Genomic DNA, 58,702 nt, shown 5'->3' on the forward strand with positions numbered 1-58,702 from the left:
GCAGTCAGAATCCCAAGAGAAAAGGGAGCTCGCTTCCAAATTGGAGATTTCTAAAAAAGAGTTGGAGGAAGCCAGATCCACAACTCAAACAGATCGCGCTGCTGCTTTCGAGGCTGGCAAGGAGCAGGGATCAGCGGAAGGTCGGGATCAAGGCATAGCTGAAGGTCGGGCCCTATTTTTGCAGAGCCAGGAATTCCAAGATTTGATAGGTCAAGCTCGCTTAAATGGTGCTCGCGACTTTTTGAGATCGAGGACCTTCCGAGAAGCTGTAGAAAACCAGGCATCGGACTTCATGATCGAGGGGTTTGAAAAATGCCAAGGCCAAATTCAGAAGCTCGATGGATTTGCAGAGGGTTTCGATCTAGAGCAGTTGGATGTCTCCCTGGACAAGAATCTCGAGCCGTATCCCCTGGGACCAACACCTGCCGATGACTTTCCTGAGTTCCTGCCTTTGATGGATGAACTACCTCCCCCATTTCCTATTTCATAGATGCATAGGGATGAACGAACAGTTTTTATAAACACTTGTGTATTTTGAACCGATGAAAGATTTAGGGATCAATTCCCTTTTTTTGTAATTCTATGATTATCAATGCCAGCATTTTTGCTCATCTAAGCTTCGAGCAATTTGTGTTTGAATATTCATGAAAATTCCTGATAGCTCCCCGAAACTTACAATAGAAATCCAGCATGCTGATCGCATAAGACTCCCTTTTTTTTTTAAGTTAAAAATCCTGCAACCCTTTTGAGATCGTTTATGAAGCTTCAGAATACTCCTTCCTTCAGGTTACTTATAAAACTTTTTTCAAGATCAATAATCCTGCGTATCTTTTTCAGATCGCTTATGAACCTTTTTTCAGGTTAGAAATACTGCGCATCTTTTTCAGATCGCTTATGAACCTTTTTCAAGTTAGAAATACTGCGTATCTTTTTCAGATCGCTTATAAACCTTTTTCAGGTTAGAAATTCTGCGTATCTTTTTCAGACCGCTTATGAACCTTTTTTAGGTTAGAAATCCTGTGTATCTTTTTTAGACCGCGTATGAACCTTTTTCAAGTTAGAAATTCTGCGTATCTTTTCCAGATCGCTTATGAACCTTTCTCAAGTCAGAAATCCTGCATATCTTTTTCAGATCGCTTATGAACCTTTTTCAGGTTAGAAATCTTGCGTATCTTTTCCAGATCGCTTATGAACCTTTCTCAGGTCAGAAATCCTGCGTATCTTTTTCAGATCGCTTATTAACCTTTTCCAGGTTAGAAATCCTGCGTTTCTTTTCCAGATCTCTTATGAACCTTTCTCAGGTTAAAAATACTGCGCATCTTTTTCAGATCGCTTATGAAATCCTGTGTCTTCTTTTAGGTTAGAAATCCTGTGTCTTCTTTTAGACTGCTTATGAACCTTTTTCAGGTTAGAGATACTGCGTTATCTTTTTCATATTAACTCTTTAAAGTTAGCTTTGAGAGAACATAACAAAGCTTGTGGATGCAAAATGACCTTTTTCAGGTCGTCTTTTTCAGACTATTGAAATGTCTTTTTCAGACAATTACAAATATTTTTCAGGCAAAATCTCACTAAGTAGCTTACATACATCTAAGCATAGAATTTCTTCAAGTTATGCACGTTCCAAGGTCGTGGAAAATTCTTCCCCTCTAAATCTTGTAAAATGTATGTCCCTTTTCATCGAATCTTCACTACCTTATACGGGCCTTCCCATGTCGGATCGAGCTTCCTAACATGCTTCGACACTTCGACTTTCTTCAAGACAAGGTGGCCGACTTGAAAACTCCTTGGTCGCACTCTTCGATTATAATTTCTGGTCATCATGCTTTTATATCGCAAGATCTTCGCATACGCACGATCTCTTCCTTCTTCGATCACTGTCAGGTCGAATGACCGTTCCTGAGATTTCCTTCCGCTTCATATTGGGTGACTCGAGCTGTTTCTTCACCAATCTTCGTGGGTATGATAGCTTCACTGCCATATACTAAACAGAAAGGAGTATCACCTGTGTTAGTTCGCGGGGTCGTTCGATATGCCCAAAGTACTCCAGGTAATTCTTCGACCCATGCCCTTTTTGCTCCTTCCAACCGAGTCTTCAAATATTGCAACAAAGTTCGGTTTGTGACCTCGCCTACCCGTTCGCTTGTGGATTTCCGACCGCCGTAAAGTTCTGCTGGATTTTTTGTTCCTTACACCACGCCATGATCTTCCTACCTTGGAACTGAGTTCCATTATCCGATACTAGAACCCGCGGAATCCCAAACCTGCAAATAATATTTTTCCAAATGAAATTTATTACCTCTTTCTCAGAGATCTTTGCCAAAGCTTCAACTTCGACCCACTTGGAAAAATATTCGACCGCCACAATCAGAAATTTTTTCTGCGCCACCGCTTGAGGAAACGGATCAACGATGTCGATTCCCCACTAATCAAAAGGGCATGCGACCTTCAAGGGTTCTAGAGGGGTCGCTGGAGAGTGCAATAGTCCTGCGTATTTTTGGCAACTTTCACATTTCCTAGCGAATTCATTCGCATCTTTTACCATTGTAGGCCAAAAATAGCATTGCCTAAGGATCTTCTGGGCCAACGATCTTCCTCCCGAATGATTTCCACAACTGCCCTCATGTATTTCCTTCATAACATACTGTGACCTCTCCGCATCTAAACACTTCAGTAAAATACCTTTTGGAGTTCTCTTGTATAAGTCATCTCCGACCAAAGTAAAGCGATTAGCTTTAAACTGCAACCTCTTGGTAGCGATTGCGTCGCTAGGTAATTCCCCATACTTCAAATACTGGACAAAAGACATTTTCCAAGAATCCGCCGTCTCGACCACGTGGATCTCTGCATCATCTATTACTGGTTGAGACTTCACCAATATAGTGATCTTCCTTTCCTTAATTCCTTCAACAAACGACCCGAACCTCGACAAGGCTTCTGCTCGCATGTTTTCGTCCTTTGGAATTTGGCTGATCGTGCATCTGTCAAACTTTTTCATCATATCTTTCACCCTCACCAGGTATTGTGTCATGGACCATTCGCGCGTTTCATAGGTGCCTTGTACCTGCATCCCGACAAGTTGTGAGTCCGTATATACATCTACATGCCTTATACCTCCATCCAATGCTGTCTGCAATCCTTGAATTAAAGCTTCATATTCAGCTTCATTATTTGTAGCCGAAAAATTTAGCCTCACAGCGATCTCGATCTCAGCACCATCCGGTCCCTACAAGTAAATACCGGCTCCTCCATTCTTTGAGGTCGAGGACCCATCCACATGCAACAGCCATCTCTCCTCTTTTTCTGGTTGTTCCCCAGCGAACTTGACTAAGACATCGGCAAACACTTGCGCTTTGATTGCATTCCTCGTCTGAAATTCGATGTCAAATTCTCCTAGCTCCACCGCCCATTTGATCATCCTGCCAGATGTATCCGATTTTGACATAACCTGCTTCAGAGGATGATTAGTCAACACAACAATAGGGTGGGATTGGAAGTAAGGTCGCAATTTTCGCGTTGTTATCACTAAGGCTAACGCTAGCTTCTCGATCTGGATATATTTCTTTTTCGCCCCTTGCAATATCTTGCTTACATAGTAAACAGGGTTTTATTTGCCATTCTCTTCTCGAATCAGCACCGAACTCACCGCGTTATCTGAGATAGCTAAATACACATACAATTTTTCCCCAATCATGGGATTAGAAAGTAGTGGTGGGGTAGTTAGATACAATTTTAGCTCCTGAAGAGCCTGTTCGCATTCCTCATTCCATTCAAAATTATTCGCTTTTCGCAAAACCTTAAAGAAGGGTAAGTTACGATCAGCAAACCTGACTATGAAACGATTTAGCGAGGCAACCTTCCCCGTTAACTATTGCACCTCCTTTATCGATTTTGGCGACCCTAACTGCATTATTGCCTTTATTTTTTCAGGATTTGCTTTTATGCCCCGTTCGCTAACCATGTAACCCAGAAACTTACCCCCTCGCACCCCAAAGGTGTATTTAGATGGGTTCAACTTCATGCCGTAAGATCGCATAATGTCAAAAGCTGTTCGTAAATTTATCAAATGATCACATTCCTGCTTGTTTTTTACCAGCATATCATCAACATACACTTCCATCGTACTTCCGATGTGATCTTTAAACATTCGATTGACCAATCTCTGGTAGGTCGCACCTGCGTTCTTCAATCCGAATGACATTACATAGTAGCAATAGACCCCTTTCTCGGTCACAGACGCAGTTTTCTCTGCATCTTCCTTAGCCATAAAAATTTGATAGTAGCCCTGATAAGCGTCCATCATGCTAAACAGTGCACACCCCGTCGTTGAGTCCACCAGCAAATCGATCCTCGAAAGCGGGTATGGGTCTTTTAGGCATGTTTTGTTAAGATCAGTGTAGTCCGTACACATTCTCCATTTCCCAGCTGCTTTTGGAACGATAACCACATTTGATAACCAGGTCGTGTATTGGATTTCTCTAACAAACCCAGCTTGCAGCAGCTTATTGACTTCTTCTTTGATGATCCTGTTCCTTTCGACCCCGAACACTCTCTTTTTTTGTTTCACCGGTTTGACCTGCAAATCAATATTAAGTCGGTGTACAATTACCTCGGGGTTTATACCTTGAAAATCAGAGGGGCTCCACGCAAAGAGGTCATTATTGCTTTGCAAAAAATCAATCATCATTGTTTCCATCTCCTTCGTCATCTGCGACCCGATATGGGTCGTTTTCTGGAAATTTCCTGAAATTAACTCGACCTCCTTATATTCTTCCAATGGCTCGATTCTTTTCATTTTTCCTCGTTTTGCCTCTTCACTTTGGCTCATCTCCTCTTTTCTCTTTTCTTTTTTCATTATTTCTCCCTGCTTAACAGCCAGATTATAACACTGCCTCGCCGTTTGTTGGTCGCATGTCACTTCCCTTACTCCCTGCATCGTGGGGAACTTCATCTTTAGGTGGTACGTAGACACCACTGCTTTGAACTTGTTTAATCCGGGTCGTCCTAGCACCACATTATATGCGAACGGACTATCAACCACCAAAAATTGAACCATGCAGGTCTTTCTTCTAGGTTCTTCCCCCAAGGAAACTGGCAGCTCTATCATACCTTCAGGAACGACCTCACTGCCCCCAAATCCGACCAAAGGTGTCCGGACTGGCTTCAATCTCACATTTCCCAGGTCCATTTTCCTGAGAACATCACTGAAAATAATATCAACAGAACTACCATTATCTATCAACACTTTGTGTACCTAGTAGTTGGCGATGTCCATTTTTATGACCATGGGATCGTTCTGGTCAGGTGTATCCGAACTCATATCTTCATCTCCAAAGACTATATTTTCTTGTTTTTCTACGTGCATCACTTGTTGTTCGTATCTGGATCTGCTCTCTCTGGCATATTGTTTCCTCGACCTCATTGAATCTCCATTCATCGGTCCACCTGATATAGTATGGATAATACCCTTCGTGGGTGGATTATCCCGAGCTGTACTCTTTCCTGCCTCATCCTTCTGGTGTCGCTCACGGCTTCGCGACCTGCTGCGATCACCTGCTTCAGCTCTCCTATCAATCAGATGTTTAAAATAACCTTGCCTCACCAGCCTTTATCGATTTTGGCGACCCTAACTGCATTATTGCCTTTATTTTTTCAGGATTTGCTTTTATGCCCCGTTCGCTAACCATGTAACCCAGAAACTTACCCCCTCGCACCCCAAAGGTGTATTTAGATGGGTTCAACTTCATGCCGTAAGATCGCATAATGTCAAAAGCTGTTCGTAAATTTATCAAATGATCACATTCCTGCTTGTTTTTTACCAGCATATCATCAACATACACTTCCATCGTACTTCCGATGTGATCTTTAAACATTCGATTGACCAATCTCTGGTAGGTCGCACCTGCGTTCTTCAATCCGAATGACATTACATAGTAGCAATAGACCCCTTTCTCGGTCACAGACGCAGTTTTCTCTGCATCTTCCTTAGCCATAAAAATTTGATAGTAGCCCTGATAAGCGTCCATCATGCTAAACAGTGCACACCCCGTCGTTGAGTCCACCAGCAAATCGATCCTCGAAAGCGGGTATGGGTCTTTTAGGCATGTTTTGTTAAGATCAGTGTAGTCCGTACACATTCTCCATTTCCCAGCTGCTTTTGGAACGATAACCACATTTGATAACCAGGTCGTGTATTGGATTTCTCTAACAAACCCAGCTTGCAGCAGCTTATTGACTTCTTCTTTGATGATCCTGTTCCTTTCGACCCCGAACACTCTCTTTTTTTGTTTCACCGGTTTGACCTGCAAATCAATATTAAGTCGGTGTACAATTACCTCGGGGTTTATACCTTGAAAATCAGAGGGGCTCCACGCAAAGAGGTCATTATTGCTTTGCAAAAAATCAATCATCATTGTTTCCATCTCCTTCGTCATCTGCGACCCGATATGGGTCGTTTTCTGGAAATTTCCTGAAATTAACTCGACCTCCTTATATTCTTCCAATGGCTCGATTCTTTTCATTTTTCCTCGTTTTGCCTCTTCACTTTGGCTCATCTCCTCTTTTCTCTTTTCTTTTTTCATTATTTCTCCCTGCTTAACAGCCAGATTATAACACTGCCTCGCCGTTTGTTGGTCGCATGTCACTTCCCTTACTCCCTGCATCGTGGGGAACTTCATCTTTAGGTGGTACGTAGACACCACTGCTTTGAACTTGTTTAATCCGGGTCGTCCTAGCACCACATTATATGCGAACGGACTATCAACCACCAAAAATTGAACCATGCAGGTCTTTCTTCTAGGTTCTTCCCCCAAGGAAACTGGCAGCTCTATCATACCTTCAGGAACGACCTCACTGCCCCCAAATCCGACCAAAGGTGTCCGGACTGGCTTCAATCTCACATTTCCCAGGTCCATTTTCCTGAGAACATCACTGAAAATAATATCAACAGAACTACCATTATCTATCAACACTTTGTGTACCTAGTAGTTGGCGATGTCCATTTTTATGACCATGGGATCGTTCTGGTCAGGTGTATCCGAACTCATATCTTCATCTCCAAAGACTATATTTTCTTGTTTTTCTACGTGCATCACTTGTTGTTCGTATCTGGATCTGCTCTCTCTGGCATATTGTTTCCTCGACCTCATTGAATCTCCATTCATCGGTCCACCTGATATAGTATGGATAATACCCTTCGTGGGTGGATTATCCCGAGCTGTACTCTTTCCTGCCTCATCCTTCTGGTGTCGCTCACGGCTTCGCGACCTGCTGCGATCACCTGCTTCAGCTCTCCTATCAATCAGATGTTTAAAATAACCTTGCCTCACCAGCCTTTCGATCTCGTCTCTCAATTGGTAGCAATCCTCCGTGTTATGCCCTTTGTCTTTATGGAACCTGCAATGTTTATGTGAGTTTTTCTTAATCGGGGTATCACGCATCTTACCTGGCCATTACAGGAAGCCCTCCTTCTCGACCATCGTCATCACCCTCTCTCTAGTAGTTGTCAATGGGGTGAACTTGTGATATCGAGGCACATACGGTCCTCTCCGTTCGCAATCCTTGTCAGATCGTTGCTTGCCCTCTCGCAATCGTTCTCCTCTCGATCGTCCTGGATCCCTTGTCCAATCGTTGTCCTTCATAGCATTCATCTCTTCCTCATCAATGTATTTTTGAGCCATTTCCATTAATTGCTCTGTTCTCATTAGTGGGTCTCGAGCCAATGCTGACGCGAAGGGGCCTTTCTGCAAACCATGTATTAAGATGCTCACCATCATGTCGATCCTTAAATCCTGGACCTCCAACACCTCGTTATTGAATCGTCCCATGAAGGCCTTCAAGGTTTCATCCTCCCTCTGTCTGATCGTGAACAGGTGGGTGGCTGACCTCTTCGCTTTTCTTTTGCTGGCAAAATGAAAAGAAAATTTATGAATTAACTGTTCGTAAGAATCAATTGTTCCACTACCTAGGCTCGTGAACCATTCCTGAGCCTTGCCCTTCAGAGTAGTGATAAACAGCTTCGCTTTGATCGGGTCCGTCTGGCCGTAGAGATTCATGACCAGATCGAATGCAGCAACATGTTCCCTAGGATCCTTGCTCCCATCGTACTTGGGTAGATCCGGGAACCGGAAGCTACTATCTACCACCTCCAACAGAATCCGATTTGTGAAGGGTGAGATTCTATTCTGCGATACGATCTCTCCCCTTTTCTTCAACTCTTCGATTTGCTTTCCTAGCTGCTCAATCTGCTTTCCAACGCTATCCACCTCCGCTCGCAATATGCCTGGCTGTCTAGCAGTCGTTTTCCTACTAGCCATCATTCTTTTGTTGGTGACTTCATTGGATAGGGTTCTCTCGGGGCCTTTTTCAGGCGCCCTTGAGACTTCTCTTCTTTGTTCCGCTTCTATTTCTCAAAACAACTGCCTCTTAACCCCTTCTCTAGCTGGGGTTACGGTTCTACGCTCATATTCCACAATGGCTTTTCTGCTCGCCTCCTCAATCATACGTTGCAACTCTTCCCTAGTCATTTGTACCATCCTCTCCTCTCCTTTCCCTGGGGTTTCCTCTACCTGTTGATCCCGTTGTGATGACCCTTCCATTTTTAACTCGCTCTCAGTTTTCCACAGAGGCGCCAAATGATGTAGGTCGCACGAAATCAGAATTTCTGGGTCGGATCGCTGGATTGAGGTTGTTGATTCCCTCTTTTGAGCTACCTGTTGTAGATCCTGAGAACACAGCAAACGTAAGACTAGCCGAGAAGCCCTCGGCGATGGCCCTCGGATGCTTAAGTTAGAAAAGGTGGGGTCGAAAATATAATAACGAGATCGAGTGAGATCACAAATATAAAGATAAAATGAAGTGGTGAAAACGTGTTTGAATAATCATAAATGAGGCTATTTATACTTGTACGGTACCCTCTATTTATGTGACACGTGGCACCAATGAGGGCGAGCCATGTCACCCCTTGCAAAAGTCTGCTGTCGCCACTGCTGCACCTGCACATTTGGGTCTCACGCGCAGTCATAATATACATAAAAAGGAGGATAAAAGATATAAGGGTATTTTGGGAATTATGTAACTTCCCTTATCAGTCATCGTTAGACAAAAAAAAAAGAAAATTTAAGACAGACGTGTTATCATGTATAAGAGTAATATAATACCAACAACATTGGCACTTATGATGGGGTTTGCTCTCTGGTGCTACGTTACTGGTCATTTTTCCAATGTTTCGTCGACCGACTCATTTGTACCTGACGTACAATCGAACGCCACAGTTTCTGAATGATCAATTTTCGACAACTCTGGTGAGGCGAGGGAGAAGGATTTGTCGGAGAAGTACCATAGGAAATTGATCGCATGTGACTGTCCTTTTTGTGCACCCATACGTTGTGGCTTTTGCTGCTTTATGCACAAAAATGGGACTGTCTGATCTAATACTTTTTAATGATTGAATAATAATGGTCACAGTTCTTCATGTACAAGTTTTTCGGGAAAAATGCAATTTATTCCTCCCACCTTTACTCCTCCTCGAGAGCTGAGGATAATTCTCGACTTGTGTGAGGGTTCGCAGGTTGTCGCGCTACAAATTGAGTCACGGCTAGTGCCGCAGCTCAAGTAGATGCATCGCGTATCAGGGCTAGTAAAACTTCTTGCATCAGTTGAATCATCGGTTCTTGTAGTGGACCTTCCAGGGGGAGTGCTATCCCGGTAGGCGCGGGTGGAGATTGTCGACGTGGTGGGGGAATCTCCCCATTGAGGGGTATTTGCTCATGCGTTAGGGGGTTTACCTCCTGGGGTGGTGACTGTTTGCGAGGCGGGTCTTGTTCCGCCCCGTTCACTTAGGCTTGGGCATTGCGGATCACGTCCAAATCTTGGACATCTGAGCTCGAGAATTGATTTGCATACTCAGTGTCGAGGTAAATTTTCCCATAGACAGCGCCAATGATGTGGTCGAGGTTTTCACGAAGGGATGAAATTGAGAATTTTACCCGCAACACCATAACTCACCGGTGAAAACACAATTTTTTAGGGAGTTTTGTAGTAAAAGTGATCACTATAAATGAATAGTAGTTAGGTTAAAAAAATAATATTTTTGGTATTTATAATAGTATTGAAAGTTATATTGTGTTGTGGGTGGCATTGTTTAAAATGTGCCTCATATATGTTAAATTACTTTTTTACCCTTGCAGGTTAATATTTTTTACCAGTATACATCATATATAAAAGTAATTATATACTTTAAAATATTACAATATTAGTAACATCATGTGTGCAAGTATTTCACGCCGCAGTGTCTACTTATCCTATAAGCAGACTGGTTTGTGTAAAAACAACAAGTCAGAAGATATAAATGTAATTATTCTTTTATATTATTTTTTATCAATATATTAATCGAATCTACGTATTGTTTAATTTATTAAAATAATTATATGTAATTACCATTTAAAAAAAAAAACTCAACAACTCGACCTAATTGTTGCCAACCTTCCACATTATTTATGTGAAAGAGAACTTGTCATAGAACTTATCTTATCTAGGAGCGGCAACGAGTTGGCGAGCTCGAGCACGAGTTCAGTAATTTTTATTATTTATTTATTATTATTATTATTAGATTAAATTATGAGATCAAATCATCAATTTTTTATATAATTTATAAGTAATAAAATAGATTGCATAATATATATTATGTTATTAATATACCAAAATATAGTATATAATTTTAATTTATTGTTATAAATATAAACTACTAATTAGTTTAGTAGTAATATAATTAGTAAAATATACCAAAAAAATATTCATACTGGATAATTTAAAAATTGTAGAAAAGTATCCATTAATTGAAATAATGCAATCGAAATACATAAAGATATTTTATAGTTAAGATTAATATATGTTCATAATTTACAATAAATTTATATATTTATAAATATTAGTATTAAGTGTTTACTGAAAGCCCTGGAATGACGATTGGATTTAACGTCTACACCTTGGGGATTGATGTTAGTACATCCCCAGTGATACTTGGATGATTCATTCCTTGGAAATATCTCTTTGCCTATCAAAATTTGAAGTATTGAGTGTGGGTTATCCATGGCTTCTCATTATGACAAGTAAGAAGCTAATGGAGCAACGGAAAGGTCTTGAAAATACTTGGATGATTCAAAATGCAAGTAAGAAGCTAAAGAAGCTAATCACCAACCTGAGAGTTGTAGTAGCAATACTTTTTGAAAATAAATACAACACCATCAATTTGCAGTTATAATAATAAAAAAAACCTTATACTCACGTAACCAGTCTCTAAAAAAAATTATAAACATCAACTGAAAATAAATAATTCAAGCTTCATTCCGTGTTTACTCAGTTATTGCATACATTGAGATTCCATCATCTACGATATTACTTAATTCTTGCATGAAAGAATTAAGTGAACAACACCACTTTGTTGATCACGACATCCAGTCATTTTCTTGTATACATTTTTGTTTCATCCAATGGGAGCAAAACAAAGGCGTGTGGAAGTTTTCCATCTCATCTGGAGTGATGACGAATAATACACTATAGGTCTAATTAGCTTTTCGATAAGTTCTTCACAGTGTGCCCTCACAGTATGGGCAATTTAAATTCCTCTTTGTTTGTGATGCAGGTCGCAAGATAGAGATCGGATCGTCGAATTTGGATACCATCAGATTGGGTCATTGAACCCTTTTCGAGCTTTCCAAAAGTGGACTCTGAGAACAAAAAAACACGTTAGGCCCTCCAATGCTTAAGTTAGAAAAGTGGGATTGAATTAGTCCTTTTGTGTCTGTCTGGGGGAGTTTGCATTATTGAAAAGCAGAAAAAATGATTATAAAATTAATATTAAAGTGATAAACTTACTTTGATAAAACAGCGTAAAACAACTAAATTTTAAACTATTTCAAAATTCCACAAAACTTGAACCAAAAGTACAATGCTTTGATCAGCAAAGAGGCAATGCTTTAATTATCCTGCAGTATTGTATAAGTAGTGAAACTTTTATTGAGCAATGCTTTGATTACCAAAGAGGTAATGGCATAAGCATAATCCACGAAGCACCAGTTTTCTATACAAGACTTGATATGGATACCCCTTAGGAAAAGACTCAAAATTCCATGTCTTAAAGTGGGAGGGAGCAGCAGCAAACTTATATCCTGTCCATGCCTTTTCCAAGGCACACTTATTCAGTTTTCCTGTTTGATGAAACATCACAATTTCACTAATAATTATGTTAATTATCAAAGACCAACATGTTTTCTCACCCTCAATTTTTTTTCCTACATAACCTATAGAGAAGGCCAGTTACCATAATCCAAAGACTACAAATACAGGACAACAGACAAGAGTAACATGCGGTAAAAACATTAGTTAAACACCAAGTAAAGTGGGTTGCATGATTAACTGGACCCTGGATTACCAAATTCTTGCATAGCAGGTTTCATCTACTAATCGGTTCACGGGAAGTGCTTGCAGAGCTGTTCTTGGTAATGCTTTTTCGTTCCACTTGCCACTGTCATTTTTGGTTGACTTCTTGGTGATCTCTAGCTTTACCTTCAACATCTTGGACAGCTTTCTCACACTCAACTCATTCAAATTGTCGGCATTCTCAACACTGTTTTTAGCTGTCTTTACTCTGTCTTTCACAAGAACCAATTTACTGCCACTACCAATGTTCTCTTTGTTATCTGTGAAAGCAGTCAACCATTTTCATTGTTGCAGTTGCCTTGCTTGCAGAATATTACTCGGCGTCAAACAGGTTGGTTGACTGATGAGCTGTGAATCTAACTCTGCAGCAAAGCCGAGTGGAACACCTTTTGCACCCGGTTCGTCACCTAGTTGCTTGCATGGTGAATCCTTTACAGCGGAAAGTGCATTATTCACCGCCACTCCACCATCAGACCGCACCAGATCAGCAGCAACCTTTGTGCTTTCGTCATGCTGAAGAATTTCAATTTTATCAGAGATACCAAATGATCAATGAAATCAGCTTCTGTAACATCCTCCAGCATTTTTCTAGTTGACACTTCTTCTGTAGCTTGTTGCAATCTGAGTTCTGTGAATTTCTCCAAGGTCACATCTAAATTGTGGACAGCAGCCTTGTCTTGAGGTCCTATCTCTTTCTCACTATTCAGTTCTTCCGTGTTTTCAACTTTAACTTCAATCTCAGATGTACAAACATCATAAGATCCTGCACAAGAATTGTTATATGTAAAACAAGATAATAGATCATTTGGCTCATAAAAATTACGAAGACAGACCAAGGAACACACACACTTTCACTTTCATTAACTTCAGCTTGTGTCTCAAAATCAATACCTGTTTCCTCATTTTCCACATCAATATTTTCTCCTTCACCGCTGGCTTAGGACCATCTGCCTCAAAGTGCAGGCCTGGTGCCACTTCGATCTCTTGAACCATTGATATAACCTGTTCTTCAGCTGAAACAACTTCTGATTTATCTTTCTCCTGAGAACTCTCATCTGTAGTTGTGCTTGCATTGGTACCTGAAAATTGAAAACTTAGAGGGTCATACAACAAGCAATATAATGTCAAACACTCGTGATTTAATGCATTTTATAAGTCCCTGAAAGAACAGATACCAGTAATTCCTGATACTTCATCATCAGAATCATTCGGGTCTTCTTTCAAAGTCATATCCTCATCTTCACCAGCATCTTTAAGTAAGCAATTCCTTCTTGAAAAGCTCAGACCCTTCATTTTTCGCCACATTCAACTTCTCCACATTCTTCTCCGCCAACCTAACTGACCGACGTATACACTTTCTGAACCGCACTCTCTTTGTTCACCCTTCTTCTTCGGCTAGTAACTCCCATTGGAGCAGGAGTCATTGAAACATCTTTCTTTTCCTCCTCTACACATTCCATCAACTGGGAATCCATTTTCCGACAGGCCGAGGCCATCTGACTCTTCTTTCTATTAGTTTGCGCCACCAATGTTGGAGTTTCGGTTACATCAGCCTGTGATTCATCAGCATCTTTAACTAGGGTCTTGCAAGCCGTACGCCGAGTCCTAGTCATTGGCTTCACAGATTCAGGCTCTTCTTTTGCAACATTTCTCCGGCGTGTGCTTCTGCCACCAGTTGGAGGCACATAGGGAGACGTTACCTCGCATCTCACTGGTGATTCAGTTGATGATTGTGCAGTTTCCGATTGAGACAGCTGCATCAATTCTTCAATTCCTTCAACCTACCAATCACAAATCAAAATAATTTTCTCAAAGTAAGGAATTAATACAAAGTGAAAAAAATATTAAAGAAAAAAACAGAGCAGTAACAGAGACAGAAGACAACATTTGAGTAAGAATGTAAAAACCCTGAATCCGTCCATGTATAAATGCCTGGTTAAGCTCAAAACCTCAACAAAATTTTCAGAAAAATAAACATAATTCCATATATAATTTCAATACATGCCAGTTAAAAGAATTAATTTAATCAGATCAAGTTAAGCAGTTAAAGGCCAGAACCTGAACAAAGCACTGGAAAATCCGGAACAAATCCTTAGGACAAGATTATATTACGAAATACAAGAAAAACAAACAGGCAAACATGAAACTGAGCTCTCCCAAAATTTGAATAATGGATAAATAAACTTACGAGCTGGAGAGCTTTCAGAGCGTCGGCCATGGCAGCATTGGTCACGTTTGCAGGAATTTTGTTCTTCTTGCAGAGAGCTTGCAATTCTCTCCTTGTCTCTGGAAATCCATTGCTCTGGAATGGGGGACTTCAGATTACCGTTTTCTTCGAATTCAGTTGATGATTGTGCAGTTTCAGATTGAGACAGCTGCGTCAATTCTTCAATTCCTTCAACCTGCCAATCACAAATCAAAATAATTTTCTCAAAATAAGGAATTAATACAAAGTTAAAAAAATATTAAAGAAAAAAACAGAGCAGTAACAGAGACAGAAGACAACATTTAAGTAAGAATGTAAAACCCTGAATCCATCCATGTATAAATGCCTGGTTAAGCTCAAAACCTCAACAAAATTTTCAGAAAAATAAACATAATTCCATATATAATTTCAATACATGCCAGTTAAAAGAATTAATTTAATCAGATCAAGTTAAGCAGTTAAAGGCCAGAAACCTGAACAAAGCACTGGAAAATCCAGAACAAATCCTTAGGACAAGATTATATTACAAAATACAAGAAAAATCAAACAAGAAAACATGAAACTGAGCGCTCCCAAAATTTGAATAATGGATAAATAAACTTACGAGCTGGAGAGCTTTCAGAGCGTCGGCCATGGCAGCATTGGTCACGTTTGCAGGAATTTTGTTCTTCTTGCGGAGAGCTTGTAAGTCTCTGGAAATCCATTGCTCCGGGGAGGGGGATGGGGAGGGGGAGGGGTTTCTTGTAATGCGAAGTGGAAGGACCAAATATATATATATATATACCCTCACGAAATATGACCGTTGGGCATCCCAACGGCTCTTTCCTGGGAATGTTGCCGTTGCAAATCACACACACGAAATATGACCGTTGAGCATCCCAACGGCTCTTTCCTGGGAATATTGCCGTTGCAAATCACACACACACACACGAAATATGACCGTTGAGCATCCCAACGGCTCTTTCCTGGAAATATTGCCGTTGCAAATCACACACACACACGAAATATGACTGTTGAGCATCCCAACAGCTCTTGGCAATATGTAGTTTAATGCGCCCAGTTAATCTTTTGGAGTGATCAAGAATTGGTGGGTTGTTAGTTTGCTATCGGTGCAAGTAGTTTGCGGAACGTTGGTTGTGCAGCTTAATTTCACTAACCTGGTAGAGATGATGGTCGAGTCTAACTCTCACTTGAAGAGATTGAACTATTGGAACCATTGAAGAGATGAATGATTGCTTTTCATATTTCATTCAAATTGATGCATGTCACTGAGCCTAGGAGGAGTTGATTCAGTACTCTGTTTATGTGGGTGCATCTTGCAAATAACTGATTGGTTACCAATTATGTTGGATAAAGATTCGATTATGTGAAAGATGTTTATCCTTTTATGTATTTTGCAGGAGAGACTTCCAGTAGCACAAGGGGAGAAGCAAGAACAGAAGGGACAGAGTGGAATTTTAGAATTTGAAACAGACAATATTATCAAGAATGACAATCAGAAGGTCAAGTTCTGCAGATCACCTCCTTTGGTTAGTGCATTAAAAGCTTCAGCTGAAGAAGATGCAGCCAGTTTTCACTTCCCAGGACATAACAGAGGACAAGCTGCTCTGTCATCCTTAACACAGCTGATTGGTGAAAGACCATTTCTGCATGACTTACCAGAACTTCCGGAGCTTGACAATCTCTTTGCTCCCGAGGGACCTATTTTAGAAGCACAAAAAGAGGCAGCGGAACTTTTTGGAGCATCAGAGACATGGTTTCTTGTTGGGGGCAGTACTTGTGGAGTCCAGGCAGCAATAATGGCAACTTGTTTGCCTGGAGGTACTCTCATTCTTCCACGAAATTCTCATATCTCTGCAGTATCTACCATCCTACATGGGACATTGCCGCAGGGATCACTCCTTCACAGGCAAGTATAATGGTTTTTGTGAATCACATCTTTGGTTCTTTTAGTTGTTTCAGATACAGTTTGTATTTAGTTTAACATAATGATTTGTTTGTCCCAAGAATATATGATGGTCATGTTCACTTTGAATGAATGCTTGGGTATTATTATTTCTAAGCTATTTAAATGTCTTTTGCACTTATGGAGGCCCATGTACCAAGATAGCCTGGTAAAAAGTTGCAAATTTACTGGATCAAGAATCCAACTCAAAGAGTTATGATAATCAAACACTATTAAGTTGAGAATATTGTTTTTTCCATCAATTGTTAAATTGATAATAATCTGAATGGAAGAATCTTGTAAAGACTTCTTTGAGTAGGGTTTACTTGGAAAAACCATACAACCATTTTAAAATATAATAAAGTTTACTAGTATTTGTATATCTTCAATCATCTTACAAGTGAACATGGACTTAGAGAATTATTTTCTCTGAAATCTCCAGATTGTTGTTATAACAGGTAGCGGAAGCAATCAAGGAACTAGAGATGGAAGGTCGTAAACCAACTGCCGTTTTGGTCATTTCACCTAGTTATCATGGTATATGTAGTGATATCAATGGAATTTCAAAACTGTGTCACAATAATAAGATCCCCGTAATTGTCGATGAGGCTCATGGGGCTCAATGGAATTTCAAAACTGTGTCACAATAATAAGATCCCTGTAATTGTCGATGAGGCTCATGGGGCTCACTTTGGTTTCCACTCGCGGTTGCCGAGCTCAGCTCTTGCTCAAGGGGCTGATCTTGTCGTGCAATCGACCCACAAAGTGCTAGCTCTCTCACACAGTCATCAATGCTGCATGTCTCTGGTAATATTGTAGACAGGGAGAGGATTTGCAGATGCCTTCAAACACTTCAAAGCAGTAGCCTGAGTTATTTGTTGTTGGCATCATTGGATGCAGCCAGAGCCCAACTAAGTGATAACCATGGAACTATTTTCAACAAAGCAATTGACTTAGCTGTGGAAGCAAAAAGTGTGATTGATAAAATTCCCGGAGTCACACGCATTGGCTTTCTGAACTTTCCCAAGTTTCCTGCTATTGATCCTTTGCGAGTAACTGTTGGCGTGTTGCACCTTGGTATTTCAGGCTTTGAAGCTGATAGCATCTTATACAGGGATTTCAGTGTAGTTTCCGAACATGTCGGAACTCAATCTATTACATTTGCATTTTACCTTGGCACAAAGAGAGAGCATGTTTTGAGACTTGTCTCAGGATTGAATTATCTCTCAGCAACTTTAATGCCCACTGATGGCTCAGTAATTAAATCGGTTGATGTCGCGAACTTACCTGTCTTTGATGATATCAATATGGTTTTGAGTCCTAGAGATGCCTTTTTTGCACATAAAAGAAAAGTGAGCATCGATGAAAGTCTTGGTGAAATATGTGGAGAGCTTATATGTCCTTATCCACCAGGGATTCCAGTGCTGATACCGGGTGAAGCTATCACTGAACAAGCACTGCAATACTTATTGCATGTTAAAAGCAAGGGTGCCACTATCAGCGGAGCTGCCAATCGTTTCCTCTCGTCTCTTGTTGTATGTAACTTTTAAAATGCAGTTTTAGTTCATATGCACTCATAGGGGTAAAATTATACGAAAATCAGCCAGAGGACTAAAAGTAAGCAATTTCGTAAGTTACTGGACCTAAATAAAAATGGACATAGTTATCGGACTAAAATTAAAATTAGGCATACTTAGCGGACTAAAATAATACTTTGCTCTAAAGAATATAGTGATATTCGATGAACAAAAAATGATAATTTAATATTATCAATTAACACAACAAAACTAGTTAACTTTGGAGTAAATATACTAAATGGTGACCAAATTAATTAATTGCTAACTGATCATCCAAATAAACAGTCCGCACTTTTAATCACTATCAAGATATTATGAAGAACCTTTCTGACAACCCTTTTGATTTGTCACTTTATTAATCAGTTCTAACTTTTATTTGAGTAAATTATTATTTAAAATAATAATTCCATTCAAGTGTTGTTTTGTAAATTGAATCTGAGTTTAATTGATTAATTACGTGCAATTAGGCAAATTAGCAAAGACATAAATTAATTTAGTTGGTAATCTATTTTCGTACTTAAACAAATAAGGCTGCTCAATTAAATATTGATTAATAAACTAAGCAACTAAAATATTCACTAAGATACCAAAGAAAGCGAGTAGGAGAAGAAGTTGTTGTTGTTGTTGTTGTTATATGAGCCATCAGCTTATGTAGGTGGTATACAGAATCGACCATGTAGGTTAAAGAAATTAAAATACTATATAAAATAACCATAAAATCCGATCATATAGACAGTGTAGAACCGATCATGTAGGGGAAGGTAATAAAGAATATTTTTTATTATGATAAATATTATAAAAAAAGTTGGATAAATCAAGTAAAGACTATTTTGGCAGCCTTTTATGTTTTGTTAAACTAGTATGTATGAAATTTAGTCTAAAACGCCACACAAAAGCCCAAACAACGCCATTCATCGGCAAAATCGGGCAAAAATGGCAAATCCAACTTTGTTCATACACATAATTTAACTCAACGACCCAAAGGGTCTCTTCCTCATTCTCATTCAACTTCTCCTTATATTTATCAGTAGTTAAAACCCTTTTTTTTTTTTTTATCTTTGTTATCTCCATTTTTATTGATAATTCAGCAGTAGTTGTTTAGCCTTACATTAGGCTAAATGTAAAAATGCAAGGAACTAAAAGTGCAGAAATATAAACAAGAAAACTTACAAGATTTAAAGAACTCAACCGTATGCCGAACAACTCTCTTTTTATTACTAAGAAGAAAATAATGTACAAGTGCTTCTGCTTCAAGACATGAAGTCTTCTAAAGTTGTGTCCAAAAAAAAAAAGAAAAAAGCAAAGGTGGTAATTTATAGAGGGGGTTGCTGGCAAAGTGTCTGGACTTGAAACTCCCTTTTTACGTTCGCATGACGTCCTTTCTTTATTTGAGGACATGTGATGGCTGTTATTTGCCTGATGTCACCTCATTCTTGACACGTGTCCATTAATCAGAATTTTGAATTCATTTGGCATTATTGTTCACTTTATTTTTTTTCATAATTTTGGAGAAGCTGCTCTCTTCGGATTCTGATTCTAACCGTTTGTGATTGACCTCTTTGTTCTTCAAAAGATTTTGAAGTTGTTGTTCTTTTTTTTTTTTTTTTGGCCCTTCAAAGCATCTCTAATTCCTTTCAATAATTTATCAAGGAGGTCTTCTGGAGTGAAGTCCTCAAAGGGATCCTGGGATTCTCCTACAAGACAAGAAAATTTATTTTCTCCTTTGGAAGAGGTTTCATTGGGGATTCAATTCCTAAAAGATTATTCTTAAGATCTTTCTTCATTTGATTCAAATATTCTTCAATAATTTGTTCTTTAATGATAACTCCCTTCTTATTCAGAATTTTCTGAGAAATTTGTTCAAAGGGATTAGGAGCTTGATTTTTTCTTCCTTCTCGATAAAAATTTTGTATTATTGTAGTTTTTCCTCCATTTCATTGATAATTTCCTGACCATAGTATTTCTCGGTTTGATTTGCATTAACTTGCTCTAAAATTTTGAACAAAATCTTCTCTTAATATATGGAATTGTTTGTAGGGCAATTCCTCCTTCTGGTAACTATTTTCAAATCCATGGGATAGAGATTTCTATAAAGAAATAGAGGGAAGTCATTCCTTCAAAACATACTTGTATAAGCCGCCGGCAAAATATAGTAAAAGCTAATTGCATCTTATATATTGGTACAAACTTCAAATTAAAATAAAGTTACACTTAGGCATGAGAAAGACTAAGCAACATATTGTGGTACAACATGTAGATACCATCTTTATTCATTAATCCTTCATAAGTAGCATATTACATGGAAATTCTAATTTAAGTTGAAATTGCCCATATTCAAACTAATTATATGGTAAGTGTAATACACTTGTCGTGTGATTGATGTACAGCTCAAGAAAAATAATCAAACACATGAGCATATTTCACTTACGATGTGATTGGTTTGATTCGACCAGATCTAGTATGGATAAGAATTTTATCATACGGCGAGACAGAAACAACACATAACAACATAGAAAAGCATAGCGTCGGTATTGCATCACAAAGTCCCATTTTTCTTCATAAGGCAACAATAGCCACAACTTCTGGTCCCGCAACTGCAAACACAGGAACACACACATCCCTGTAGTTTCCTATGGTACTTGGCGGTCGAACCCGCCTCCGTCGTCCCATCGCCGTTGTCGAAAATGAGTTTCTCAAGAACCGTGCTGTTTGATGGAAAATCAAAGGCTAACACATCATCTTGCTTGTAATTAGTACTCAACGAAACATCAGAGAAAGGATCGGTAACGTAGCACCAGAGGGTGAGCCCTATCAGAAGTGCAAACACTGTTGGTATTGCAGTATTTTTAGACATGTTAAAATTGTGTAAGTTAGATATGATGTTGCAAACGTAATAAAGTCCAATGGACTTTATAGGGCTTATGCAGGCTGGAGGAAAAATGTTGTTGGCGATGAACAAAGTCATCATGCGTATTAAAGAACATTTGTGTCTTTGTCTTTACATTGCATTCTTAAAGTTTGTTTAAGAAAATTCTTGTTGTGCATAGATTTATACAATGCAGTTTCAAGGTGTAGAGACAGGGATGGGAATTTTTGGCCGCCTAGCTAAAGTCTTCCTCTTTGCTTATCTCTTTGCCTGAAGAGCAATCGCTAGCCAAGGATTTCTTATCTCGTTATGGTAATGGTTCGGGTCGAGGTCCTATTAGACTGAGTGCTAATCTGGGTTATGATCCGACCACGATTTGGAAGATAAGTCTGACGAGTATTTCATGCTGGATTAATGATGGTTGGCCTACACACAAGAATCGTGAGGTTAATTGAGGTACCTTTAATTAAAACCCTCCAAAAGTTAAGTCAGTTAAGATTCGAAATTATAAGATCTCAATGTATTCACTAGAGAATATGGTCTCGAGTAATAAAGATAAACCTGTAATAGGATTAGGGATGGTAAAGCCGATGCAAGAGCAAAAGGCATGAAAATCTCGTTTCGTTTGTGTGATAGGATTAGACATGATAAGATTGGAAGGGATGGAAAATAGAATGATAACCAATTCCATCATCTATTATATAGTACTTGATTTGACATATTGTATGCGTAATATTTATGTGATAATGTAGTATTGTGTTTGGTTGAAAAGATAATAAGATATGATTAAATGTAAAAATACTATTAAGGGTATTATTTTTGAAGACATTCTTATTTTAACATTGTAATTTGTGAATAATTACAAAAGATAAAAAAATATTATTATTAAAAAAAAAATCATATCTCAGAATAGTATATCCCACCTACAATATTCCATAAATTTAGGATTGCTAACATCAGACCCAATATTAATACCAGGCTTTAATACTATAAACTAAACACATAATTATACATGTCACGCAATTTTTGTACGTAATCAGACAGGGCCAAGTGTATAAATACCACATCAGTGAGATATAAATCCATTGCGAGGGGTGTTACATGATTGCGCATTGTCTAATGTTTTTACACTAAATATATATATATAAGAATTTCCAAAAAGCATCAAAATCAAACTCCCTGTTGAATATTGATCCTGGCCCATATGTGACTAAATATTCAAAATTCTACATTTAGTTTACATTAGCTACAAGTACCATGTGAAGGATACAATTTTAATGACACGTCACGAACAGGAGGATAGCACACACTACACAGAAACTGTCGGAAAGTTTCTAGCCGAAACAGACTATCCCATTAATGTACAAAACTGATACAGGATCCACAGTTTACCAGTAATAATTTACTGCCGGTTAATTGGAGGAGTCGAGGGCTGATGGCTTTGCCCATAAAATCCAATACCTACCGGCCTGTAGTATCCACCACTTGCCGGTGGTTGCAGCGGCTGCTGTTGCTGGTTCTGTTGTGTTTGCTGAGGTGCTGGGCCTGGCCGAGGAAACCCGAGGGCAGCATTTGAAGACGGTGGTTGAGGCAATAAGTTGCTAGCTCCATAGCCATATGGTAGTCCTGTCATATTAGATTGGACTAACTGATTTGCAGGGGAAGTAGCCGGCGGTGCAAGCGGTGGGGGAGGTGGCGGAGGTGGGAGGAATGGAGATTGTAACTGGGAAAGAGGTTGTGTACTGGCAGACTGAACAGGCGGCATATTAGTCATTGCCTGCTGCGAGGTAGGAAAATAGGCTGGATTAGCTCCTTCAGAATTCTTGGCGTCTGGAAACACCATTGGTGGCTCTAACTTAGGCCTTTTCAAGCCACTGCTCATTGATGCAGCCTCTTCCGCTACAAGGGATGAGAGAATAGATGTAAGCATCTGAGCCGAAGATGTTGAAGCGGCCAGTTTTGCAGCGACAGCAGCAGCTGTTGCCTTCTTGCTCTCCTCTTCGTTTGAGTTTGCAAATGAAGTCACAGGATGCACGGGTGGAGGCAGAGTCATATTGATTGGCGGCAGGACAGGAGTAAAAGCAGGTTCCATCATTGGCTGGCTCATGGTTGGTGGCACTGAGGAGGTTGACGTTAGCTGGAGTCTCATATTAGCTGCTTGCTCAATATGACCCCGAGCGACCTGCATGTTTCACAAACACGTGTAACGGAGAAATCAAGAAAAGTCACGAAACAGAACTCTTGCTTTTGTATGGTCCGCAATGGGGGGAAAAGGGGTAAACTACAACAGGCTCCCTGAGATTTGCAATAATTACAAATACCCCTCGTTGTATGAAAACAAATACTCTCTTGTGACAGCTCAAGCTCATTGTAGAGAGTTATTTGTTAGGGTATTTGTAATTAAGACAAACATCATGAGAGACTATTGTAATTTACCCAAAAAGAAAAATAAAGGGACGACCTATGCAGTCTGAAGCGATGTAGCTCGACAGTTCGTTATACTTCTTCAAAATTACAGAAATGTCCCTCCTAAGTCTCCACCTTAAGAGAACCTTATACTTACTTGACTTTTAGGACTAGATGTTGAAAAATTATATTTTATGTTTTCCCAATAGAACATTAATACATGTCAAGTTTCCAAATATGATCACCTACTCAGATGACATGGAGTGGTATGTAAATATTACAAACTTGAATGGTAGATTGTGGTAATCCCAGAAGAGGATGGGGTTACAATAAGTAATAATATTAACTATCAGAGGAAGTAGTTGTAATTTAATCCCTTCTTTTATCTTCCTGCAGAGACTGTACATAAGAAATTTTAGGCACTTACTTCTTCTCTCTGGTTTTTTTCCAGTTCAAAACAAAAATGTGGTTAGGTCCTAATGTAACATTCTACCCATGCATACTCGGAACCGACTTTGGTTGTAAACACAAGGTTGGTGCCCCTAGCCACAATTTGAAACACCACCAAACCCACATAAAGGAAGGGGGAGAAGAAGAAGAAGAGGCAAGGAAATAATTAACAAAACCTGATATATATATATGTGTGTGTGTGTGTGTGTGTGTGTGTGTGTGTGGGTGTGGATGGAGAGAGAGAGAGCATACAAGTAACTCATTCCGAATCTGCTCCAGCTTTGATTCCTGCAAAGCTATAACTGGTCAGAGGTTTAGAAAGGTCCCCAGCCGTAAATCAGAATATATTACTATGATTCTCTTAAATGAATCTAGCACATACAGATAGCCATGAGACATTTGCCCAATATTTGCAGTACGTATAAATTCAATTTAAAGTGCAACGGACTGGCAACACCTTTATCTCATTAATAAGTCTGTGTGCGGTTTAACCATTCTAACTACATCACACACCATTTTAAAGTGCATACCATTAAACAAATCTCAACCGATATCAAATTTTATCATTCCATGTACAGAAGTTGGGGGATCGAGTAACCATGCCGAACAGAAGTAATTCTGACTGTAGAGAAAGGATACGAAAATTGAACCATACTTGATCCTGAAGTGCTTCTCCAAGCTGGGAAACCAGAGCAACTCTAACTGCTTCACAGTTTTCAAGTTCGCTAATGCATTGCTGAATAATGTTCTCCTGTTTCTGTATATTATCTAGCACATCAGACCCATGCAGGTTTCCTGAAGACAAAGTTAAAGATCAAGATCGATGAATATTGGAGTGGAATAAAAACATCCATAAATTGATATCTACGTGATTCGCAAGATCGTGGAATTTGAACACTACCACACTACTTGCTGTGTGAGTCATGCTTATGTAACATCTACCATCTTTAAGCAAATTCCAACCAAGAGATGAATCATGGGCCAACATGAAGTAAATTCTAGTGGAAAGTAGTTGATGTCGAACCTTGAGAAGAAGCATTCACAACATCTTTCTCTATTTCCTGTACACAAGAAACTGCATTGCGACATTTATTTAAGGCTGCTTCTTCACTGACAGCTTCATCATGTACCAACTGCAAAGCAGTTACAATTTTTTCTGGCAAACCTCCAACAGCCAATTTCTGGAATCAACAAAATGTGAAAAGCTTAATAAGAAGTACTGCCATTATTTAAAAAATAAAAAAATAAACAAAATGTGAACAACTTTTGGCCCACAATCATGTGGATTTAACCTTACAATTCTCAATGAGGTGGCATCTCGTTTTACCACCTTGATAGGATTTGAATTCTTCCCATTATTGATTGGAGACGGATTATTTCCCAGTATTTCATTCTTCAGATTTTGGCCTCTAGATCCAAAAACTTTTCTTTCTTCCCAGATGTCAACCTGATTAAATAGCATCAACCCACCCACCCCCACAAAAAAAACACAAGAGAAGAGACAAAAAAAAAGGAAAAGTTAGAGAACAGGAGATGTCAATACTCAACAAGTGTACATAGAAAGCAATAAGGACGAAGGACAGGTGCAATATATACAAAGCTTAGAAAGAAGTTTTTCCCCGGCAGCCAGATCAACAACCTAGTCAATACTGGAAGCTTTTATAAGGAAATGAACAAAAGCACTAATATGAAACACGTATAAAGCTCCTTCAAAGTGGTGCATTCTAAATATTGTTCTAGAATAATAGGCAAGACAGATGACGATGCTATTCTGATCACCATACAGAAGAGACAACAAAGGTAACAGTACTAATATTCCACGATAATTTCGAAACTGATGCACGGCCATCTTTTAAGCAAGAGAAAAAAATTGGAGAGTATTTAGACCCCCAGTAGTCAAATTCGAAATTTTCAACTAATTTTCGACATCTTATAGGTGGAATAAATTTCAGTAAATAAAAGATATGCACTTCTAGCAACAAAATGCTTATAGTTTATAGTTATTCACTTATCTCGACTCAGCATCTGCAAAGGAGAGTAATTGCAAAGGAAAGAACGATGCCCAAAAATATGATCAGAAATGTCAAATAAAGAACCAACAAACAGAATTGTATCGATCAGAATGCTACTGAAGATACCTTCAACTATCCTTCTATCTATGGGGTCAAGAATGGGGATTCTTAAGTTACAATAGAAGCAGAATTTATATGGATTATTCAACAATCAAACTCAATTAGGAGCACATTGTACTCGTTTGTGCCCTTTGCTTCAACCATAAAATAGATTACTTTCCCTTTCTCAGCTCTTCAAACACTTCGAAATTCTGCTGAGAAACCTCAGAGAAGGGCTGCATATGTTCTCAATAGGCTCCTCCTCCAGCTGCACTGAGGGATCCATCATAATCATTAAAATGCCAATCACCATAACAGCGGTAGGGATGAACATAGCCAAAAATTTCAACCAAGAACCACCAAACAGTATTATAATCATTAAAATGCTAGTTTCGCAACAGTATTTTACTCTCCATTCTACTTCTGAGAAGAAGAATCACTCCAGGAAACAAAGGGATAAGGAGGAAGCTTTATAAGTTGCGTTAGAATGCTGGATAGAGCATATTCTATGTCGGCATTCAGAAGCAAGCCATGCATGCAGACGCATAGGCACCGAGTGAAAACCAAGGAGTCTAAACTGTCACTTTCTCATGCTTACATAGGAAGTTATGTCAGAGAACACTCAAGAAAAGGTAAGTAGAGGAAATTACCAGTCTGGAGGCAACTTTTCTGCAATTTTCATCGCCACTATCATAAACACCCTTGAGAGCTGCTGGAAGAACCTTCCAGAATTCATTCACAAATTCGCTGCCCTTGCGCCTGCTATTCTGCAGTATGTCATTGGACAAGTATAAAAAGGAAACCCGTTGCTCGCGCTGTGCAGATTTGAATACTTTCTCCCATGTTTCAACAACTTGCTTAGCCTTTCTACGGTGAGATATGCACCACCGAGACAAAGCTGATCAAATGTTAAAGAACTTCTGTATAATGTGAGTGATCATATTGCAACACCACAATCCACTGATAGAGTGTGCTTCAACACTATAAATACTAAAAATTTTAATAGCTATAAATAATCAAATGGTTCTTGGCTATAATCAGAAATGCATCCTCAGGCAAGTAATTATTGCCCATGAGGATTCTGAGTTCATTGAATAAAAATTAAAGCATCAGAAGAAGATGTATACACTGCTGCATCCACCATCATCAGAGTATCAAATCTACAGCTGCAAATTAAAAATTGCAACCGTCTGGAAAGAGAGCAAAGCATCATGCATTGCACCTCAGAACATGATTTTTATGTCCTCCTCAGTCCTTAAATGAACTTTATACCTCCAAATGTCAAACAAGAGGTCAAATTTCCAACGGAAAAATATTGAAAAACACCCACCCCATAATACTCCAGCTGATTTCTACTTCATCCACAACGATTGCACCAGAATGGTTTCAAGGAAATTATCTCCACAATCATAGTGCTTTATCAATGTTTACGAGCTTGGATCTAAAATTGAATATATTGAATTAGCTATTATGGCAAACAAATAGATCCAAAACTAGGACCAGGAACACACAGAGCATACAAGACCAACAAATGCTTCATAAACAATTAGAGTTACTTATGCAATTTGCAACAAGAAGAAAGGATACATTCAATGCTTTGCTGAGAACTGTTGAGTTTAGACAGTTTCTCAGTCAGTAGCTTCTCATTAAAAGCCTCGTCAACCATTCTGTCGTCTGAAAGAATATATTTATGACTAGAAGTTCCTGCAAAAGTATGAGAAATTAAAACCCAGAAAGGGGAAGAACGCAAATAGGAGGTGCCTGGGAAGGGGATACGGATGGGATGGCAGGTAGGGGAGAAAATGAGAGTATACCTCTGGAAGCAAACTGAAAGGATGGCAGAGTAAGGACCTTGTTCGTATGCTACTTTCCCTGAGTTCTGTTCTTCCCCCTGTCAAAACACGGCCTTCCAGGGTCATTCATTTTCTTCTCAAATTATGATTAATGATGACAACATAGTGCATGTGGACAAAGGTGAAAAAAAGATTGCCAGTGAGAGCAATTGATACAAGCCAACTAATGATGGAAAAAACAAAGAGCAACCAAACCAATCTTCATAATTGAACTCATATCAAATGGAGAAACTAATATTTATGTCCAAGCCCTTCTCCACTCACATTCTAATTAGCTCCTACGTCCTATTATATTTGACATCTGATAGATGTTTGTTTCTCTCACATTCTAATGAGCTCCTATTGATTTATACAAAACATTGAAAGTTCATTATGCCACTAGTCCTGAAAAGTCAAATTAAATTCTATTTCTCCTTAGTTCTTTTCACAGTTACATTAAAAGGGGACAAGAATGTCAAACAATTGAATCCTTGTTGTAAGTGAGATAATATGTATTTTGGGTTGCAATTCTACTAAGGTGCAAGGATTCAGGTCAGTCCACTACACTTGTCAACATTACTGCACGCTACCCAACTTGCCTAAAATTATTTCATTAATATACATGTAAAAGCCACAAACTAATTTCTTATGCCAATAACATTGTTTTCTCATTATAAAAACAGGTGTAAACAAATTACCTAATTGGAATACTTGACCTTCCATACAATTGCAAGGTTTTGATACAGACCACTAACCTGTCAACGTCATTGCATTCCAACCAACTATTTGAAAGTTCATCCACCTATTACTGATGTGAAGTTTAATTGGATTGGAACAGCTTAAGCCAATGATTTTGCATAACATAATGTTTATTTATGTGGCAAAAAACACAAGTTGCTATCCATATCCTATAAGTGCAATATGCAATCTGGTAAAACTCTGTTCTTGATTAGCTATATATCACAAGAGCTTGAAATTATGTCTTCACCAGGTCGTATAATGTTCACAAGAGGGAAGGAAATTACATCTTAGTCTCTGTTAAGTTTCTTATTGTACTACTATATCCATACTCCATCTAAACCCATTTTCGATGAGAAGGATATTGCTAGTTACTAGTTGGATCCAAATGCGTAAAGAAGTTAAGATTGCTTCAACACACTGAAACTCAAGTTTGCACTGATGACATATCAAAAGATTGTAAAGAAAGAGGAAATTGCTTCCATGACTGCTCGCAAAATACAGTTGATTTGAGAAGGAAGAAGATGCACAGTAGCCGCTTTTGGTCATTAAGCTTTAGCTGAGGAAAATGCATTTCTAACTAGTCGTTAGCTCCTCACTCACTTGGTCGTGTTAACGCTTTTATTAGTATTTTTGCAACTTTAGTTAGTTTTGGTTAGCTATAGTTTGTCTGTTAATTGCAATTGGGTTGAATGTATATATATATACAGCAATCTGTAAACGAAAAAACAATATTTTTCTTCTGTGAAAAATTCTCAAGAACACCATCTGAAATCAATGGAGAATTTCCTCTTGCATTCTCTCTTCCTTTAGAGTTTTACAAAGATGAGCCTAATCCATAAATCAAGGAAGCATCTATAGTAAACAGAACCAACCAATCATACGATTAATCAATTGTAAGAAGCATTTGAAAACAAAAATTCAAGAAAACTAGCACTTCGTTCACATTATGTCTCAGTTGAAAATGTAGACAGACAATATACACAGAAGATACATCCGTCAAACAGAATAAACACAGATAAAGATGCGCATTCAGTTCAATGTATTCGTTACCTCAAATTTATGACCCACCAAAAAGAAAGCTGGCGGAGAAAAGTTTCACTAAAATTAATACTAGCAATCAGGGAAATCAAGAACTATAATTCAAAACTCGCCCGCAGAGAAATTAAAGCAAATAAACAAACAAAAACAAAGTGGGCCAAAAGGTATAAACTTCTGAAATCCAGGATGAAACAAAGAAATCGTACCCTCCACTTGAAACACTTCGACTGAGAGGATTTAGTGAAGAAAACCCTTAAAGGAAATACAAGAAAAAATTCAGCCAAGCAAGAACCCATAAATTAACGTAAGACGACGACTGAAATTCCTATTCATACGTACACTATACCTGCCTACAGACAGAGAGCAGAGATGCTCGGGTTACAGAGGAGCGATTTGTTTAACTTTGAGACGGTGAATGGATAGAAAACCCTTCAGAATGAGAGCCCCGGGGTTTGCCTCGGAGAAATAGGGACATGGACAGAGATTCGGTGGGGGTGAAGTGAAAATAACAAAAACATTACTCGGTAAGAATTAGAAATATGTAGAACTTAAAGGGGCTGAACTTAAATTTACATATAGCCCCTCTCAGAATACCCAAATGTCAGTGGGAGGCCCCATCGTTGCCTTATTTACAAATCTAACCCGATTTCAGAGTTGTTTTTTTCTTTTGTCCCAATAATAACATTTATTGCTAATTGATTTTTGTGTATTGTCACTGTAATACTTAAAAGGGATAACATTTGCACCTTGAAAATTAATTTTAATTAAATAACATATTAGACGATTCAGAACTGATAATTTATTAAATAAATTTTTATTGTTTTCAAATGTGGATTAATATAATAACATTAATAGAAAATTTTGAAAATATGGTATTTTATTTAGGATAAGTATATTTAAGGGTATTTTAATCTTTGTATAATTTGAAAATCAAATATAATTACTCTAATTCTTTCACAATTATTAAATAATCAGTGTATGTGGCACTGATGGGTGTCGAATCCAACAAAAATAATTCCTACAAATACTTTTATAGATGTGTGAATAGGGTCGAATCTACAGAGATTGATTTTAAATTAATTCCTTCAAAAATGAAAATAATTAGGGGTAGTTTTGATCGTGAAGAAGAATAAAACTAAAAAGCTAATAAAATTAGAAAAAATAAATATAAGATAAAAGCATTCCAATTAAAGACAAGATCACACTTAATTCTACGGTTAATCATAGATGCAAAGATAACAATTATTCATGATAGATAAATTTGTTATGATCATTGGTACAACCTAATGACCTCACATTTCCTTACCTTGTGGATAGTCAAGGAACGTCCGTTGACTAAATCCCTAATCAGTAAACAACCTTGAGAACGTCCTCAAAATTTAATTTACCAACAGCATTAAGAATTAGAAAGGCTCAATTCTAACCAATAAATTCCTACGATGATTTATTTAAGTTAGATTGTGCATTCCCCACAACATAATCGAAAACTTCTACATAATCAATTATGTTGTGTTACCACTAGTTATTGAACTAAACAAACAATTACGAATTTGCAAGTTCAATTGGCTAGACAAACATTCTTGACAATTAATCAGATTATTTGTAATAAAAGCACAAAGAACAATGCAAATACCAATATGAATAAAAGTAGAAAGCATAAATTAGATCTCACAACTCGTTGGATTTAAGCATTCACCAAGTCTTCAACCAGAATAAGAGAACTAGCTAGGCATGCTAATGGAAGAACGCATGAAAAGCAAAATAAGAAAATATTATAAAAACGTAGAGAAATAGAAGAGTTCAAAAGTCGTCTCTTAAAGTGAATTACATCACCTATTTATAATAGCTAGATACTTAGTTCTACTTGGATTAGAAGTAGATTTCTAGTTGAACTAAAAGACTGATAGAGATAAAATTATAATCCTAGTTAAACTCTTCCTTCATCAGAGGTAGTCCAAGTAGCTCTAAACTCTTGCCAAAAATTGAGTTTGAGTCTTGTTTGAATTTTCATTTTGGTGCTTTTTTTCATTTTTCATTTCTTTTGTCCTAATGCTGCAAAATAATATTTAATTAGGAGCATTTGGTCACAAAATAGGCTAAAATATTATATGAAATAAGCACAAAATGCAATCCTATCAGGCACATTCAAAAGAGTATGCGTAATTAAATAAATAGTTTAAAACGTAATTTATAATTTTAAAAATATATTTTAATTGAAAAAATTAATAAAATTATAAAAAAATAACGTTAGTGGAAGTTGAGGAGAGCGGAAAATCTACCTTATGTTTGGACTTGTGTTTTGAGTGTTTTATTTTGTATTTTGGAGATAATGAGAGAAAAATAGAGTTAAGTAAGTGTGTATTGAAAATAGATGATACGTTTGAATTTGTGTTTTGATGTAATTTAAAATATTTTAAAATAAGTGGTGTAGATTTGATGTTGCGATTTAGGAGACAAAAATCACTGTTTATTGTCAAATTATATCTCTTTTATATATATGTATATATATAAATATTGTTAATGTTGTGTGCTTGGGAGACAAAAATCACTGTTTATTATCAAATCATGTCTCTTCTATATTATTAAATATATATATATATATATATTATATAAAAAGTTGAAAAAATAAAAAAACACACACATAAGGTGTAAAAACACAAAAACAAACATCAAATGTATTTTATCTTATCTCGAAAAATACAAAAACATGAATCCAAAAATTGCCCTAGGCTCTCGAAGAAATATATGTAAATTAGCAGACCGAATAAAAATTGAGATACCAAATGGTATTTTCACTTAATAATAAAGTATATATATATATATATATATGTAGAGGCATTATATGTTATGTCTAGTGATTAATTAACTACATTTGGTAAATAAAATGTGAGTTGGTCAAAATGTCCTTATGTATACTTATTTCATTTACAAATAACCATTATGTAAATAATTAATTAAATAACTTCATTCTCACGAGCAAATGAAATTAATTTATTTTATTAGTGTTAATCAATCATTCATGATATATCTTTTATTTTATTTAATTAAATAAGTATAATAACATATTAATTGTGCAAATATATCGAGCGTGTTTTCAATTGTTAGTTAAAAATCAATGTGCTGACTCAACATCTTGTTTGATTTGGTGTACAAAATGCAGATTTATAACAAAATAATTCATAGAATTAGGAAAACCATACCTTAATATTATGCAGGTGGAAACTAGAAATTCTTATCGCACTACAAAGAATGTAACGTTAAATCATGGTTAATTGTCATGATTAAAAATAAAATAATCATAGCAAATAGTCATGGATCATGATCCTGCAATGGTTGTTGGCTATGGTATTTACGATAGTGGCTAAAATATTTTAGCCATGACAAATATTTTTACCATGGTTCTTAGCCATGGCAACTTAGTCCATGTGTTTTTAGAAATGTGTAAACCCTCTTGTGGAAAATAAAACAGAAAAAAAATCTCCCTGTGATTTTAGAAATATAGCAAAGCACCCCCTTGAATCTGGAGGTGTATCACACGCGCTCTTCATGCAACTTAGGCTTAATTTTTAATAATAAATTAATTTTACATATTAATTTATGAACCGTTAAAATTTGCTTGATATACATCTAACGGTTGAAATTTGTAGAGAACAAATCAACTGTTATATTTCATTAAATTTAAATCGAAGGTCTAGACAGAATTCATTGATTCGGATTTAATCTAATGTAAATTAACGGTCCAGATTTAAGTTTCCCCAACCCACCCCCACCACCGCACCAGCGTCCTCACCGCCGGCCTCCTCCGCGGCTTGTCCTCCTCCTCTGGGAGGGCCTCCTCTGCGCGGCTCCTCCCACTCCACCTCTACATGTTAGCCCTCGCCTCCCCACCTACGCCGCCGCCTCCGCCTTCGCCTCCTCCTTGTCTGCCCGCCTCCTCCCCTCCTTCCCGTCCGCGAGCCCCAACCCTCCTCCCCTCTTGTCCCGCTGTTGCGCTAGCGCTGATTTCAGAATTTTTTTATATGTATATATACACACACATTAAATATAATATATATACATATACTTAAATATTTTATATTTAAATATAAATTATATAATTTTAAAATATATTTTATATATTTAAATAATATTAGCAAGACCTAAACCATTCATTTTCACAAGATAAAATCTAACGATGTTAAAATAAGGATAAAAAAATTATTTATAATTGTAAAAATTAAAAAAAAAAAAATAGAATTGGAGCGTGTAATGCACTTATGACATAGAGAGGGTGTTCTGCTACATTTTTGAAATCATAGGAGGGCTTTTTGCTATTTTATTTTTCACAAAAGGGTATTTTACACATTCTGAAACAACAGGGGGGCTAAATTGCATTTTACCCAAATAAAATAAATTAAAATTAATTTATTCAATCAGTAATTTGGAGTATAATCACTGATACGTTACAATTGTTCCGATAGTCTAGAACGTTCTAATTACAAAGAGAAATACTTCATAGAACAAGAGATTTGTTACCAAATTGTTTGTCACTTGATTCCAAATGCAAAAATGAGAATTCCTATTTATACTAGAGAAATATATAAGATAAGTGACGACTCTTTATTGTCTTGCTCTTCGTTTTTTCCAGTGCAACTATAAGTAAAAACTTCCAAATATTTGGGAAGAAAATAATTGGAACTTGGTAAGTTGTATCTCTATCGATTTGGAAAGTTGCTTGAAATTTTGGTCTCCACTAAGTTCATCTTTTCCTTGTGTGTCCTCATTTCTGCATAGTTCGTTTATCTTTTCCTAGTGTGTTCTCATTTCAACATAGTTCTCCGAATGTTTAACAGGAAATTTACCCTTTAATTTTTCGAAATTGTTCTTTCGATTCCATTTTTTCTTTTTCACTCATACTTTACTTAGTCATTTACTTCTCGTAATATCTTAAATTGCGTCAATGTCTGTCAATAATCAATTGGGTAGGATAGGGTCTCCTCATAGGTCTAGTGAAGCCCGCCTCCACCGTGGAGGCACCGAGACGGCATCTGCCAAATTGGCCGAGAAGGCCTTGACTAGCCAATCTTTAAGTGAAGAACTCAATCCTTGGTAAGTCAAAGCATAATCCAAGGGATTGAAACTCAATATATGGAATAATTGATACATCCAAGGGACTGGAGCATTAAAGGAGGGCCCGAAAAAAGACATCTTTACCTCTTCATGAAATTTTCATTTACAGTCGCATCCAAAGAAACAATGGGCAAAATAGTAAAGAGTCGTCACTTGCCTTATATATTTATCTAGTACAAATAGGAGCTCTCATTTCCACATTGGAATCAAGCGACAAATTGGTACGAAATTGACGAAGAAGAAGAAACTTTTCTTGAAATTGTTCTATGTTTCATTCATTCCCAACAATTTGCTAATTAGTTTCAGCAATACATTCAATCTGTTGGATAAAGGGACATGTGTAATTCATCCTTTTCTTGGAAACAACTAGAAACTTAGAATGTGGGCTAGGATATCTTGGGCTTGTAGTCTCTATATCATACAGCCTTGCAGGCTTATCTTTTGGACCTATGATTATTATAAAGTGCAACTCTATTGGGTCTGACACTATCGTTGCTCTACCCATCACGAGGGTCTTGTCCTCAAGACCTAAGAAATAAATTGTAGGCTTGAAGCAGTGAGGCTCCAGTTGTTTCAGCAGAAGACTTGAAAGTCCCTTTCTCCAAGAACAACACAAGGCGATCATCATCTCCAACGTTTTCTTCAAGCTGTGGGTGGCGCAGCATGGGTTTTAGTGAACGGCGCGACACCCAAGACATTCGAGGACGAGGACGGTCCAACTGGAGTCTCTGACACTGAACCAAGAGCCCATTGCTCCCAGATTTCCTCACGACGTGCGTCTTTGTTTGGCTGGAGGCAGTGCACACTCGAGGCGGCTGACGAGGGCATCAGTTGGATTCCTCGGGCCGGAGGCGTCGGCGAGGCTGCTAGTGGTGGAAAAGAGTCGATTCGGTAAGAAAGTGGAGGGAGAAAATTGTTGGAAGAAGAAGGGTTGGAAGAGGGAGGCATCGACTGTGGCCACTCTTCAGGTCCATGTAATAGCATCATTAAGTAACTGTAGACCTTCATGAACACAGCCTTCTTATAGCATTCATCCACGTAGTCCTCTGGTTTGTATCCTATAAAAAACATGCCAGAAACTGCATGTGCACAAGGTATCCTTGTGAGTTGCCACTTCCTGCAACTAAATGTTTGCTCAGTCAGATTCAATGTATGTCTGTCACCATAACACCCTTCAATCTCAAAATTGATCGTGGCAATTCCAACGAGCAATGTATTCCATGTTTTTCTTCTTTAGCTCTTCCATCATTTTTTCTATGTTTGGACACAATGTCCCTTTATGTTTTTTCATCTGATCCCTCTTAAGCCCTTTTTGCTTGTCTGACATTATTGTCCAGTTGTTGCTATCAGTGGGGATTTCTAAAATATTCATTAACAACTCCAGAAACCAAAGTCATGCACTTTTTTTCTCCTTTCCTACTACTGCATATGCAAATGGATACATGCAATTATTGACATCAATCCCTACTGCAGACAGTAATATTCCACCACAAACAGTTTTCAGATGACAACCATCAAGGCATATTAGTGGCCTACAACTATCAAGTAATCCAGTTTCCAGAGCACCCCAATAACAATAAAATCTTTTGAAATGCAAATTACCCTCAACCTCTATTGTTTTAATCTTGACAGTGGTATTAGGGTTGGATCTCACAATCTCTGCAGCATACCTCCAAAGTACACCATATTGTTTATCTTCACTGCCTGCAGCCTTGACTCTATGCATTTGGAATTTACTGAACATTAACTTGCATTCTTTTTGCATAACTAACATAATTGAATCAACATGCCAATTTGGATCACTTCTGATCTTGTCTTTGTATTTGTTATCTCACCACTTAGAATTTGTTGCAGACACCCTCTCAACTCTTGAGCATTCATGTACATTTGTCAATGTCTTCACTTGCATTGTGTCCTCTCCATGAATTTTTGAAGCAAATATATACCAAGGACATGATTCATGTTTGCATTTAACTTGCACTTTATTCTTATCATTTTTTGTGAAGACAACGTCTCTTGCATTAACAATAGAGTGTTGTCTCACTGCATCTCTAAATGTTTGAGTTTCAGGAAAACATAGGCCAACCTCAAATGGTGGGTCGTCATTATCAAGATTCATGTTAAACACAAAAAAGCCATTGTGTTGGTTAACTTCTTTGCCTTTGGAAGATGTTCACTTCTATTCCTTAGTCACTGGTTTCATCACCCGAGCCCATTTCACTATCCACTAATACATCAGAATAGCAAGAATCATCTCCTATAGATTGTTCATCACTGCTCTCCATACAATTTCTATCATCTTGTATCCCATGCAGATTTTCATCACTTTTTATCTCCTCATCCAACTCTCGCACATTTTCTAACCTTGGTGCACTTCAGTTCTTATTCCCTCCTCTCCTACCCCCTGGTTCACTTCAGTTCTTATCCCCTCATCTGCTACCCCCTGCCTCACTTCTTGTCTTATCACTATACCTCCTACACCCTAGCTCACTTTAGTTGTTATCCCTCATCTCCTTACCCCCTGGCTCACTTCAATTGTTGTCTCCTCATCTACTACCCCCTAGCTCACTTCAATTGTTATTCCCTCATCTACTACCCCCTGGCTCACTTAAGCTCTTGCACCCTCTTCACTTTCCTCATTATCAAAATCATGAGCCTTAGAACTAGACTCACTTTGACTTCTTTCTAACCCATGTCAATGATCTAAAAAGATCCCTATCATTCTGTTCTCATCAACAAATTTATAAGCTCTAAGGTATGAGCATCTGTGCTCATCATGCTGATTGAGTATTAAGAACGTCACTACATCTGTGTTTACATGCAGTTTTTTGGTCATTTCATACCATTCAAACAAATAACATTTCATCTACTTCACAATAATCAAAATGAGTTATTTTCCCTCCTACATACACCCTGACCCAATTCACACATTTGTCCATCAATAATGCATTCTAATAGTGAAACAATCATTGTTAGGACCTGCAATATTAGCACAAATAATCAAAGCCATGAAAAAACATAACAGACCATTTAAAGGCAATAGAGTACATAAAACATTTTTGTGGTCCCTCAGTTTCAATTTTAAATTTTAAAAGCCAACATTATGCTCATATTCATACATGTTCAAACATATCTACAAACACAAAATTAATAAAAAATCACTAACAACTTTTCATAATCAATAAACAACTAACAACTCATAATAAAAAAATCATTCACAAAACGCAATGTTTCACAACATCAGTAAACAAAAATTTATCCCAACACTACACATTAAACTAATACAACAACCCACAACTATAATCTAACCACATTGCTCGCAAAACAAAAAAAAAGAGTAAAAAAAAGAGTAAAATTAGGGCGTAAAATTTGGGGATTTTTTTTTTACAGATGAGTGTTAAAAGAACGTTATGGGAGTCAGTACTCCCCGTTCTTAGAAATGATAGGGAGTCAGTACTCCCCGTTGTAAATTTGCTCGCTTTCTAATTTTAATAAAGAAGGATCGAGGACTCCGAAAAGCTCCTCCCACCCTTAGGTGGTTTATTTTAAAAAAAAAAAAAAAAAAGTTATGGGAGAAATCACAAATTTACCCATTAGTAAATCAGCCCTTATGCGCGTGCTTCTCACCCAGTCAGAAATTCCAATAATTTGCCTGAAAATTTAAAAAAATTGGCATGTGTAAAAAATTTGAAAGGTTGGGAGGCGAGTTGTAAAAAAAAAATGGTTAGGGGGTAAAGTGCAAACGATCCAATAGGTTGAGGGGGTATCTGCATTTTAGCTTTTTTTCACAAAAAAATAATAAAATTTTATTTTGATTAGTATTTCATATTTGTGTTTTTAAAAATATTAAAAAAATGTATTTAATTAATAATACTCCGACTAAGTAATATAATTGTTGACTCATATACAATAATTAAACTTGCATGATTGAAAAAAAAATTATTAATTAATCAAATGATAATATGTGGACGAAATAACGTAGTTAGATGATATAGCACATAAAATATAAAAAATTTAAAATATTAAATATGTGAAAGTGTATATCACGCCCCAAAAGTAGGCCTTCTTCTTTAGGCCCTATTCTTGTGATGCGACCTAACCAAAATCGTAAAAACTATATGTTAATCAACGAATAACCTGACAACCAGAACACTTACAAGCCCTAATCATTTGACTTCTTTCTCAACCACATCGATCTCTTTCCTAGGTCAGTTAAATCCTGAGTGGTTCACTTTATTCCTTGTATTTGGAGGAAGAAATTTAAGATACGTAAGTAAAAGCTTAGTGAGGCCATGAGTAACACGTGGAAGAAAATAGTCAATGATAGAAAAACTTATCAAGATAGTTAAACATATGGTATTGACTGGCAACAATAATGATTACGCCTGTGATGACCATATTAGGCAACGACAGAACCACATAATCACCACCTTATATCTCCCAAAAGACCGTTTACCACCTTATCCTCTATATAGGGAGCGACCCCGCGACCCCATAGAAATGACCATTCCTAGGTACATGGCTGCACCAATCACACACAAACAACTTCCAACTTACCTGTGAAAGGACACCTAAGTGAGAACTGAACAACGAAGCCTTAACTGGCAGCCCAATGCATATTAAATATTACGACGAACTGAACAATATCAAGATAAATGGGACCTTTTGGATGATCATACGGTCTCTAATGTGGCTCCCAACGAAAGTTCATAATGAACATCAGAATACCACATTACGATGATAGTAGTCACATTGCAGCACTTAACTCCTCCGAAAGCCCATTCAAATCCAAGTAGTTTGATAATGAACGATTTCAAGAGAATACTCATGTTCGTCGCACGAAAAATCATTTTTGATACATATAATGCACAATAACATATAATATCCTCTAAAATTTTAAATAACAATATAATTTTAAATGCCATTCATTATAAAGTTCATGTGCTTGTAATTCATTTATGAATAAATTCTTTTCGAGGAATTATTTGCCCGCACATAATTAAATAATTATAAATAGAGTCCCAGATGCAGGAGAGGAAAAGGTGCAAAAAAAGAAGATTCATTGGTTTGATTTTCCATTAGTAAGATGATAATAGACTCATGTTTTCTTTATCCGAATGACTAATCGAACATCTTTTTACTGAAACAAGATTTGATTAGTAAAATATTAATTGAAAATTTTTATTCAATTAATCAACCATAATATATTTAACTAATCAAAGTTAAATCAACCCTTTCAACTAATTAGCAATAATACATCCAATTAAAATTGATTAATTAACTAATAAGTAAATAAAGAAATTTAACTAATTAAATAATTAGTCGATTAAATAGGTGAGTTATTAAAAATTAATTACCAATAATTAAAGATTAACTAATTAAATATCGAATTAATTCAATAACAAAGTAAGGAAAGGAAAGAAGATCACCGATTTATATACATGTGTGTAGATGACACATGACTTGGAGACAGGACACGTGTAGCCTTGGCCTCATCCACCACCGCATCAAACACCTAACTTTCTTATTTATCTTTTTTTTTTAATAAATATTTTTTGATAATTTTTATTAAAATTATAGATTGGTCCCTTAATTTCTAAACTTATATTATTTAACCCTAATAACTTTATAAAGTTTCAACTTAGTCCTTAAAAGTTTTAATATATTTGAATCATATCCAATAACTTATTACCTAGTCGATTTGAGACTCTCTAACTTTTACAATTTAAGTAAACAAGTTTCATATAATTTCTTCTCCACTCTAAATTAACTCAAATAAACCTTTCATAATTAAACTTTAAACATAAGTAGATGAAAAATATTAAATTTCGTTGGTATCATACATTAAATTATTAAAAATTGGTACATAATATTTAATATAATCCAATACGGGGCGTCACAGTATAAATTTAATTTAAATTTAAATTATTTGAAAATTATTATATTAATTTTAAATATAATAAAATCGAATTAAGATTATTATAATAAATGAAAAGTAGTAAAAACTAAAGTTTGATTTATTTATAAAAAAGTCGAAGTAGCTATAAGCATGCCCCAAGGTGTTCCTAGCTTTTGGGCTTAACAACACTTTTTTTACCCGTTTCAAAAGTAAAAGTTGGCATACCAAACATTTCAAAAATACTTTTTTAAAGTCAAAAGCTGAAAAACGTTTTTCTAAAGTGCTTACAAATACTCTCTTTATTTTGTACCTAACAACTTCTATGTACGACATCGACTATTATCTCGTCCATTAAGCTTATTCCATCTCTTTTTTTTTTTTTTGCCGTCAACAAATGAAAATATTATCAACCAATCACACAAGCATAAATTATAAAAAAAATTAATTATATTTATACTCCCTCTAAAAATGTCTAATTACACTTTTTTTTAAAAAAATTTAAAATTATATTTATATTCCTTAAAAAGTTTACTGTTTACGGCTGACTCATTTCATTAGGGTTTGGATGAAAAATAATGAGATTATCAAAAAATTACATAATTTTAAAGATACAATTCATTTAACATTTATATGTAATAATTTTGTACTTGAATCAAAAAAATATAATGATATTAACCGCACTTCATATATGTATATATATGATAATATTAAATGAGAGGTAAAATTAAAAATTTGTGTAAATTTTTATTTTATTATCGTACTATCCGAATTTTAATGGAATGGGGTCACGTGTAAATAGAGAGTTTTTAAAAGGGTGAAAGTGTAATTTAATTTTTTTAAAAAATTATAATTTTATATTTCGAAAAGAATCTCACTATAGTTAATCTTGAAAAGAAAAATAAATACCAAAGCCATAGACGTTAATGAAGCAACAGGAGAAAAATGACGTGACGGTTGGGATTAGCTGAAACAGAACAGAGCATATATTTGAGCGGGAGTGGGGTACAGCCTGCGCAAAAATTCCAGAGGATAGAGCCAAAAACCACGTGAGAAGTACGGCATGGAGCCCGGTGCATCAAGATTACTCGTTAACACAACCCACTTTTCAGTAGTACGAAAGATCATCGTCGAATGGTCGAAGAGATCAGCCATTCTGGGAGCGTAGTCTGAGCGGAAGAAAGAAAGAATTGCGATAATGGATGATAATTCAGCAGCGGAGCCGCTTATCAAGAAACAAGGATATCATGACAACTGCGAAGCGTGCAAGATTGAGAGATTCAAAGAATCTAATACTGGGATCCCCTTCAAGCTTTTGTTTTTTGTCTGGGTTGTCACTCTTGCTGCGGGTGGGTTTTCCCTGCTTCTTTCTTGAATTTTTGACTGCGGTTGAATTTTCAGTCTTGTTGTTTTCTTCCGTTGTTCTCCTGTTTGTGTTATTTCGTTTAATTTATGTGGTTGATTACGTGATGTTTTGGGTTCCAATTGTAATAAAAGATGGGTCCCGACATGATGATAGTTGTTTTTTTACTTTTTTTGTTGTCTTGTTGGTCAGTGTTTTCTTTTTTTTGGTTTTAAGTTAAGTGCCCGATCCTATGTTGTAGGGTGAAAAGGTTGATGTTTCCTAGAATTTAGGTTTATGGTGGGAGAAGTTTTAAAGAAAATTGGATTTATGTGGACATCAATCATGTTATAATGCACCGGTGACTCTTGTATATGGGTTAGAATGTTGGACTCAGTGCGTGGGTCCGTTCATGTGGAGTTTTATGTTTCTTTTATTTTATAAAATATTATACTTTTTGTCATTCTTGGTTCTTTATTAAACTACATTGGTTGGTTATTTGGGTCATTTTTTTACCAGTAATACAGCCCTGTAGGGGCATTACAATGATTATGTTGGACATTTGGTTTTGGTAACTTTTAAGAGTTACCTGTAGTATCTGCTTCTGTGAATTCTTGTTATTTTTTTATGCATTGTGTCATGGAAAGGGATGTCGGTTCATTGTGTCACTCTGTCAACTTTTTTGCATATGCCAATGTGACTATTATGTGCATCAAGCTTTAGTGTCTATGTGCATCTTCTTAACCAGGAAGATTGTCCTGCCTCACATTGGTTTGTCTGATAGTATAATCTTGTTTCCCTGTTCCTTTAGAGTTGGAATCGAACTTCCTCACTAGTTTTCTTAGTTTTAATGTTCATATTTAATTGCTTGTTTGCTAATTGTATATTCATTTTACTGGATTCTAATTAGTCATATCTTCTGGTGTCATTGACAGCTCTGCCAATCTCGTCTCTCTTTCCTTTCCTTTATTTCATGGTAATGATGCTCTGACAACCTTGAACTTGACAGAATATTCTTCAGCATTTTCTGATGCCAAACACATGTAGCATATTCTCATTGACTGGTCAGGGTGTTAAGTTGGATTGTAAATGGCTGTTGTTGATTTCATGACGGGAAAGCTACAAATAGGAGTTAGCAGATGTATGTTTTTGTGTTTAGTTGGCTTGGTGCCTTTGAAGCACTTCACCAATTACGAATTTGCCTCTTAAAGTGCTTCAAGCAAATTATGAATATACAAGAACTTGTGAAACTAGATAATATGCTTTTGCAAGGACCTTTCACATTCTCGATAATCTCAAACAAAGAAGAAAATGAGGGGTTTCTGATCAGTTATCAGGTTTGTATATGCTATTTCTCGACCTACTAGGTATATGCCCTCTTTTACTTTTAGGGCATGTTTGGTAGGACTGAGGAGGAGCTTGGGAGGCAACAGTTAAGGGAGTCCAATCCTTCTTTTTGTTTGGTAGTAAGGAAAATGGAGGCCCCGGGGAAGAGGGGTGGGACAATCCATTGCTTGTGTAATATTTTGTTCTTTCTGTACAAGGAGGAGTTGTAGGAATGATTTAATTCGAACTACCAGTCTATCTACTTCTCATTCCCTTTCCTACATTTCTTGATACCATACAAAATAGAGGGCAACTACCTCCTTCCTTATTAAAGTAGTAGAACTTTCGACTGTCTTGCCTTCCAATTTTCCTCTTCTCCTCCACTTGAGACTAAAAGATCTTACTTTGCTTTGTCGGTTAATGTCAAACAGAGGCCGGAATGTTGATTGAGAAACTAAAAATAACCTTAACTTTGCCTTGAGAATCAATATTAAATAGTGCTCGAATATTGACTCCAAGGCAAATTTACTAAAAAGTAACCTTAACTTTGTGTTGTTGTCAGTATTAAATACAAGTTGTGTATTGACAGACAGGACAAAGTTAAGGTTAGTTTAGTATCAAGTGGAGGAAAAGAGAAAACTTGGGAGGCAAATAGTCGAATGACTTTAGCCCTTCCATAATGGGAGATATACAGTTGCCCTCTAATCTTTTCTGATATCGAGAATGTAGGGAAAAGAAAGCACAAGTAAAACCCTACTCGTTTAGTCCCTTAACCATTGCCCTCCCCAGCCCCTCTGGTGGATTCTATTGTTGCATCATTACCTGACATCTTCCCTCTTCCCATGTTGGACTTGCTTGCTGTATTCATTCTCATAATCTCCTCAATGGTTGGAAATGTTCTGTTATCTCTTTGATTAATCAAATCAGGTGCTTTTAGTATTTCTCCTTCTAATTACTGCAGACTCGGGACTTCCATATTGCAAAAAGGGAGGAAGACATAAGTTACTATGCTGGATACGTGGGTTAGTCTCTTTTTTAACATCATCTTATTGTACATTAGCCATCTCTATTGAACATGAATTGATATTTCATGTAGGATCTTCATTCATGTTTGGAAGAGCTTTGACTTCTCTTCTCTGGGGAATGGTGGCTGATAAATATGGTCGGAAACCAATAATAATGATTGGCACAATTATAGTGTGAGTGTCAATAGTCATGTTTCCATATTGCTGGCTAATTTACTTTGACATCCATCATCTTTTATTTTCTTCAACTTGGTTAAATTTCAGGGTTGTATTCAATACACTGTTTGGTCTTAGTGTAAACTATTGGATGGCAATTTCGACAAGGTTCCTTCTCGGAAGTTTGTGTGGAATTCTTGGTCCTATGAGGGTATGTCGACCTAAAATTTTCTTAGCCCTCAAAACAAAGTTTTATTCCTTCAAATTTTCATAGCAAAACAGATAAATTTATGTTTAAATTGGTTGAACTGATAAACATCCTGTCTTACCTGCTGAAGTGGAGATGAATTAGTGATTGCATCTTGATCCAAGACGGAAGTGTAGGTCAGCTGCTGCCCAAGTTTCTATGCTAAACACCAAAGAGCTCCGTTAAGATTCTTCTACACTATTAAGTATTAGCTAAAAAGGATTAGGAAGTGTTAAGAGTGATTAAATATCGAATGTTTCTACTTCTAAACACTTTAAACGTTTATATGAGATGATAGTTCAATATGGTCCTAGAAACCGACTAAACAAGGGTTATGAGTTTAAATCTCACTACTGCCAATCTTGCCACCATCCATTTACGTGAAAGAATTTCATGTGTTAGGTTGCATGAAAAGACTGTTTGCATGGGCCATATTAGAATTAAATATATCTCCTCTCTGTTTAAACTGTGGCAATTCAATATCAACAAATACTAAAAGGCTACTTATGTATGCCATTAATAGAGTGCCCACACCATTTCTTAATGAAATACATGCCTAACCCTAAACAATGAAATTTTTATTAGCTTACTACTGTGAAAGAACACATGTGCTTCAAGTAGAAACTCATTATGCAAACTCGCTTATATGTATTCATATAATTATTAGTTTTCTCCACGTGGTTTTCCAATTGATCTAGGCATATGCTTCAGAAATCTGTCGTAAAGAACACCAAGCTTTGGGGATGTCCGTCGTAAGGCATTTAATCCTTGTTTCCTTATTCTTGTTTCTGTATCTTGTGAGGTCCATCGTGATGTAGGCCTGGGTTGTTATATTGGGTTCTTTGTAGATTGGCACATCCTGGGGCATAGGCTTGGTCATTGGTCCGGCTGTTGGTGGTTTTCTTGCACAGGTAATGTCTATCCTCTGCTGCTCTAGAGAGTACCACAAATGGTTCTTAATATAACTACTGAATTTCAAAATGACTTAAAAAATCACTATATTCATACAATGAGACTGAAGCGATATGAATTTAAATAACTTATGTGCTACTATCTGGTAACCTTTTTGTTAGTTTGTCTCCGTACCTGCATTGAACGTTTTATTACTTGGATGTCCTTAAGATGGTAAATGATAACAGTTAAGAGCATCTAGGTGGCTTAGTTTTAGCCACAAGATCCTGAATGTTATCTTAAAGCTTGTAAAGTATTTTTGTTTGTCAATGAGAACAACAAACAATAGGATAAGATGTTAAGAGTTTATTAGCTCGTTAAAAATAGGTCGTTTACTTTTTACAATCTTAATCTCCTTTTCCCTGGTCATGTAAATGAGGATATTGCCTTAAAAAACCTTAATTATAAGCTCCAAAGAATTAGGAGCCTATTTCCAAGATCTAACATTTAAAAGAAGAAAAATATAGAGGACTCTGAAGCTTATAGAATCTTTTTTTAAGCTCAACCAAACATCCTCTAAGCTTTGGTTGCTGACTGCTGAAGACTTCAAAATCCCTTTTTTCTCTGTTTATGCCATTTAGCACTCCCCAAGATTCAACAATTTTTTGGACATGTATGATTTCAGCCTGCAGAGAAGTATCCTCAGATCTTTTCTAGAGAATCTCTGTTTGGGAGGTAAGCATGTTATTTCACACATCTATTTCTTTCAGTCTGTGATTCTTAGGTGCAAACTAATCATGCCATTCTCATCAGTCGATATGGCTTGCAGGTTTCCATACTTTTTGCCTTGTCTTGTGATATCAGTCTTTGCTTTGGTGGCATTCATCATCTCGTGTTGGCTTCCTGTACGTTCCTCTGCCGTTGCTTTCTGTATCAAGCTTTCATCATTATAGTCCAAGTTTTTTCATCTTTTTCAAACAGGAGTGTCACTTGATTTTCTGTTTACTTGCATGTCTTTATGTAAGCATGCAACTAAAATTCTGTTTCTGAACATATGCTCCAGAAGTTTTTGCCTCACTTAGTTTTCAAGTCTAGGTTTTGTTTTGACCGAGTGCCAATAATGATTCCTTGCTCATGAAGATTTTCACCTCACTTAGTGTTACATAAATGGCACCTGAAATTTTGTTGATATCTTTCTCAAATATGAATATTTGCAGGAAACTCTTCACATCCATTGTGAAGAAAACATCGCACGAAATTCCAGAGAAGCTCCACCGGAAGATAATACATATGAGTCGATTCAGTCACAGGAAATGGAAGTTTCTAAGCTCCAATCCACTGTCTCTCAAAGAAGCCTCTTCAGAAATTGGCCCTTAGTTTCTGCTATTATAGTGTATTGCATTTTCCAACTTCATGATATGGCATACAGTGAGGTAACCTCTTCATTATGTTCTTTTCTTTCTTCGAAGAATTTTACCGGTGCAAGCTGATGCAAATCTTTTTATTCATTCAGAATTGCGAATTATCTGTATTTTTCTATTTACATGTACATCTATTTGTAGAATTATGTAATTACAGATTTCATACAGAGTACCAAATGATTGTTTCTTTTTCCCCTCAATTTTTCTTTGATTTATATTATTGTATATGATTGCTTAATTAGTTAGATCATTTAAACAACTTCTCTCTTCAAGGTAATGCCATTTATCATGAATAAAATAATGCCTCTTACCTTGTTTTTTATAAAAGGTTTCCAGTGATAATCTCCAAGCAAATACCAAACCATCTTTGATGGTCTACACAAGAAAAAAGCTTCTTTTTAATTCATTTGTCCAAGTTCAGATTGCTGCTGAATTACTGCATAGCTATCACTTATTTCCTTTTTTCAGATATTCTCATTGTGGGCTGTCAGCTCAAGAAAGCTTGGGGGCTTAAGTTTTAGCACTTCGGATGTTGGTGAAGTTCTTTCTGTTACAGGTAGATAATTTTTAGGTGATACATCTGAAAATTAATCCATTATTTACTGAATGTTGATATTATCTAATTGGCTTCATTCAGGGTTTGGTATGTTACTCTTTCAGCTCTTTCTATATACTTGGATAGAGAGTATGCTGGGAGCCATCTTGGTTTCTCGTATTGGAGCTGTAGGCCCATAAAACTTCTATTCCTAGTCCATATTTCCCGTCAAAGTGCTCTAGTCTCTGCCACTAACTGTTTCTCGTTGCAGGTTATTACAATACCATTGCTATCGAGCTATCCATTTATAGCCAAATTATCTGGTCCGGTTCTCTTATTGGTGCTAAATTCTGCATCCTTGTTGAAGAATGTACTCTCTGTGAGTTCTTGTTAAATTAGTTTTCTTGTTAACTTAGTTGCCATTAAAGTTGTCTACTCTTGTCTAACTTTGTTTTACAATTAAGTCCTGCTTGAAGTTTTTATATCGTGATATCAATCTAATTCAGAGGGAGTCTATAAATATTTTTAGTCATAGATATTACCTATAAATATTCACTAAAGAATATAAAATATCTTTCATAATTTTTTGGGAGAACTTTAGAGAGGCTCTTATAGTTGTAGGCTTAGGCCAATCTCCACTGCCTTTTACAAGACTTCACAGCTGAAGAACTACAAAGAAAATATTTTCTGTAATATGTCTAAGATAAATTGTGACTTCATCCATTTGAGTCATTTGACATATTAGACTTTGTATAGATTTGTTTGGAATAATTCGTAAGAGAAGATCTTTATTTTCTTGCATGAATTACTTGAAGGCATTGAGGATTTGTTTTATGCATCAATTCGTAGAAGTAGAACATTCTTTCAGTGGTACCCCCTCAAACATCACAAACCAAAAAGAACGAATAAGATAATTCTTTTGCCCACCCCCTGTTATTACTTTCTACTGATTCATGACATTCATAATCAGATATCCATCACAACAGGCCTGTTAGTTATTCAAAACAGAGCTGTGGTAAGTTCTTCCAAGTTCTTACTTTTCCTTTTCAACACCTTTAGAAATAAAATTGATATATTTTCAGTTTACAAATCTATCTGACATTTATTTCAGGCCCAAGAACAAAGAGGAGCTGCAAATGGCATATCTATGTCTGCTATGTCCCTTTTCAAAGCAATTGGCCCTGCAGCTGGGGGTTCACTGTGAGTTGCTCTTGTTTCTCTCCGCTCGTCAGTTTTATTGATTGTTATAGTGACTGAGTGCTGTATAGAGTGTTATACTTCTCTTGAGGATATATGACCAATGGAAAAATAATTTTAATTTCTTCTCTCCTTGTTGATTGGTCCCTCTGTCATCTGTTCTTTGTATGTTGTTTAATTTCTTTTCATTAGTCCTCCTAAAGTTGGGTATTTGTTCTGCTTTACCAACATTTTCTGGATTCGTAATTTTATAAAAGAATTGATTCAGATATTATGTAAGTATTGAAACAGAAACCATGTTTTTTGTGTAACTTTTGACTTCTAGTTTCTAATTTTCTCTTTACATGATCTACTCGCTTTAAATTTCCTCAGACTCTCTTGGGCTCAAGGCAGGCAGCATGCAGAGTTTTTACCAGGTACACGAACAACTCTTGTAAGGCTCTTTCGACGTGTTAGTTTTATACGTTCATGATTTTGCCCACGCTCCCTTACCTCTTTCAATATTTTATGACTTGTGGAAGTGAACTGCGAGTAACTTCACATGATAAATGAAAGATATAAAAATGGTTTAGTATTATGCATGTCACCAGTGCTCTGGTATACAGATACAAAAGACAAACATTTTATGACAGTGGCTCCTAGGTGCAGTCAATCATTGTGCTATGAGAGCATTTTATGATAGCATCTAAATGCAGTCAATCATGTCCTTTGAGAGCGTAGATAACAACTAAATTTCAAAAAGAGAAATCTATCGACATTGAAAATGGAGAAAATGGGGATTTTATACCTAAAATTTGGTCATTTTTATGGGAAATTACTAATTTCCCCAGTGCTAAAATATGGTCCCAATGTCACAGACCACATTCTTAATTGACTCGGGTCGAGGGTGTCGATGGCATGGAGATCTGTTTTGGTACCAGAATCAATACCATACCACCTTCCAATAACTATGGAAAAATAACAAAACAAAGAACACCAAATTTAGCGAGGTTTGGCCAAAGAATTCCTACGTCCTTGGACAGTACCGAATTTCTATTTCACTGAAGGACAACAAATGTACAGAAGAGAGAAAAACAATTGCCAACAAATTAGATTGGCAAATGCTTTGTTTTGGAATGCCTAACGAACGTTAACTAACTCCATATTTATAGGTAAATGCTTGAGCTTGGCAAACATTTTCATGTGGGATATGAGCCACAATTGAACAAATCTCCACCTTGGCGAATTTCACATTTTCTCCTCTCAAACAATCTTTGATAGTGTCTCCAAATTCAATCTTCAAATTTTATCGCTTAAGACCAAGCAAAATTGGAACTTGACTGCAGTCACGACTTTTGTCAACATATCTACAGAATCCTCACTGGCCCGGATTATCTGGTTTTTTATCCACTTTCTTCTAGTATCTCTCACAAAAGATATCGAATATCAATGTGCTTCGTTCTTGCGTGATGTACATGGCTGTTTGCTAACTGCATAACACTCTAATTGTTATTATGGATTGTAACGTGGGATGAATTCCCGGTTCACAAAGTAACCCAAATTGCTTACTTCACAGCCTCTGTGATTGTCATTTAGCTTCCATAGTAGACAAAGCAACTGCTGACTGGTCTGGATTTTTGGGAATTCTATTCCACTTTCTTCTAGAATCTCTGGCACAAAATGGTATCGAATATCAATGGGCCCTGTTATTGCGTGATGTACCTTTGCTAACTGGATATAATGTATTGTAATTTTGTAAATAAATTCCAAGTTCACAAACCATTGACACCAAATTGCTTACTTACAGCCTTGGTGATTGCCATATACTCAGCTTCCACTCTTGACTATAATTTTGACTTCCAACTAACTAGTGCTTTTGCAAGTGTAAACACATAGCCAGTAGTTGATTTCCGTTTATCAATGGCCATATTAAACTTTTAGTTTGAGAAGATTTCATCGAAGACCTTCATTCTATAGTAATAAATGCCTACTTATTTAGTCACTTGTGCTATTTGGCACACACCTTTCTGTGACAACACCCAAGTCATAAATAAGCTTTGTGCAACTTTCAAGCCTGTACTATATTAGTCAAATAAGCTGATATGTTCTCATGTTGATTCCTGTACCATCACAGTCTGCTTAGCATACCCTGTGCCGTCTTTTTCCAGGATTTCAAAGCATTTACCGACTTTTGGCTTTTGACAGCCACTTGGTTCTTGTGATGCAGGTGTTCACATGGTTTTCTTCATCTTGAACGTGGTTGAGATTGTCGGCCTCATTATGACCTTCAAACCCTTTCTGGCTCACCCCGAGGACGAGATCTCCGATCCGGAGCCTGACCCTGAAAGCCACAGAAGTTAGACTAAACTAGAGACCTCTTTCATTGATTCAAATGCAGGGATTCGTGTGAATCTCAATACATGAACTAGATTGGTGCAAATTAGCTCTACCCATGTGGTGGTATTTGTTGTCTGAAATATGTTCATCTAGATGAGTAGGTACCCTATTTTTGTCACAGTGACAGTCTGCTTTTAAGCCCACTTTTGAACCTGCTTGTAGCAATACAATGTGTATGAAGAAGTGTAAAGATTGAGGGTGAATGAAATCAGTATCTTCAGTGGTACACAATTCTTGTGGATGCAAGAAAGTTTTTGCACGATCTTTAATTTTGATTACGTTGAACTATTTCTCTAATGATATTATATTTGCTTTGTGATTGTTTGTTATCACCAGATTGTGTACTCAACCCAGTTAGGTAAATGTAATTTTTATTAAATAAATAGTACAACCGTATAGTATAACAATGCTCTGTACTCAACCCAGTTCATAAGCATAAAATAATTTGTCAAATAGTTGGTTCGCGAATTGGAACGGCCAAGTGAAATGAATTAATCACTGTTTTTAAAACAATAAATTTATTAATTTCATTTAAATTTTGCCACGCAATTGTTTACATTACTTATATATTACAAATGCAAATATAAGATACTAATTGTCAAAATATGATAACTTTTTATTTCTTTTAAAAGTAATTTCAAGTATGTTTATATCTATTTTTAATATTTGTTAACCAACTCAAAACACATACCAAACTTTTAACTTATAAAATTCATTTTTCCAAACCAAATCAAGAAATTCTCAAAATCAACAAAAAAAAATTCTTGCAAAATTTCCTTTGACAAAACTTGGGCTTTTCCAAGCAAGTTTGCATTGGGTTGAGAGGGGGGAAAATAAATTATAGAAATTTCACTTGCCCCCCTTTTCTTTGGTTTTTTTCCCAATTCGTCCAACAAAGGAAAATTATCTGCATTATACCCCCATGTCGAAAGCAAACCCAAAGACCACCTGCGGATGAGTACAAAATTTCAGACGCAGCAAATCAGTGTAAATAATCAAGAATCATGAAGAACTAGATAATTTGATGAAGAAATGGCGAACCCCAGAAGGACATCGTATTCATCGAACCCGCTACCGATTTCAGACCCGACTCCACAATTCCAATCCCCATCCCAAAACCCACAGACAGCAGCAACCCTCTTAACCTCGCTCAAAGTTTTCCTCAAAAAACCGCATGCATTCCCTTTTCTCCTGTCCATTTTCCTTCTTCTCACATGGGTTTCTCTTAGATTTCAACACCGTTACGCCAATCCTGCGTTTCACCAATCATCATATACTGTGAATGAGAAAAATGGCGGTTATGTTAAGGATCCGAATGCCAATGTTGTGAAATTCTCCGCTTTTTCTTCTCTTGTAATGAAGGATAAGCGTGGCTGGTTGATTAATCCCGTTTCACTTGCGCTGGATGCTGATGTTCCAGGTTTTGCCTTTGTGTTCTAATGTGATTTTTAGAAGTTAGAATTTTTTTTATCTATGGCGCTCTAGTTATGTAATTTTCCTTAGCTATGAGTTTTGGGGGACCAAGCAAATGAAGGTGGAATGCTGTAATGGTTGATGCGGAGCTGCTTGAACTTTTTGATTGAGCAAAGATTGTGTCGTTATTGTTCTTTTGCTTTTGTAGCCAAACGCTGATGATTTTTAGACACTGTTTTTTCTCTGTCCATGCGTGTGTTTGAACATTTTTTGTTTCTGTTCTGTTATAATTTAAACAGCAGTAGAATTGATACTGAGTGATGGTTAACCACGGATGATTTTGTGCTACCCCTAGTAGGTAGTGCCAGTATGAATGGGTCGATTAGAATCCGATGATGTCATAAGACGTAATGATAATACCGTCGTTTATGATCTAATGATGTACACTGAGATTGTGCTGCTATCGACATGGATAGCATCTAATCTCCTGGTGAATAAGAATATGAAATTGAAACATGGTGTTACTAACATACTGCAGTATTCTTATCATTGTGTACTTGTTATTGCATTTTGATGTTTCAAAACAATGGTGGATTATGAATTTGCAGGAGGAGCGGTTTCTTGTGCTTCAGTTCATTTGGGTGAGATCCGACCTGGAACAGTGAGGGGAAACCACAGACACCACACTTGTAATGAGACATTTATAATATGGGGTGCTAAAACTGTGTTCAGGGTATGCCTGCCGTTCTTATTAAGATATATATATGGTATTCTCAAAGATTTGCTTATAGACATAGTCTGACGAGGTTGCTAAATGCGTGAACTTCAAATAATTTGGCTCCGAAGCAGTTTAAGAGCTTTTATATCATAGGCAATTTCACTATGAACCTTTTAGTTTGAGCTCCCAGATCTTGAGGATAAAAGAAGGGAGAAAAAGAAAACACTGGTTAAAAGGGTTAGACATTAATATTTATCTATGTAGGTTCTCCAAGACAACGCATATATGGCATGCCTGATAGCATCAGCTCATATCTAGTTATGTTCACTTTTTCTGTTTGTTATTTCCTTCTTACATGAAGCATCATATATATCATTCAAAGGGACATTTTCTGTGCACTTCACCACTGGAAGAAGGGGGTGGAGGCAAGGGATTCTGCTGGTTTAGTTTAATATAGCATCTTTTATGGAATGCAATGTTTCGAGGATGCAGAATAATGTTTTGGTTTGATTACAGAAGATTATGGGATGGGATGTCTTGATGATGCAGAATAATGTCCAGAGGGGGTTGTGGGGTTGGGTTGCCCAGCAGATCTTGTTAAAATTGCCACACACTCTGAAACACATTCTAAGTTTTAGCATCTTATGAGATGTTTAAAGTAACTTTGGAAAAATCAATAAACGGAAGCAGCAGCACCAGAGTTAAAAAATTGATAGCAACTCAAAGCTCTTTCATTCTGATCTCTTACGGACTTTATTTATTATGACTTGTAAGAGGCATTCTTTCCATTTGTACTGTATAAGAAATACTGTACAGAGATATTATTTCATATTCCTTTTCTCCGGTCTCATATGTATAAATTGTTATTTGACCCATGACCATCTCCAACGTGCAGCTGGAGAACAATGCAGTGAAAAGAGGATACTCTGAGGTAACAATTGGAGCAGATGAAGTTGCAGTTGCAGCTAGTCCTAGCGGCACTGCGCATGCTTTGGTGAATATAGATGCCATACGGACCACATTTTTCTTGGGGTGCCAGGACAGTGTAATGAATAACAGCTCAACTACTGACTATAAAATTTGGAACAATCTATAGTTCATCTAGTTGTTTCTTCTGGGTGGAATTCAGCTTGTAGGGAGAGATAAGATGATGAATCTCGCCGGTGGGCGTAGTTTTCCGTCAATACACTTCTCTTTCATTCATAGTGTAAAATTAGCACAAAATTGCATGTATATATCAGATACAGCTATTCATTTTCCATCATATTTGTGTGAATCATGCAAGTAAATGACCCCTTTTTTCCAGTTAATCCTATGCTTCTGGACTGACCAAAGGATTAGACCCATCTTTATGGGAGGTAGATAGAATGACTCGGAAAGAGTAAAAGTTTTACTTTGTTACCCTCTGTTCAAATAAGATAGATTCTGCCAATCATTCCTTTATTCCAAATTTATAGATTATGACATCAGTCATTTCACATAGTTCTGGGAATTGATTATTTGGCTATAAAGATTTCACAATGCAATCTTGCTAAAAAGTACGATCCCCTGTCATAAATACACACATGTCAAATGAATCCTTCAAATATTTACAAATTTTTATGTATTAGAATTCGTACGAGCTACATGTCAATGGGGCATTTGTCGGATGAGTGCTAAGCTAATGGTCGTCCAAGAGGGTCGCCAGGTCAGCAGGTCAGATTGAGACCCCTCTCGATCAGAAATACGCGGATCTATGGAGTGTTTGGGCATTTTTTTTCATTTTTTTGAGGGCATTTGTCCTTCGGGTTTAGTGTATTCTCCTATCAAAACAATTCTTGAATTCAGTTTCTTCATGACTTGGGAAACTCCAATTTTGAACAAACAATGAAACAATTGCATATTCGCACAAAGATTTATTGTCTTATCAATACACAAGATTTCATGGCAACATATAACGTGCTTTCTCATGGACTTGGTTTCTGGGGTGGGCTCAAGAAAATTGCATCAGCATTTTCACCACTGCAGTAGAGGCAAGGGTGCTGGTTGTTGAAATGTTGCATGATCAGAATCTTTCTAGCCATCAATACTATTTCCCTGTTGCTTAGAGGTCCTGAATTCTTCTTCAACACCATCTGAACCGCGTTGCTAAACGCTCCACAAGGTTTCCTTCCGTTCGTCATGATCTCCACATCTGCAGATGTCTCGTTTGCTTGGCAGCCGCTTAGTAAAATTCCTTCGTCTGGCTTCAAATATGGTGTGCTGATCGGCTCCAGCTCGTGCAGCGGCAAACGAAACATGAGACTGGCATCAGATCCAAACACTTCCACCAAGTGTGCACCTATGTCTGTGCTGATTTTGCTTGTTAGAGATGTGAAATATTGCAGGATTGACTGGAAAGGAATCTCCTTCGGCTTGCAGAAAGGTGGAGTTATGCCGTTTCTGGGAGTGCTAGATGGACCGATCTGCTCCGTCTCTTTGTCGATCAGGCCTCCACTGTGGCAAGAATCAGAGAGGATGGTGAAAGTAGCTCCTTTTGGCACACGGTTCACAAGCTGCCTGAAGTCCACACCTGCCAAATGGTTCAATAGACATCATTTATTAGTTCAATACTAGGCGATAATTCCATCTATTCTTATGTTTTTCATCTCTTCTTGTTCCTGCATACGTTTCAGAATCTCTGTTGCAGTTTCCTAACACTGCATACTTACTGGTGATGAGATTGAAATCACAAGGAACGATCGCCTCCTCTATCTTAGACAAATTGCGAGCTTTGATCAAAGTCCCATGGCCCGAGTAGTGGAAGAACAAGACGTCGCCTGGCTCAGCTTGATCGATCATTCTACTTAGTGCCTTCTTGATGTTGGCACCGGTAGGCATGGTCAAGCTACCCGGCTTGTCAATCATTAGCTCAACATGATTTGGATTAAAACCAAATTGAGCTACAAGCACCTCGTGCATGGCCAAAACGTCGTTATGGCACCCGCGCAGCTCGTTCGGGGTGTTGGGATAGTTGCAGCCCACAAGAAGAGCCATTTTCTTGCCTTTCTCCATCTATATACACTTGGATCTAAGTTGCCAGAAATGAGTAGAAAATTCTTCTTCTCCTTTTGTTCTGACAATTACTAAGTGATTGAATTCATGTGACCTTGTGCTATTTATACATATGAAATTCTTGCTTGTGGAGTTTGCAAGAAAGGGGTTTGCTTAACAGAAATGTTTTTCTTTTTTCTGGTTGTAAGAGTTTCCTTAGGTGTTGAATGGTGTCTTAGTCATTGCTTTCAAGTCATGTTTTCAATTGAGAAATTAGCTTTGTAGCTTTTATTACCAGAAAATGAAAGACTTGTAAATTGTGAACACCATACAATAAATAAGAGTTTGTGTAAGAAAGACAACTTGTCCAATTTCAAAAGTTAAGACATCAGAATTGTCCTGATAGAAATAATTTTCACTTTTAAGACACAATTTAATTACTGTTGCTATGTTTTGGTAAACATGGTAATTAATTTCATGCATTTCTTGGAGGACTTGTTTTTTCTTTATGGTGTCCAATGTGACTCTTACTGAAAAAATAAGTTTGACCATCTTCTCAATGACTGAGAATATCAATTCACCAAGAAAACTCGAGGTACGAGTGTAAATAAATCGAGTTTACGTCAAATTCAACAAAATTTCAAGACTCGAAGTTGAGTTGGATCCATGATTTAGAGCTCGAGCTAGAGGATGAGTGCGATGAGCTTACCATTAGAGAAAATTGAACTCAAACTTGAACTCGAGCTAAAACTAATCGAATTTAAAACAATTATAATTTCAATTAATAAAGTAAAAGAAATTAGGGAAAAATGCAACGCACTCCCTGTGATATGGGTAATATGCATGATACCCCCTGTGATATAAAAAATACCAAATTACCATACTGTGAAAATTTTATTGTAGCAGTTGGATTCCTGCGAGTCCAAGGTATGGCGCACGAGCCAATGTTGCGGCTGGGGGGCCATATTTATATTGTTTTTTGATAATTCTGCCCCTCCTTTATTAAATGAAAGAGATTAAGTGCCCCCTGTGTTAGTGTAAAGAGCAAATTACCCCCCTACATTTTTTCCCAAATAAAAGTGCAGCAGCTTGCTCATATGTTATTGCAATTTCTCCTTCTTCCACTTGTTTCTCACTTTTTATGTTAGTGTTAGTTTTGTTGTTAAAATGAAGACAATATAAACTAAACTTGTAAAACTCTAATGTTTAAGTATTTTAACTTTTTTGGCATTTTTATGACTGGATTTCTCATGCTTAAATTTCATAAATAGAAGCTGAAAATGTACAGAAAAAATAAACACCAACACTACATAAAATTGACAAAAATATAAAATTGGATTCCATTAGAAATGATTGAAACTTTGATATTGTTTTTATTGCCACATTACAAAAGAAACATTGAGTGTCATATTATAGACAATTTTTTTCACATTTACAAAAGGAACAGGCCATTTACCCAAAAAAAAAAAGGTCGTTTACAAGATGAAGATGGAGTCTGGCTGCTCAACGGTTCCATAGCTTCAGCGTGTGTTAGTCAGCATCACACCATAAGGCTAGTCATTTCTATTATTCAAAATAAACATTGCAACTAGTATAACAATTAGTTATCAGTAATTATAAGATAAAAACATGGATCTAGCTAATATTCTAGCATCTTTTTACCATTTTTCATGATCTATGTAAATTGATAGCCCAATTAAGATAATTAGGAATAAATTAAAAACCAAAAGAACAGACATTTAATCAGCTATGTAATAATTGGGGGCAAAGGATATGTGAGATATGTTTATGGCATGATAATGGGTTAAGCCATACACCATTGGTCAGAGATTGGTAAATTCAGATTTTTGTAACCCATCAATTGTTATCTACTATTGGGAAGAGGGAACTTGGAATGTCATTGAACTTTATTTGGTTCTGCCTCTCACTTTGGTCAACAAAATTGTACAGATTTTATACAAGAACAGTAGATGTCCAAGTAGTTATTCGAATCATCCAATCCAATAACATATGTCCATGGAACTCCTAATCCCAACCAAACGAATAAAAAAACAGTATAAACAGAAAGGCCTATCTTACTGCTTCCAAATTTATTGCTTGCTCAACTTTTCCCCTCACAAAAAGCCTCCATTAAACCAAAGAACAAACACAAAATTCAGCAACAAAACTCGTAAAAAGAAAAAAAAAATTCAAAAATATAGCACAACCTACATGGATATTCACCCATATATATATATATTCACCCACTACATAGATACGGTTGTTAAGTGTATGTATAGGTGCACAAGTTCTTGAAGAAGTATCGAAATATGAAGCTGTAAATATCGGTAAGTGGAATTAAGAGGCTGACCGTGTTCGGTGTCGTAGCCGCAGGCGACGGCATTTGGCGGGGGATGAAGGGAACGAGTTCGCCGGCGGCGATGGTGGA

General features: G+C 36.9%; 6 protein-coding genes and 2 pseudogenes across 21 annotated transcripts; 3 read left to right on the plus strand and 5 right to left on the minus strand.

Annotated features, from left to right (window-relative positions):
* Positions 1 to 1,880: 1,880 nt before the first annotated feature.
* Positions 1,881 to 5,188, minus strand: LOC105162805 (uncharacterized). The gene is made up of 6 exons (XM_088880702.1): positions 3,878 to 5,188; positions 3,647 to 3,796; positions 3,241 to 3,448; positions 2,543 to 3,138; positions 2,300 to 2,425; positions 1,881 to 2,093 (listed from the first exon to the last, which is right to left on the minus strand). The coding sequence occupies exons 1-6, from the start codon at positions 5,186 to 5,188 to the stop codon at positions 1,881 to 1,883; spliced, it is 2,604 nt and encodes an 867-aa protein (XP_088736828.1).
* A 1,792-nt stretch (positions 5,189 to 6,980) lies between these two features.
* On the minus strand, positions 6,981 to 8,315 carry LOC105162804 (uncharacterized). The gene is made up of 2 exons (XM_011080918.2): positions 7,456 to 8,315; positions 6,981 to 7,395 (listed from the first exon to the last, which is right to left on the minus strand). Exons 1-2 carry the CDS (start codon positions 8,313 to 8,315, stop codon positions 6,981 to 6,983), a joined length of 1,275 nt encoding a protein of 424 aa, XP_011079220.2.
* A 4,230-nt stretch (positions 8,316 to 12,545) lies between these two features.
* LOC105162733 (uncharacterized) lies at positions 12,546 to 15,278 on the minus strand (annotated as a pseudogene). The gene is made up of 5 exons (XR_016065545.1): positions 15,249 to 15,278; positions 14,627 to 14,755; positions 13,614 to 14,219; positions 13,330 to 13,517; positions 12,546 to 13,201 (listed from the first exon to the last, which is right to left on the minus strand). The product of XR_016065545.1 is annotated as an uncharacterized LOC105162733 (transcript).
* LOC105162801 (uncharacterized) lies at positions 15,277 to 18,202 on the plus strand (annotated as a pseudogene). Its single transcript, XR_016065546.1, has 4 exons — positions 15,277 to 15,387; positions 16,045 to 16,557; positions 17,052 to 17,197; positions 17,265 to 18,202. The product of XR_016065546.1 is annotated as an uncharacterized LOC105162801 (transcript).
* A 3,981-nt stretch (positions 18,203 to 22,183) lies between these two features.
* On the minus strand, positions 22,184 to 30,114 carry LOC105162732 (uncharacterized). 6 transcript variants are annotated; one of them, XM_088880475.1, is made up of 10 exons: positions 29,957 to 30,114; positions 29,817 to 29,862; positions 27,814 to 27,890; positions 27,587 to 27,703; positions 26,650 to 26,897; positions 25,186 to 25,335; positions 24,913 to 25,069; positions 24,544 to 24,683; positions 24,141 to 24,176; positions 22,184 to 23,214 (listed from the first exon to the last, which is right to left on the minus strand). In XM_088880475.1, the coding sequence occupies exons 4-10, from the start codon at positions 27,663 to 27,665 to the stop codon at positions 22,435 to 22,437; spliced, it is 1,590 nt and encodes a 529-aa protein (XP_088736601.1). In that variant the 5' UTR covers positions 27,666 to 27,703; positions 27,814 to 27,890; positions 29,817 to 29,862; positions 29,957 to 30,114; the 3' UTR covers positions 22,184 to 22,434. The 6 variants fall into 6 exon arrangements, with proteins under 6 accessions (XP_088736601.1, XP_088736602.1, XP_088736603.1 ...); XM_088880476.1 differs by having other exon boundaries at positions 29,950 to 30,106; XM_088880477.1 differs by lacking the exon at positions 29,817 to 29,862 and having other exon boundaries at positions 29,957 to 30,111.
* An 11,424-nt stretch (positions 30,115 to 41,538) lies between these two features.
* LOC105162731 (protein ZINC INDUCED FACILITATOR-LIKE 1) lies at positions 41,539 to 51,372 on the plus strand. Of its 9 annotated transcripts, none has more exons than XM_088880632.1 (17): positions 41,539 to 41,964; positions 42,893 to 42,933; positions 44,245 to 44,305; positions 44,380 to 44,482; positions 44,573 to 44,675; positions 45,410 to 45,463; positions 45,560 to 45,622; positions 46,244 to 46,337; positions 46,416 to 46,507; positions 46,820 to 47,035; positions 47,492 to 47,579; positions 47,684 to 47,746; positions 47,830 to 47,937; positions 48,529 to 48,573; positions 48,670 to 48,758; positions 49,128 to 49,188; positions 50,962 to 51,372. In XM_088880632.1, exons 1-17 carry the CDS (start codon positions 41,814 to 41,816, stop codon positions 51,093 to 51,095), a joined length of 1,566 nt encoding a protein of 521 aa, XP_088736758.1. In that variant the 5' UTR covers positions 41,539 to 41,813; the 3' UTR covers positions 51,096 to 51,372. The 9 variants fall into 9 exon arrangements, with proteins under 9 accessions (XP_088736758.1, XP_088736761.1, XP_088736760.1 ...); XM_088880635.1 differs by having other exon boundaries at positions 49,128 to 49,171; positions 50,940 to 51,372; XM_088880634.1 differs by having other exon boundaries at positions 41,540 to 41,964; positions 47,661 to 47,746.
* A 692-nt stretch (positions 51,373 to 52,064) lies between these two features.
* On the plus strand, positions 52,065 to 54,526 carry LOC105162730 (RmlC-type cupin). Its single transcript, XM_011080835.3, has 3 exons — positions 52,065 to 52,551; positions 53,153 to 53,277; positions 54,158 to 54,526. The coding sequence occupies exons 1-3, from the start codon at positions 52,164 to 52,166 to the stop codon at positions 54,356 to 54,358; spliced, it is 714 nt and encodes a 237-aa protein (XP_011079137.2). The 5' UTR covers positions 52,065 to 52,163; the 3' UTR covers positions 54,359 to 54,526.
* Positions 54,527 to 55,115: 589 nt separating this feature from the next.
* On the minus strand, positions 55,116 to 56,388 carry MC9 (metacaspase 9). The gene is made up of 2 exons (XM_011080833.3): positions 55,953 to 56,388; positions 55,116 to 55,813 (listed from the first exon to the last, which is right to left on the minus strand). Exons 1-2 carry the CDS (start codon positions 56,293 to 56,295, stop codon positions 55,209 to 55,211), a joined length of 948 nt encoding a protein of 315 aa, XP_011079135.2. The 5' UTR covers positions 56,296 to 56,388; the 3' UTR covers positions 55,116 to 55,208.
* Between the last annotated feature and the right edge of the window lie 2,314 nt (positions 56,389 to 58,702).

The sequence above is a fragment of the Sesamum indicum genome, linkage group LG5, assembly GCF_026168435.1.
Source record: "Sesamum indicum cultivar Baizhima isolate 11 linkage group LG5, ASM2616843v1, whole genome shotgun sequence".
Lineage (NCBI taxonomy): Eukaryota > Viridiplantae > Streptophyta > Magnoliopsida > Lamiales > Pedaliaceae > Sesamum > Sesamum indicum.

What these genes read in the sequence shown, in the direction of transcription:
- LOC105162732 (XM_088880475.1), bottom strand. Translation starts at nt 27,665, where the DNA reads ATGGTTGACGAGGCTTTTAATGAGAAGCTACTGACTGAGAAACTGTCT. An exon ending in TGTGAATGCTTCTTCTCAAG is followed by an intron (nt 24,684 to 24,912) that starts GTTCGACATCAA and finishes CTTTGTCTTCAG; the next exon opens with GAAACCTGCATGGGTCTGAT. An exon ending in GAGAAGCACTTCAGGATCAA is followed by an intron (nt 24,177 to 24,543) that starts GTATGGTTCAAT and finishes ATAGCTTTGCAG; the next exon opens with GAATCAAAGCTGGAGCAGAT.
- LOC105162730 (XM_011080835.3), top strand. Translation starts at nt 52,164, where the DNA reads ATGGCGAACCCCAGAAGGACATCGTATTCATCGAACCCGCTACCGATT. An exon ending in GCTGGATGCTGATGTTCCAG is followed by an intron (nt 52,552 to 53,152) that starts GTTTTGCCTTTG and finishes ATGAATTTGCAG; the next exon opens with GAGGAGCGGTTTCTTGTGCT. An exon ending in GTGCTAAAACTGTGTTCAGG is followed by an intron (nt 53,278 to 54,157) that starts GTATGCCTGCCG and finishes TCCAACGTGCAG; the next exon opens with CTGGAGAACAATGCAGTGAA.
- LOC105162805 (XM_088880702.1), bottom strand. Translation starts at nt 5,188, where the DNA reads ATGGACCTGGGAAATGTGAGATTGAAGCCAGTCCGGACACCTTTGGTC. An exon ending in CGCCAAAATCGATAAAGGAG is followed by an intron (nt 3,797 to 3,877) that starts GTGCAATAGTTA and finishes CCCTTCTTTAAG; the next exon opens with GTTTTGCGAAAAGCGAATAA. An exon ending in CTCAAAGAATGGAGGAGCCG is followed by an intron (nt 3,139 to 3,240) that starts GTATTTACTTGT and finishes CTTTAATTCAAG; the next exon opens with GATTGCAGACAGCATTGGAT.
- MC9 (XM_011080833.3), bottom strand. Translation starts at nt 56,295, where the DNA reads ATGGAGAAAGGCAAGAAAATGGCTCTTCTTGTGGGCTGCAACTATCCC. An exon ending in TGATTTCAATCTCATCACCA is followed by an intron (nt 55,814 to 55,952) that starts GTAAGTATGCAG and finishes ACCATTTGGCAG; the next exon opens with GTGTGGACTTCAGGCAGCTT.
- LOC105162731 (XM_088880631.1), top strand. Translation starts at nt 41,814, where the DNA reads ATGGATGATAATTCAGCAGCGGAGCCGCTTATCAAGAAACAAGGATAT. An exon ending in AAGCTTTGGGGATGTCCGTC is followed by an intron (nt 45,464 to 45,559) that starts GTAAGGCATTTA and finishes GGTTCTTTGTAG; the next exon opens with ATTGGCACATCCTGGGGCAT. An exon ending in TCATCTCGTGTTGGCTTCCT is followed by an intron (nt 46,508 to 46,819) that starts GTACGTTCCTCT and finishes GAATATTTGCAG; the next exon opens with GAAACTCTTCACATCCATTG.
- LOC105162804 (XM_011080918.2), bottom strand. Translation starts at nt 8,315, where the DNA reads ATGGCTAGTAGGAAAACGACTGCTAGACAGCCAGGCATATTGCGAGCG. An exon ending in GTCGAGAAGGAGGGCTTCCT is followed by an intron (nt 7,396 to 7,455) that starts GTAATGGCCAGG and finishes TAAACATTGCAG; the next exon opens with GTTCCATAAAGACAAAGGGC.